Below are 72,089 nucleotides of genomic sequence, written 5' to 3' on the forward strand. Positions count from 1 at the left end.
GTTCTACTCACGACAGCCTCTGTATATTCAATGTCTTTTCCGGTTGTGATTGAAGAGGGTTGTTGAGATATTAGCAATCACACCTAATGTAGCCTCTTTGTATGAGGTAGTTTGGGATGAAGACATGCAGGCTGCAAGAATCCCATATGCACAGAAAGGGAAAATTATATCCATCCAACAACTATAAAGCATTGTACTTGACTACCACTTTTCATATGGAATGAATACATGATGATGCTTTTCTTTATCAATTAGTGTCAGTCTTTCACTTGTCAGTCCAATACACAAGATTGTGTTTATGAGTCCAAGCTTCAATCTTGGAACCTAATTCACTTGTGTAACAATCAAGTCCGGTGTCTATGTCATCATGAGTTCATTCTTCTTCTTCCATCCACCATAGCTCACTGCCATGTCCTAGATCTCACACATTTTCACAAAGCTAAATAGCTCTATGGGAAGCTTATTATATGGGGATATATCAAATTTCAAAATATATGGACTTGGGTTGGATATTTTGGGTGGAACAATGTCAAACAGTGTCCCCCTGTATGTTGTCTAGGTGCTATCTCAACATACCTAGTGTCAAAAAATCAACAATAACTTGAGCTCCCAATGTTGGATCACCAAAAAATTTTATTCAAATCCGAGCTTAGGATCCCCTCTTCAAATGGAGCTATCAAGTTCCTAATTTGGATCAGGATAGAATTTGTTGTGTGATTGAATCTTCAAGTTTGAACAAGAAATTCTTGCACCATGTCCACCACATGTAAGTACCTTGTTTGACCCTGTAGGAATACCCTGAGTGGAGGAAACCCTTGTAAACCACTGTAGCAACCAGAAGAGGGTTATGGGGCACCTATAGGACTCAAGAATAACCTGTGGATTGGTATATGCGTGTTGTTTTATCTGTAAAAACTCTGTCCAACACCTGTAGGTACCCTGAAAATAGGAGATGCCTTGCACCTCTTCCAATGGTCCTTCAACCACTTATGGAACCCCGAATTTGGCTGATCAATGCTATATTAGTGCCAAACTCTGATAATGGGGAATGTACCTACACCTGGATTGAAAATTGCATGGGCTCCGAGACAAGAGGGGTGTGCAAAGTTCCACCTCAAGCTGGGTTGTGTGCCCCTTCAAGGTCTTAATCGAGAAGGGAGGGTCACCTCTGTTTTGTCTTCCCGACTCGCCTGGCATCCACTTTTTCCTCACGGGTACCAACATGGCAAGTACATTCTAATGGCTAATCAAACAAGGATACTATGCATTGACTGAAAATCCTTTAAATTCTTTAATGAAATGCAAGTGGGTATTGGAAAATGATTGAATTGAAAGGGCTATGGATAGGGCATTACCCTTTTATAGTGACTCACTACTTTTACAATGTTCCCACTTACCATTTTCATCATTATTTCAGTCCTATAGCATCAATGTTCAATCATCCAACAAAAATGCAAGTCAAGTAGGCAGTGAGTAGCATTTATGCAATCAATTGAGCTTCAACATTTGAACAGACAGGAAAGAAACTCATCAAGCAATCATAATTAGTCTTGGGTTGAATTCTATATGCCCTTCAATAGGAAGAGGTTCTATTCCACTCAATCTCTCTTATGAACAAATGGATTGGTTCAACAATTGGATGAAAAGAGAGATTAAGCTAAAAGCAATAGAATTACCTCTTTAATGTTGATGGAAAGTAGTAGATGAATCCAATTCATTCAACATTCAACATAAACCACCATCAATAGACCAAGATTTCAGATCATAAGACCAACTTCAAGAAATCTTTGTCCAATATGATTGCTCCCATGTAATCATCAGCTCCTAATCAATAAGATTTCTCCAATGCAATCAAAAGAAGTCAATGATTTGATAGAAGTCCACAATAGCTTGTTGGAGAAGATCCTTTGAGTTTTGATAAGTGTAAATTCTCATTAGAATCATGGATTCCATGAATTTTCAGACATTGCCATGTTCAAGAGGCTAAAAATGCTTTCAAACTTAAAGAATTTCTTCAATGTAAGCCCAATCTTTGAAGAACACCTTCAATTGAACCTTCCCCGGGTTGTAGACAACAAAAGTCTAGTGAATTGAAGCCTCAATGAAGCAAGATTTGATGAAAATTGATGGCTGCCCTCTTTTCCCCAATCTAAGATGAAAAAAATGCTTCAATCTTGCTTGAAAGCTCCAATATTTGCTCAATGTCGGTCCAATGCTTGATGTAGATGCTTGCTCTTGCTATTAGGAAGCTAGTAGGAGCCAAAAAGAGGCCAAGTCTTCAAGAAATTGGAGGATTCTTCATGCTATACAGTTTCAACCATGGCTAGGGTTTGAACAAAACTTCAATCTTGAAGGGAAGAGGAGGAAGAATGCCATTGATGCCTTGTACATCACCTTTATGCTCCAAATAACCTTGTGGAAGAGCTTATAGCCTCCAATCAACCAAACGTTTGATTAAATAGCAGATTTAGGTGCAAGAAAAATGGTGCAAAATGCTGCCAAAAAACTCCTTCAACCACATGATGAATACCTCATTAAATCCCAGCAAATAGGTGTTTAATCTCAAGCTAAGGATGCCTACTTTGATCCTATATAGGCTGCATAGATGATAGAAACAATGGGAGAGAGAGATGAGTAATTTCCTCCATGGCAGCTTGAAGAGAAAGCTTGAGAAAGAGGAAAGAAGCTTGTTCCAAAAAAGTAACCACGGTTTAACCTCTCCAAACCCTGTTTAGGCTTCAGTTAAGTCCATGATCCTTCAAAATGGCCCAAAATTGACCACGTACCACCAAAATGACCATGAATTGGCCATTGTTTCTTCAAACATTCTTTAAGACCATCAAATTTAGTCATGGTTTACTACAGAGACCTTAACTAGTCACGATTTTAACTGAATCAAATCCTGTGACTAATTATTGTCCTCTAGTTACTCTATGCCTAAACTATAACCAAATTCACCATGAAAATGACTCTTCCCATGGATCAAAGTCCATGCTCTAATACCAATGTAAAGAAGCTAATTCCCACAACAAGCCGTTAAATTGAAAATACAAGAAATAGAGATAAAATGCCAAGGAACCATAGCCAAGGTGGCTAGGCATGAAATGATATTACCAATGTTGGTTGAGAATCAAATGATGAGTGGCTGTAGCATGGTATGCACCCCAAGCTATGGTGGCCAAGAGTATTCACCCTCTTAGATGGTGGGAGGTTGAGACATCAAACAAGTAATGTTGTATAATGGCAAAAAGATGATTCACATGTTACATCTCCACCTTTTATACTTAACCCTAGCCTACTCTAGACTAAGGAATTTATGCTTTATTACACTTAGGAAACAACCCATAATCGAAAAGGGAGGGGAACAAGAAGATAGAAGACAAGGGACAAGATCAAGAGAAGAGGAGACAAACTCCCGTTCAAAGAAAACATATGAAGAAGAAGGGAATAAGGGCAAAAACAAGAAACATATTTGATAAACCAAGAGAAGGCTACAATTCGTATGGCCATAATGAGAAAAGAGAATGGGATGTATTGAGCAACCAAGTACTATTTTAGAGTTAAATCATTACAATAAATATAATTAGAACCCATATAAAAGAGAGAACACAAACTTGATTGATATATGACTAAATTATCAAAGCACAATGAAAATTATCCCAATCAAATTGATGATCAAGTTAATGGATAATCACTCAATCCACTCATACAAGGCTAAGATGAAGCTTAAGGATATGTTACTTGAGTTCTACACTCAGTTTTCTCTATGCTCTTCATTGTATGTTCTCTTGATATGAGCTTTGTCCATAGCATAGTACAATAAACTGTGTTGTCAAGATTCGATTGTTTGTTGGTGCTACATCAAGGCTAATATCATCAAACCCTTTCGCAGCTAGATGGTCCATGATGCAAGGAACAACTTTTCTTCATATTTCATAAACAAGACTTGCAGAGGGTATATGGTTATTACAAAGACAATATGCATTGGATATGTTGAAGAAGTACGTTATGGCTCATTGCAAGCCTATTTCTATACCTTTGGATGTTAATGCTAAACTTAGCACACATGAGGGTGACTTGATTGAGAATCTCACTATGTATCAGAAGATTGTGGGCAGCCTTATCTATTTGATGATCACTAGGCCAGACCTAAACTACACATTTGGTTTGGAGAGTCAGTTTATGCATCTTCCACAGAAGCCACATTTGGATACAATACAGTACACATTGTGCTATATCAAGTGCACATCATATTGTGCCTTATTCTATAGTGTAGTTGTACCATTGGAATTGTATGGTTCACACTTAGTGACTGCGTGTACATACATTGTGGTACTTTCATATTAGTCTGTTATCATGTTGTATATCTCTGTGTGTGCTCAAGTCTCCATTACTTTTATGTGTGCTCTTAGTCTCTTCACCTCTCTCCCCTCTTGTTTGTTTTCACTCAGCAAGCCATGAGCAAGTTGGAACAAGACAAGAGAAGGGAAGTCTCAATGCATACCTTGCAAGGAAGAAACAATGGCCATCATGAAACGTTGAGCTAAAGCTTTGAATCCAAGTTGAAGAAAAGAATGTAGAAGCTCCTCAAATGCCTACTCTAATACCAAATGAAAGATAGAGCCTGAGTGAAAGCACACAAGCAGAAGCAAGAGTAAAGCAAAAGCTATGGAGGAAGGAGCAAGAGAGCAAGAGAGAGAGACATCGTATGCGAAAACTCCAACAATAAAAATGTGTGACCAACATTCTCTTATTCAATAGTCACTGAAAAATAAAGAATAAAGTGACAATGATGGGCGTCTATCAACAGCTGCAGTGTACATGTCTGTGGTCATGGTGTGTGAAGTAAATACAATGTGATATAGGCACAAGCGCCTTTACCCCCAACCACAACTCATGGTGACCATGCTAAATGTGCAAACTCAATTTCTTGAACTACAAAAGGAAAAGCCAATGGTGGAAGTCACTATTACATTGTAGGGGGATCGCCAATGTCCTACGAGTTGACCGCTAACTCAAGAGAATGGACCAACAATGTACTTTTTACATTAGGGGGTGTGACCATGCTAGATCCATGTGATGAACTCCAAAAAGACAAAGCACGAGCAATCAAAAAAAGGCAAGAAATATACTTTTTACAGTAGGGGGTGTGACCATGCTAGATCCATGAGAGAAACTCCAAAAAGACAAAGCACAAGCAATCACAAAAGGCAAGAAATGTAGCTCAAGTTGGATGAAGCAAGAGATGCATATAAAGAGAGATTGTAATAGTTTTCCCAACAATAATAGAACTACCAAACTTAGTTCAAAGAGAAAAGTAAGAAAGCACAAGAGTGTAGAGGGTAAGTCTATGAGATGGAAGAAAGTTAAAGGTAGAGCAAGAAAGTTAGAGAGCAAGTAGTGGAATTCATTATCTTGTTATATCCAAAAAAAAAAAAAAAAGGCAAAAATTCTAATAAGAGAATTGAAAGAGGCCTCGTAGATACATGCACAACTCTAAGTAGTTCTTATAGGTCTACAGCTACAATCAAGGCAAATCTAGGGTGGAATAAGGAGCTAATCAAGTGAATGCAAGAATTCTTCAAAAAATGGCTACGAGCTTGGCAAACTCCTTGTGTCACCAAAAAAAGGGTGGTCATGTGTAAGTACATAATCTCCTTGCAAAAGGAATTATACCAAAAGTTCATGATGTCTTCTATGGCTCAAACTAACAAAGTTGAGTAGTCGAAAGCTCAACTTGGTCTTGCCACTATAGCATTAGAAAATATGGACTTTTGGCACCGAGTTCAACATCATTGCCTATGAACGCACTAGGAAAAGTCTACTGGATCAACTTTGACATAGGCTAAACCAAAAAAAAAAAAATTTAATGGGATTTTATTCACCAACACCCTCAAAACCTAGTGAGGCCCATCTACCACCATTAGAGAGAACTATTATGGAGCCATTGACCATCATGACATTCATACAAGAGCACATTGAGATAATAGATTATGATGTGCCCATGCAAGGGGCTAAAAGAGAATAGCAAGACCTACAATAAAATATGGAAGTGGCTCTGGGAAACTAAGAGACCTACAAGAAGATGATCAAGGTCCTATGTGCATGAGCACAAAACATCAATGTTCTCCTGCTAGAGTTTCTCACTCTTGAAGACACAAAAGATCTATCTTTCACCCAGTCAGAGTTCTTCCAGCTACCCTTAAGCTCTTTACCTATTATATATATGGATTTCCATCTAAGCTTCACAGTGGAAACACACATGTGGATAGAGCCATCTATGTATCAGTTTGTTTGAAATTAAAGGAGTCTCTGTTCTTCTCATATTTTCTATGTGTTCTCTACTCCTCGCTTGGATTTTGTCCACTGTGTCATGTAATTTCTACACCTTGCACCAATCAAGTTCTCAAGTGTGGGACAACACTTTAGGCTTCAACCCATCTCCCAATTGCACTTGCACAATACACTGTCTACTTCATATTGCAAGTACTACCAAGACTTCAATGAAGACCTATCAACATTGGTGGCTCTTGCCATGGCCCTCATCTCTAGCAACATCATCTTCGTAGACCAAACATCACCAAAATGGAAGTCACCCACTATTAAGAACTAATTCAAATCAAAAGCAATGAATCATCTTGGGCACTATCCATTTAGAAGGCGCAATTCAAAATTATTACTATGGATGCCATGAACAATATGGTTGGAAAAATTCATGTGAGAGCCATGCTCTGTCTTACAAAAATTGTAAAACTCTTTGATTATAGAAAATGTGATTTTGTTCACTCTAAAAGGAATAGGTTTTGTTAACCAAAGGCCATGCATAAAGGGTGAACCAAAGACTCTCAAAAGAGGGTATGGTGCCAAACATTAGGAGAAAACCCTAAACCTTGACTCTATATCTAAAAGTTAAAAAGTGAATGAAAGAGATTATTATAGTGTGCCAACTTTGAGTTCCACCTTTTCAACTTTAAGTGAGGACTACAATGAGAAGGTGATGCAAGGTGTATCTACTACAACCTCATAAGTTGTTAGATTACTTCTTACATGGTTATGGTGAGAGGTGAGTCCAATGTTTTAAACATAATAGTAAGTAAGATAGGTGAAACCTAGTCTACCAAGGTCGATTGAACTCTTGAATTAATAAGATTTTTGGTAATGTCCCATTGTTGAGTTCATAAGCCTCAATAGGAGGAGGTTGCAAAGGTTTGGGTCTAGGCTTGAGTGTTTCAAATCAGATGCACATTAAGTGGTTAGAGCAAAATGTGATGTATGCATGGTAGAAAAACACCACTTTGTAGCATAATTAGGTGCCCTAATTACTTACTTGGGTATGGCTAGCTCATGTAATATATTAGTTAGTCGAGGATGAGATGGCATGATCTTCGCAAGCCTATATACCTAGATATTGACCTACTCAATTTACCGAGAAAGCATAGCTTGACTTGATGTTGCATACCAAAACCTAGAATTAAAGTAGTAAAACACGAATGCATGACAACAATATGGAACTATGATGGCCAAAACTCCCATGGCACAAGGATTCTAGGATTCTCATGACTCTGATTGCAAACAAATCCTAATAAATATGGAATTTCCATGCTACATGGTTGAGAAGTCATATCTCCACGAGAGCAAATGTTTAGAAATGATTCAAAATCTATGGCATAAGTTCATTTCCCTCTTTTATACTAAAATCTAAAATCAAGGCTTGATTTATCTCTAAGATTCTTATATTATAAAAAGAATCTAAAACTTCATAGTAGTCACATTTGATAAACCCATTATGATGTTTCTAATCCAATGACTATCAAACTTGAAGTTAGGCATAGATCTATCGAGATAAGGGAACCCCCAAGCCTTAAGGTGTTCTTACCAAACTATGAAGCTGTCTATAGCTTAACCTTGTTTTTCAACACTAATAAACAAGTTTGATGTCATACAATCACATTCTACTATATAGATAGCCAAGAGATGAGATCTTTCACTTCATTAGATAAAATTCTCCACTTCACCTTCCTAGGTTGTGTGACACATGGTATGTCTCATGGGAGATATTATTTTGCAAAGGTTCTTGATGTGCAAGCTACCAAATCCAAGAAGCTACAAGAGTCTATAAAGGAATATTTGCTAAGCAAAGGGTGTTTGTTAAGAAAATTGCAACCCATCCCTCTATCATAAAAACATTCTTTTGAGAGAGAGAGAGGGAGAGAGGGAGAGAGGGAGAGAGAGGGAGAGAGAGAGAGAGAGAGGAAGAAGAAGAAGAAGCACACACGCACACGCACACGCACACGCACACACACACACAACACCTAGGGTTCTACTACTAGCCTCCCCACCCCCCAACTAAATCTTGAGGCACATCAAACGCAAGATCTCAAGCTCACTTGGCTAACTTGTCACCCTAAGAATAGCATTACACAATTATCCTTACACTAATAAAGTCCTCAAGCATGTGATAACACTTTGGGCTTGTCTATCCATCTCCCTATTGCACTTGCACAACTCACCTTCCACTCCATAGAGATTTATTGACACTCCAAGGGAGCACATGCTATTTTGTGTACTACCAAAGATGTCAATGAAGACCCATCAACATTAGTGGCATTGGGCATCACACTCATCTTTGGCAGCATCATCCTTGCAAACCAAACATCACAAAAATAGAAGTCACCCACCATCAAGGACTAATTCAAATAGGAAGCAAAGGATCATTTCAAGTACTATCCATTCCATTCAAAAGGCACATTTCAAAAAAAAAAATCAGAAGGATAAACAATTTTGTTGCAAAAATTTATGTGAGAGCCAGGTTCACTCTCATGCAATTTGTAAAACTCCATGATTACAAAACATGTGATTTTGTTCACTCTAAGAGTAATGATATTCATTAACCAAATGCCATGCATAAAGGGTGAACCAAAGAATCTCAAAATAGGATATGGTACCCCAAGACAAGGAGAAAACCTTAGCTTTCTTCACATTCATCCTCTTTTGAAAAGAGGATACCCTACCCAACATGAGAGAGAGAGAGAGAGAGAGAGAGAGAGAGAGAGAGAGAGTGTGTGTGTGTGTGTGTGTGTGTGTGTGTGTGCACGTGCGCGTGTGCATGTGTGCATGTATGAGAGTGTGAGACACTAAAGAGTGAAGTGCTTCATCACATTTATCCTCCTCTCCTTCTTCTTTCTTCTCTTTTCATTCTTGTAATGAGAATCTTGAGCTTGGTGGAAGATTTAAATGCATTGGAACAAAGGCTTAGAGCATGAAGGGGCAACTATAAGGATCATGGGACCACCTTTTCAACTTTAAGTGAAGACTACAATGAGAAGGCAATAACTATATGTATTTTGAAAACTAGGGCATTGCATCTATCCCAAATCCTCTTGAAATTTAGGAGAATAAGTTTCTCCTTAAGGAGATCAAATCACATGAGTATGATGAGAAAGCAAGAGACATGGAAATGAATACAAAAGTTTGGATAGAAAAAATGGTAGACTACTTCCTAACTACAAGGACTAGTCCTATAAACCAAGCCATGATTGCAAAGCTTAAGCTTCTCAATAGTAAAGCTCGCTTGTGGTAGAAACAATGGTGTAGGGATCAATGAATATTTGAAGCCCAAATATAGGCTCTTTACAATCACTCTTTTCATAAAAGATTTCTAGTTCACTAAATAAATGGTTGCAATCTATTGCACAACTCACAATTGTCGAGAGACATAAAATATTTCTAGAATATCTTGAATATATCTCCTAAACTCTCAAATATCAAAATATTTATAAAGAGGATGTACGCATGCCTTAGAGAAAATGGTGGTACATCTATTTAAATAATTCAATGAAGAAGTCCACGGTATAAATTGCACTTGCCATATGTATCCAATTCATCTTGCTCTATAACTCAGTTATACTGTCAAAAATTCAAAAATTCATGTTAGAAAAGACAACAATTCACACGTCCTTGATCCAACCAACAATTAAAAAAAAGTGGTATAGCAACTCATTATGTGGATATACTAGCAAAAATGGATTAGTTTGCTTCAAAAATATCAATAGAATTATTCATCCTCCACTCTTCCACTCAAGGTTCTTCTTTTTATGAGACGTTTGGCCTCACTTTCCTCCTTGAGATCAATCAAAATTATCACCCCTACTAATCTACTCAAGTCAATAAACAATACAAATATTTTCCAAATGCAAAATTTGGCTGCAAGGATGATGATGTTATGAAAATAGAATTTATTTGTTATTTTGTGGATTTTTTGCAGGTTTATAAGGCTTAGAATGTTATAGGGATTAAGTTACACTATGGGATCATGTAATGGATGTTATAAAAAGTACTATGAGAATAAGATGATTTTTTATTTATTTATTTATGGAGTTCCATTGTCTATTTGTCATATAATCGTGACTTGTGAGACAAAAGCACTTGCAATGTGTAACGTGTCCGCTTGTCCATTTGTGGGGCACGTCTTAGTAGCCCATCGGGAGGGGAGTTTAGAAAGCGCCACCTAGCACTCACAAGGACTGTCACAGGGTTTGCAATCTAGGTCTTCCCAAGTCTGCCCTGAAGCGGAAGTATCCGGCCATTCCCACTTAGGACCAACCTGAAGTCAGGGTTTCTTTCCTATCATCCAAGTCTCTAGGAAGTAGCTAGCGTCGAACTCCAGATGAACCACTTTGCGTAGGAACAACAGAGTCGAAGTGGATTTATGTTGCACTTGGTTCATGGAGAATGGGAAACGAGAGGGATGCGAAGCTCAACCTCTCTGCTCATAAGGCATAGTCCCATTCCGCTCCCCTAAAATAGCATAAATCAGGATTCTAACTCTACTGACTCTAGGTCTTCACAGTTTTGTTATTACATCTTTTGAGAAAAGTTCCCAGCTAACCGGGACCACCCTTCCGTAGGACGGACCCAAGTCATGTCCACTGCACTTTCCTCGATAGCTTTAGTTGTCTAATTAGGTCCTACCACATTTATGTGTGACATTTAAAATCAGCTTCATTAATTAAGCCTTTTAGGGCACAGAGTTCATTCACGTAATTTACAACACATACAAAAAAACAAAACAAGCAGTCCTTTTATCAAACAAGTTCTTTAACTTATCTTTAAGTTAATCTTTGTCTCCTGCCCATACAGGAGAATTATGTATCCCTTCTGTCCAACAGAAGTATCTGGTCCAAATCTCATGGCACTGAAATTTCCATCCTTTATCTAGAATAGGATCTTCCAACGTCCCAGACGTTGGGCTCACGGGGATCTCCAACTCCATTCTGGACAGGCAAGGGGTGTCCAGAGCTCCACCTGACCCACAAGCGGTCTAGGAGTGAGATGCCATTTCCGTGGTTGGCCTTTTCACCACTCGACCATCGGCCTGTGAATCGAGTAGTGCCTCTCGGGATAATCTGCGATGTGATCTTGGAGATGATCCACGCGTGCAAAATATTCTTCCTTGATTAATCCAATTAAAATTCAAGCACAATCAAAGCAATCAGCCCTAATATCATATTCTTAAAAAAAAATTCATTTATTCCCATGGCAACTTGTCATTACAGACCCCTGCCATGCATTTGCCATCAACACAAGCCTTGGAATATTTATCCAAATCACAATGCAACAATCCCTTGATTGAAAGAAAAAAATTTAGGGTGTTGTTCAATCAACCAACAAAACTAATTGTATTTTTCCCAAACAATACAATAATAGACGCGACAATAATTCCATCGCATATTCACTCTCCCCCTTGGGGCCAAAGAGTAGAATTTACTTAATATTCCCTCCTTTAGTCTAAGGCATATGCTAAAGGTTCCAATACTATACATGACGTAAGTCCTATCATTCCAATGCAAATTAATCAATCTAGCAAGAGCATTTATGCCTCTTCTCTAAGTGACAATTATCTTTTAGCATTTTCCTACTATGCAACATTTTTTCTTGGCTTTATCTTCCTTTCTCCTAAGGCAAGGAGTCGCATGTCATTGATGTAAAGTTTACATAATCTCTCCCATGTATGTACCGTGTATATGCATTTGCGAACTTTAAACAATATTATCCTCGGTAAAGATTAATCAAAGACTCATCAATGCTCGATACTTTAATGTCCCATATGTTTCTTATGCTATGCGCATGGATTCATCACATAGCAACTAGGTGCAATTTAACTCCCTTTGATACAAGCACTTCACAAACTTCATCTTTGAATATTTGAGATGCGATTTATCATTTTCAATGACCTATTATAGGACCACAAGATACGGAGCCTAATGCATCTCTTGTGAGCATTAAAACAAGCATCTATCAATTTGAAAATACATTACTTACGACTGGTACCGCAATTGGATTGATAGTGATGCCTTTGCCCGAAGCTCTGTTTTGCTGGTTGTAGGACCGTCATCCACACGCGACATTCTTCGCTTGGAGGCCATCGTCCACAAGTAGACTCAAGAGATTAAGAAGGTGGAATAGATTCAAGATGGGAGAGCGAAAGAGATTAAGAAGGTGGAATAGATTCAAGATGGGAGAGCGAAAGAGAAGATGGTTAAATCAAGAATCGAGATAGAGGAAAATTGTGCAGCCTCTCTGGGTGTATATATATATATATATATATTAAGCTCTCTCTCACAATCTCTTGGAGGGGTATACTCTCTCTCTCCCTCTCTCTTGCAGCCTTTCGGGGTCTCCTTATGCTCCCTTGTGCCTCCCCATGCCTCATATTTATAATGAATTAGAGAGGAGGGGATAAGTCTGAGAACAAGAGTGGAGGGGCTCTTAGAAGACTCAATGATCTGATGCTCAGATCATAAATCTGATGGTTGCATTGGCTCCAAAAGGGGAGTAAAACTCCAAAATACTTGGTTAGAAAGCTCTTAGTTCACTCCTTCTTCTTTTCTCTGTTCGAAGTGCTGTCTACTGCCTATTGACTGCGATCGTCGCGCATGCAATTTTGCCAGTCACTTTTCTTTATTTCTCTTTTTATAAAATCTCCAAAACTAACTAAAACATCACTTGTCTTTTCTTTTAAATGACTTTTAGTTCTATCTTTTTAGGATAATATCTAAAATATAATAGTTTTTTTTTCCCAAGAATCTAATATTTTTGGAACATTCAAACTATACACATTAATACTAGTGATTAATACACATTCAAACTATACACATTAATACTAGTGATTAATATGACTCATAAGTCCCGTTCACATTGTACTTTTCGTGAAGGGTGGCTACGGTCATCAATCCAAGAAAAATGTCAGATTTATGACTCTCGATTTTTTTAAATATATTTTTAATTGAATGAAAATTATTAGCTATTAATGCTAGTCAGTTTTTACCTTAGTTAGTCTTTAGTTAGTAATCTTACTAACTTATTAATTGACTAACTAACTTTCGAACTAACCAACTAACTTTTATTGCGTGAAAATATTACACAATGAATGTTTTGAAAAATATCATGAAAATAAGATGATTTTATATTTATTTGATGTGGACTTTCATTGTCTATTGATTTCATAATCATGATTATTAAATGTAAGCTCTTGTGTGTAACAAGTGATGATTATGTAGCAAATAGACAATGAAAATCCATGAATAAACAAATACAAAATCATCTTATTTTCATAGTAATTTTTATAACATCTATTGCATGATCCCACAGTGTAAGTTGATCCCTATCACATTCTTAGCCTTATAAACCTACAAAAAACCCACAACATGGCAAGCCAGTTTTCCATAATAGATGGCTTTTTGTATGATAGTCCATATGTCTACTCCAACAATCTCTTTTTTTCTTGGATGCCTATTTGGCTTGCGTGTTAAATAATCCTATCACTATTTCTTCTTTCATTAATGACTAGTTTGAGTGCTACAACAAACCACTTAGCCAATTCTTGACCTTAAATAAGGTGGGCAAGCTAATTTGTGGTGCCAAAATGTTGCAATCACTGGCATACCAAAATGGAGATTAACTTCATGATTCCTACTTTTTATCTATCTTCTTCTACTATTAGACCATTATTCTCCTCCTCTTTCTCCCTCTAGACTTGCCTATTGGGGCTACTTCTCCACCCAAGAGACATTAGCTTTAGTGAAACAACTTGAAGTTACCTAGAATTCTACCTACTATGAAAAAGGCATGCCCTTCTTCTATCATCTTTACAATCTTCTTTTTCCATGCAAAGTTTATATTTGAATAATAACCTTGACACACAATAAAATATACTACTACTTCAAGATTTGTATAAATCAATTTTCTTTGGAATGTATACGCAAATTAAAATAAGCTAAGTAATGGGGACATTACATATTGTACTCCTAATTGTTCACACTATATCTATTTCAAAATAAATAAAGGAGAGAAACATGCATTCATGGGTTCTATACCACACCTAGGGGTTCTCAAGTTAGGTACATTTGATGTCCCTAGTTGGCTGCAAACCCCTAGTCCTCTTTCCAACTTCTCATATGTTCACTCAGGGCCTATCAAGGGGCCATTCCTAGGAAATCTTGAATCACCTATGGTTGGGCTCCTTCTTGAGTCACTTGTATCTTTTTTCTCTTCATTTCAATCATGTGGAGGGAGAAAATCAATTTTAAAGCAAGGCAAAAAGGGCATTTCAAGTAGAAGGCAACTCATTCCATTAATTGATATATGAACTCAAGTTTTTGCCCATTCTACTATAGGTTTCTCCCCATGATCTTCTTCAACTGTTTCTTTTCTCTCAATAATGACAATTTTTCCCATGATTATCCACCCCAATTTTCATCATTGTCCATCACCAACTAGAAGAATTCATGGAGTTGCCTTCTAACTATGTATTAGCCCATGTAAGCATGTACACTTATCTTGCACCATAATCTATAGATGGTTTTAATTCTCAAATGTGATACAACACTCGAGGTTTTCTTGGAGTAACCTCATCCCCCAATCCAAAAACATGTGCACAAGTAAAGAAGATCAGTACTCTCCTTAGGAAGTGATTGCGTGAGAGATTTTATCAATAAATACAAAAGTTCATGGAGAATCCTAAGCCATCATCTCTTCTTCAACAAAAAATATCCCATCATTTACAACCTCCAATTCATTTTCCTTGGCCATTCAAGTTCTATCTAGTAAGAAAGAACCAATAGTCATGTGTATCACAGACATCAATATCACCACCCATTACAACTTCAATAGCCACCATCTACCAAAGTACCAAAAGTTGTTTCCATCTTCATCATCAAGGAATAATAACATTGCTCAAAAAATATCACATCCCTACCATCCCCAACATTCCACATCTATGGTGCAAGATCCAACATGCCACCTTCGACGACGATTGAGTATCCACATGGGAGTAATGTTAGCTGCAAAACGTGAGGGACAAAGTCAAAGTACCATGATTTTTTCCCAAAAGAAGAATTGATTTTTGAGCTTCACCATATTATTTTAGACACTTGTAAAGGACAAGACAATATTCCTTTTGTAATATTTTATGAGAATCAAGCTCACTCCCATGCAAATTGTGATATCTCCTTAAGTCAAGTCAAAAGATCTACAACAAATATGAGGGTTATAGGCATGCAACTTCTATTTACTTTTTTCTATATTAGATCCAATTAACCTAAATCGTATGCATACAGTATTAGAAGGACTAGTCATAAGCCATAGAGGTAGGTAGGATGCCCAACTTTTGGTGAAAAACCATATGTCAACCCTAGTATGCAAAAGTTGAAAAAATAAATAAGGACCTCGTTCCAGTGTGGAAACGTTGAGTGCCACTCTTCTTGCTTATTGTCTTCTATCTCATGTTGCTGATGAGTGAGGGAGAAAGAAAGAGTGAGAGTATCTACATGAGTGAGGGACTCAGGATAGTGAAGCTTAGCTCCATTGTCGGGTCTTTTGCTCATTAGCAAGACTTAATGGAACTCATGGGAGCCTACCCACTTACTTATCTAGTTGTAGTCCTCATCACTCGATGGGCTTGCAAGTGGCTCCACAATCCAAGTATTGCCTCCCAATCCGCTATTCCATGGCTTCATGGCTTCAACTTGATCCATACATGCTTCAAGTGGTTGTAAAGGAAGAGAAGAAAAACCACATGACACAAGATATGGAGAAGAGATTATCCAATGGTCTCTCACTCTCCCTCACACACACACACATTCTCTCACACACAATATGCTCCAATCGATAAGATAGAAGCAAGAAGAAGAGCTCTCAAAGTTGGCACACATAAGAATAACATCTTCTATTCAAAGTTTTACCTTTTATGCATAGAACTAGATTTTAGGATTTTCCCCCGGAAGTTGGGTACCCTATGTCTTTCTTGGGTCTTGACACATCCTTGTATTACATACATACATTTGAGGCTTAACCCTGGACTCTCTCCTAACTAGAAAAGTGATACAATTTGCATGGCAATGAGCCCAACTCTTGGATAATATAATTAAAGAATGACACTTTTTAAACAATTATAAATATTCCAAATTCAATGTGATGAAGATCTTGTCATATGTATCCATAAAATTGATCTTTAAAAATATGTGATTCTTTTCTTCTTCATCTTTGCTCTCCGAATTTGATGTTGACATTACCCTCTCCTAAACGAGTGTTAGTCCCTAAGCATGCAACATCATGAGGCTTCATGTGGGGGGATGATTGTGAAGTGGTGGTCTTGTTGGAGGATAGGTAGTCATTCTTGATTACTTGGAAGGATTGTTCTTGTAGCTCTTGGGAATGTGGATGCCTATGTTATTTTTCCTTTAGATTAGCACAAACCTTACTTTAGTCTAAAAAGTGTTGCAACTATATCGTTTGTAGCTTCTTCTCTTTCATTACCTTGTACACTAGAGATATGAGCTTCCTATTGCTTCTCCATCACTACTTCCATTCTTCATTTTCCCTCTTGCCATTGTTTCCAACAATTAATAGGAAAGCCTCTATTCCAATCCCTCCTATAGCCTCTCTTGCATGGGTTATCAAAGTCATCGAATTTTGGTGTTGTTCAAGGTGGACTTAGCTTTCAAGGTGTGTAGTCTATTACGTAGGTTGACATTTTTTGGAATGTTTCATAAAAGACACATTTTTTGGGCATGAATTGGGCTTTGCAAGTAGTTTTTGAGTGCTTTGTGATTTTTTGCTACATTGTGGTGATTGATTCCTACACCCACCATCTACAGCTTTGAGTTTCACCAAATTTGCACTTTCTGTTTTGTATATGGTGTTCTTTTAGTACCCTACAATAATTTTTTTAACTTTTGAAACATAGATACAATAGCTCTATAGTAGTCATGTTGGAAGTATATATACTACTTTTATTATTGGGGGAAACTTTGCAGTTCTACCTTGGGTATCGTATTATTGGCAAGATACGTAGTAAAATTGCAAATTGTGCCTCATGATTCCTCATTGGAAACTACTAGGTGTGTGCTCATGCTAGACACAATTATGCCCTTATGAGTTTTGGCATGGTAGACATATAGACGTGTGTTTTTAGGGCTTTGTAAGGTATAAAAGAGAAAATTGGCTAATCCTTTGTCTAGCAATACACATATTGGGAGTCCTTTTCATGCTTGAATGATTGTTGACTATAATTTTGTTGTTTTTATTAGATGTTTGAACGTATTTTTTGTATGGAAATATTTGATCAATTCAGATGAGGCTACAACATTAGGCTTCAAAGTGTAACAAGCTTAGGATTCATGTCCTATTACTCGAGCATTCAATTTACACAACAAAAATATGACATTGTTATGCAACAATCAAAGTACATCTTGAATTTGTTAAGAGAGTTTGGTCTCAATGCATGTAAGCATGTGGTTACTTCTACAAAACTTCGATTATGTATCCAATCGATCCATCATTATAACAATATGCTATTAAGTGTCTTCTTTACATTTTCTACTTTAGACCAGATGTTTGGTTTGCAATATCACATGTAAGCAAGTTCATGTATGGTCCATGTTCAAAGCATTTGCAAGATGTGAAGAATATATTTATTTGCTTGAAGAGGAAATATAAGATTACGCTCTATTCTATCAACATGGTGGTGATCCACAACTACCTGCTTTTTGTGATTTTGATTGGCAAGTTGTTTTGATATTAGAGTGTCCACTAATGGGTTTTTCTTTTGTTGTGGTGCTTTATGTCTATCATGGCTAAGAAAAAAGAAACTATATTGGCTACTTCTCTTTGTGAAGTTGAATATATCGCACCCTTTACTATTACATTTGACCGTGTGCACCTCAAATACCTTGTTGCCCAACTCATATGACTCATTGCCCACTTTGGTGATCAATCATCTCCTACCACCATTTACAGTAATACTTGGAGTGCTTTGGTAGTTGCGGAGAAGCTAGTGTTCCATACAGACTAAGCAGATTGAGGTGCATTATCAATATGTATAGGGGTAACTCCAAGTAGCAAGATCAACCTGGTATATGTGCCTACGCAAGATAGCTTGGCAAATCTCTTCCCAAAGGCTCACACTCATGAGAATTTTCAAGATTTTCGCAAAGCTTTAAACATCTTACCATTACCACCATAGTTTGTCATATCCTTATTTTTGTTGACATCATCACTTCCAAAGGAATTCATTGCATATACTATGGTAGTAATGTTTGCAAAGTGGAAGAGTAACGAGTATCTACTTTTTTTGCAACACTTCGCTGCATTTTGCTTAGATCAATCTTTCTCATGCTATTTAGGTGTCTAACATGTTCCTTGTGCCCCCTTCTATTGCCTCTCTTATGCATGTTATATGCTAAGAACATAAGGGGGTTTAAGTTTCTTTTTAATTTTTTTAAGTAGATCGATGTATTGTTTTCTCTCATCAAAATTGATCGATAATCTATGTCAAAACTTAGATGGTAGCACAAATATCCCTTCCTAATGTGTGAAACAAAATATAACTAAATGGCAATGCCTCTTCTAGCTCTAAGCTCTACCCAACACTAAGCAAGATCCGACATAGTAGTACAAAATCTTATAAAAATATGAAACTCAAACTAATCCCTAAAACATAGTCCTTCCCAAATCTAAAAGGCAATTCAAATAGTGAAATCCACAATAGACAAAGATACTTTTGCAAAGAGACGCAAGGAGTAAAGTTGCTGCCAATTGCTTGCATAAACAATCAATTATGCATAGCTATCTATGGTAGAAGACCTTAATGAAGGTAAAGACATTCTTTTTCAAGCATAAATTGGACTTGAACTCAAAGCTAAGGGCAAATTACAAAAACAATATGAAAGAATAATTCCAACAATTGCTTGCATAGAAAAGCAATGGTATATAGCTATCTATGGTAGAAGAGCTCAATGAAGGTAAAGACGTTCTTTTTCAAGCATACATTTGACCTTTGAACTCAAAGTTATGGGCAATTTATGGATACAAGAAGAGAGAATAAGAGAATAAGCTCCAATCAAGAGGAGGGATGTGATGCTCTATAGTGCATTGTACTCATCATTATGTGGGCATTTCAAATCCAATAACTCTTATGCTTTATTTTCCTCTAGAAACTCCTAGTCTTGTGCGTGTGGTTGAGAATTCATGTTGGCTACTTTGAACATCAAGAACTTGTAGCAAATTTTCATCATTTAGGTTTTTTTCTTCTAAAGTTTCAGTTTTTTATTCAACTCTTTGTCCATAGCATGTGTAGCTTTGGCAATGCTATTTAGATTGTGGGAAGTAATGTTCATTTGAAACTGCCCAAGAACACACACACACACACACACACACACACACACACACACACACACATAACATAATAATGGCTACTTTGGCAATGCGACTTAGATTGCAAGGGATGTGACATTCATTGGAAAATCACTAAGATGTCACAACTTAAATCATCTATGCCATGTGCCAATCACTAGTTTGCATGCTCAACAACAAAGTAAATTGTCTTCTTTGAAGCTTTGATTTGAGTTGAACTTGATGGCAATTGTTCTTTGGCTTACCCTAGATAGCCATCCTCTTTGTTCAATAAAAGATCACATTTCCCATTTGTGTTTCTATATCCTCTACATCCACATGGCTCAATCTCCTCATCTCGCCATTGGTCATCTCATTGAGAAACTGTTGGAAGTCTATCATGCATTTGAGTAGTAGAACCACAACAATTAGGGTAATTTAGAACTCAATGTAAGAATTGGGGATGTTTTTCATGTCCACAAAGTGTCTCAAAGAGTGATTGGATATATATTTCTATTTGGACTAACAAGCTTTGTTCTTCATGTGCTTAGATGCTCAAATGTCTAGCATTTTCCCAAGCATGCCTCATATCTCCATAATTTAGCATATGCTTTCCCTTTGATCTACATTCTAAACATGAGAATAAATTGGAATTTACACTTTCTTTGTTTTGTGAAACATCTTGCTAAAATGCATAAGAGGTCAATTGATGGGGTTAAAACCTTCACTAGCCAAGCAATCACTCATCTCACTTTGATTGCACAACTACAAACTTAACTAAAAAATCCATTTGATTGCCTAGATGATCAAGTCCCCAAAATCTCATGTGATGAAGAAACTATAACCTCCCTTTTGTCTTTAACTTCATTATGGCACCAAGATTTAAACAAGCACAATCCTTGTACAAGGATATTGTTTCTCCAAAACTATGTGAACTCTAGAACGTACTTTCAACACCCACCTCAATTAGCACTCAAGGTTGAGATTCTAGCACCAAGGTACATAAGTTAGGCTCACATTGACCTGAGCTAGCTCCTCCAAATCCCAATCACATTCAACATGTGATTTTATGGCATATGAGCACACTTGTTCTTTAAGCCTTCCAATCTAAGAACTTACAAGACCTCATACCTCCCATCACCTATATTAAGATTTACATTCATGTATGATCTTTGATATTCTCTTTTAGAATTATTAATGAGATGTAAGAAAATAGCATTCAAGCAATGCACTTTCTATTGGTGATATGATATGGTTAGTGACGTACAAAAGCATATGTGAAGAACTTTGTAATGTAGTGATAATGGCAAATGCATGAAGCAAAGAGAGCTAAATAGTAGGAATAGAAGACAGGATGCAGGTAAAGCCGAAGCAAGGATGAAGATCAAATGAAGACCCATCCAAATGTCTAACACCTTTCAACCATATTTACACCTTCAGATGATCATTTATTTCACTCACCTAATGCATTTATCTTGTAAGTCGTGCAATTATAATGGACTACTTAACTGAATTAGAACCCCAAGCCTCCATAGATCTCAAATAGGAGACTGAAGACAACTTTGATTATCCATTTGTGGTCAAGGGCTATAAATGCTCACTAATCACTTGATCTGTGCTCTAATGCTAATCCATCTTCGCAACTAATGCAAAAACAAGGTACCTGGCTTCAGAAACCACTTGCCTCTCTAAGGCTGGGTTTTGTCCTCTTAGTAGGTGAGATTTCAACAGGTGTGCAAGCGCTATCAAAATATTGGCACACCTATTCTTGCAATGCAAGGATTTTTAAATGCAAGCGAAGAGAAAGCTTTGTACAGCTTTTCTGTGTCATGCCAGATCGTTTGGTGGTGAGATTACTTACAAGTTGCTGTTAAGTGTTCAGATCTTGGTACATGGAGAGATCTGTTCCTGATTGCATCCCCAACCTCATCAAAATAAAAACTATCTATGGACACAATGGAATATATTCTCGCTAGTAGAAATTCACAACCACCCCTACTCAGTGGCAGGCTATACTGGACAGGAGTGCTTTTGACAAATTACTACTCTGCACTGCAATTGGAGATGTTAAACCCATTTGTCTCTACTATGGAAAGAAAATGCCACCTTCAGAGCATGGCATAATTTAGTCAGTATTGCATGGTAATTGGGCTTTTTTAAAAGTGGGCCCAATCCCATGTATTTGCCTCTTGAGTTCACATGCAATTCTCAACTTAAACAGTACATAGGTATTTAGTGACAATATAGTGGATGATGCATCACTATGCTCCATTGAGGAAACAGCTATTCAACCCCCCCCCCCCCCCCGCGCGGCCCCCAAAAGAGAGAGAGAGAGAGAGAGAACCGTTGGTCCAGTGTGCACATTACATCTATACTGATATTCATAATGATCACAGTAAGCCCCTTGCTTTCTCCAAAGATGTCATACAGCCTGCAACTCTCTTGTTATTATAGTCATGTTACAAAATGGTAATTCCCAGTTCCACAGCTTATGCTTTCCAACACCGTACCCAAGTTTGCCAACAGTGTTGAAGATAAATAACTTTTTGATTATTTCTGTAAAGGCAGAACCTGGCTAGTAACAGCACACAACCTCTACAAAATTATCCACATCAGGAACTAACGAGTATCTGCACAAGCTAATAGCTCCTTAGCGCCAAAAATGTTGTCTTATGCAAAAAGGGCTGAGAACTCTCCTTAAGATTGGTAAGCCCACACACAGACAAAAGTCAGAGCAGCTTTGTAGTACATGCAGATACCAAATTCGAGCCGTTAGGCACTTCTGATATCATGGTCCAAATATGCCATCAATGGTAACCGATTAAATTTGACTTTCCCTACTCTTCCAGCTCAATAATCTTGACCACAGATGAATCCCCAACTTTCTGGCAAACAACAATTCGATCATGTGGTTTGATAATTCCAGCCGCTTTTCCATGATCCATGGCCACTTTAAGTACAGATTCGTTTGTGGCATTTGTTGTCTCCGCCTGTTCAGGGACACACACAAATGAATACACAAAACATGTAATTAAGAGCTCAAGCTGCAAGTCTAAAGACTAGACACTTACAGGATGCCGAGGATCAGCCAACATTGGAAATATTCCTCTAATAACCAAGCACTGCCTTGCCTGCACCAGCCACGGAAAGCCATTTCAGCTCAATATATAACAGGTAAAAATTAGAGTTATTGATAATCAGTTTCACATGTATGCAAAATCTGCTGATCTGGTCTTTCAACGATGAGTTCACTTTATAAACTAGCCCCTTTAGAGTGCTTGGTACCATTACATGTATGTAAAATCTGCCGATCTTGTCTTTCAACAATGAGTTCACTTTATGAACTAGCCCCTTTAGAGTGCTTGGTATCATAAGTTGAGCTTGTTGATGGAGATCTGATGGTTTGATGGTTACAAGACGATCTCAAAGTCCAAATCCTCAAACCCTTTGGAAGTAAATTATCGATCATGAATTATGCATTTCAGTGTTAATTGCTATATCACTGCACATGTCACAGGAATTTCACTGTGGAGTAATGACATCAGACGAAGAAATAAGTTCACTGACATGTGCCTTTTACCTCTTACCTTAAGACAATCCATGCATTTTGCCTTTCGCAATCTTTGCTGAGGTTGAAATGTGATGAGCATAACTAGCATATTGCCCTTAACAATCTTAACTGAGGCTGGCATGACTGGCTAAAATTTGAAATTTCAAGGACATGTAACCTCCCCTCTGTTTATAAGAAATCCTCTGTTAACAATACAGTCAGCAGAGAGTCATTTTTTCTAAAACTAAATGGAACAGCTTTTCTATGTCTCGCCACTGTTTTCAGGATAACTCTCTTGCATAAGATTTCAGGGCTTGCATTTCATCTAAGGCTAGGAGAAGTTAACCTAAGTAGCTTATTTTCAGGCAGCAAAAGCAGAAATTTTTCTCTGCTTCTGGTTGAACACCCATGCTGCAGATGTATACGAAACTAGCATACAAAAAGCAGCTTGGGATTGGCATAGCTCATATCATGCATCTCAGAACACCAGACAACAACACATTTCATGATCTATAAATCACTAATCACTAAGCAGTAAAACCATCGGCCATAATTTCCGATGTTTCTCCTTCACCACCAAGACAGCAAAACTGAAACTCACCTTTTTCTTAGTAACAGGGGGGTAAATTTGAAGATGAGACTTGCAAAGACTCTTACCTGAAAAGCGCCAGTAAAACTCCAGCGAAGCTGATTAGTGGTGAGTCTGGGGATGACCACACTTAGCACAGGCATGGTTGGACGATATTTCGCTATCAACCTGACCAACAAATCATGACACAAATTCCAACAAAAATCAGAAGTTGTCTGATAGTATAGCAAATGTTTCTAAAAGCTGAGGTGGAGTACCTAGCAGCTCGTCCAGAAGATGTGAAAACTACAATTACTGAGGCTTTTACTTTAATTGCAGCCCGGACCTGCACAAATTAATGCTTAAAGTCAACACTGAAAGCAACTTAATATTTTTCAAGTCAATGCTTCAGAGTGTAAACACCACTTACAGCAGATGATGCTATCGATTCAAGGTGAGACATAGGCTCACCAACATACTTGACTGTTTTTTTGAAATATACAGCTTGATTGTAAACCTTCTCTGCCTGGAAAACCGTAAGTTCTTAGCCAAAGCTCCACACAGGCACTAGGGGAAAAAGCAGCTTTCAAAAGGTAAAACTTAGACATGGCAATATTCTTCCTCGCAATCAGAAACAGTACATCCACACACTTGTCTTTATGACTGGACATAGATTTCATGGCAAAATCATAAGGCAAAATTCATGGACTTGGCATGATCACTACCTCTGCGCATATTTTTCCAACAGTAGATATAGTTTCTACTGGGTAAAGGCCACGAAGTGTCTCCGCTCCCAGAAGAATTGCATCAGTTCCTGTATTTTTAAATTAAATATGAAAAAGCACATGACACATGCATTGCAGAACCAACAGGACAACTACCTAAAATACATCACAATATTAATAGCCTAAGAATTCACCATCAAGGACAGCATTGGCAACATCCGTTGCTTCTGCTCGAGTTGGCCGCGGTGTATCAGTCATACTGTCAACAACCCTGGTGATGACTGCTGGTTTCCCAGCCATGTTGCACTTGTGTACAGCTGCCTTTTGAAACAGGAAAACCTACAAAATTTGCGATGTATATTTGCATGTCAAAATTATATTTCAACACAGTAAATAGCAACTAATTGTAATGAAAACAAAATGTCACCTTTTCTGGAGGCAAATCAATTCCCAGATTTCCACGGGACAAAATAATCCCATCAGCTTCTTGAAGAATTTCATCAAAGTGTTTGAGTCCCTGTAGTCATTCGTGAGAAGAATAAATAACTGCTGCATGTCACATGCTATAGAGCATAGTAGTAACACCAACACTTCTCCATGGCAGCTATAAGCGCCTACACAAGGATTGCTCTGTCGCATTACCGATGGCATCATACAAACTTAAATCTGAACAGAAGTTTGCAGGGCAAGAACTGCCCTGCAACTGTATGTGCTGTACATACCTCTACATTCTCAATTTTAGCAAAAATCTGAGTTTGGTGCAGATCTCCAAACTTTGAAAGATGAGCCCGCACCTGAAACCAATATTCAATTTTCACCAGGATCAAGAAACTTTCATAACACAGCATTGGCCCCACTCACTTAGCCAAAAACGATACACAACTTACAAACAATAGTTCATTGAGTAAAACATTTCCCAAAGTGATGTGCCTAGTAACCTAGTTGCAATATCGGCAAAGCCCCACATACGATAGGACAGATTCTCACAGAAGTCAGAAAGACAAATCAACATGTGCTTCAGATTCCTTGGCTAATTTCTATATTCTCTCCCAAGGTTTGGTTTTCGAGCTGAAACTCAACAAAAGGAGAAATATCAACAGATAGCAAAGTAAACAATGGAAGATGGAGATGGATAATGCTGTCATGAAGATCAATGGATCTGTAAGTATGTGGAGGCTGAAAGTATCAAATGGTGTCAGCACAAAAACCTTGAAATATGATGTATCTAAAGATTTCATGAAAATCGTGAGGGGTATTTCACGTTAAGGATAGTTTGGGATTGTCTAGAAAAATTTAGGGGTATTTTGGTCATTTTCTATGAGTAAACTAGAGGATTGCTCTTCATGCTCATTCTTTAATTCCATCAGAGAAGCTTGACCTGCTCCTATCCTGCTGATAACCTGTGGCTGCTTCATCATACATGGCTTTTGAATGTTGAGGCTGCATTGGAATGTTTTATTCATTGTGCTGCACTTTCCTTCTCAGCTCAATATGTAATCCAGCTCCTCGTCAGTGTGAATGTGCAGTTTGCTTCTGTCCTGCATGCACAGCCTTATTGAATTGTTCATGTACCTGCAGTTTTGTCCATCTCTATCAGCTTCTCTTGTTTTTGTTACACTTATCGTGTTCCTCCATAGTTCTCGTGTGAATGCGCAAGCGCCCTTATCCATGGGCACTTTTCACCTTCTAGCTGGAGAATGAATTTTTTACCATGTGAATGCCCCTCAATGGGTGTGGTACTTTAGTGCCTTAGTGATTGTACTTCATTATCATTCTCACAAAGTGGATGCGACCTTCCAGCAACTCTCCTCTCTTCTTGTTCAATTGTTCATTTTATGTGTGAGCACACTCGTGCGTGCTGCTGAATCCTAACCTAACAGTAGTATCAAAAGCATACATCTGTTAGCCTGCCCTATTTAGTCATGTCAGTCTGTCATCTCCTAGTTGTGAGCTCCTGTCAGAATCTAACGGAGAGATTGGAGCTCTGACAATTTTGTGTGCATTTCTATGCATTTCCTCTGTCTGTTGGTTGGATTCCACCCCCTGCCAATGCCTACCTACCCCACGACTGCCTGGGATATTTTTTCATTATTTCCCATTTTTTTTGTGCAATCGGACTGCAAAAAAGTTGCAATCATGTCACCTATTTCAGCAGGTCGGCCAGATTTAGAGACCTTTTTAGCAATCAGCCAGTTTTAGAGGAGTTTGGCTATGTATAGCCATAGCCCACACTTGGCTGATCACTTCTTCTTGCAGATTTTAACACTTTGGCTCCCAAACACTCTCCGACTTGGTACTGCCATCATCTCAGCTTGATTTGGTGCCCTCACTAACGCCTTGGACTGCATGAAGGGACTGATCAGTCCACATCATTATATTCAGTATTCATCTTCAGTCAGTGCAGTATTTCTTCCTTCATTTTCTGCTCTCTCTCTCTCTCTCTCTCTCTCTCTCTCTCTCTCTCTCTCTCTCTCTATGTTCGTGTTCCTTCTTCCGCTGCACACACACATGATATCATTGCCTGAGTGAGAGCACAAAGTCAAGTTCTATTGCCGAGGAGCAGCCCAACCATCAAACACAGCCATTCAGCCTTGTGTTTGCTGCAAACACGGCTATTTGTGGAGGAGGAGGCAACATCTAGTGGGTCTATATTTTCGTTTTCAGCTTGGCAACCCCTAGCGGCAGCATTTATTGCTCAGCGACAGCCTTCTTCCGCCAATCATCATCATCTAGAGACGGCAGCATCTTCTGTGACTGCAAGCGATAGTATTTCCTTGTTCAGATTTGGAAGATGTCTTACCAGTTTATAGGCTTTGATGACTCAAAGGAGGAGCATTTTTCTCACCACTCTTCTGAGCAAAAACGTGATTATCAAGAGTTTCGACGGGAGGAGTTTCCTAGAACCCATCCCTCTTCTGCTCGTCTTTCACAGCGGGCCCCATCTGAAATGAAGGTTCCTTTTGTTGTGAAGATTCATTCCTTGATCCCCTCTATACAAGTGCATGTTCTTCCTTCCTTACCCAAAGAAGATACACCCAATAGTGCCAACTACTCATTGTGGTCTTACAAGGTGGAGTGCGTCCTTGACACCTTTGATCTTTGGGAGCTCATTTCGGAGCCTATTCCTTGCCCTCAAGAGGATCCAACTGATGGTACCTCGCTGAACCATGCTGCCTTGTGGAATCGTCTCAACTCTTGAGCCCGATCCTTTCTGTTGATGAGTGTTCAAGATCCTAGTTCATGTTCGCAAGTTGAAGACCACGACAGAGGAGTGGCACAAGCTTTCACCTTTGTATCAACACAAGACCTTTGCCCACAAGATTTCCCTTGGGAAGAAGTTGCAGATGCTCAATCTTGATAACTCTTCTTCTATGAAGGAGCACATCACGAAGATGGAGGATATGAGAGGTGAGCTTGCCTCTCCTGGACTAAAGATATCCTCTGAGGATATGGCTATGACCTTGTTTGACACAGCTACCATCTCCTAGGTTTGATGTTTTCTACACCAATCTCATCACATCAAGGACCCACGAGAGACTCTTAAGGGAGAAGCTTTCACTGCTTGTCTTGGAGCATGACAAGCGATTGAAAGAGGTAGGGGCCAAGGTTCTAGCTCCTCCCAGGCTTTTACTGCAAGTACTAGTGGCGGAAAGAAGAAGGAGAAGGCCAAGGACAAGAAGCGGGAGGACAAGAAGGACGAGAAGAAGGAGAAGAAGCCCAAGTGCCCACATTGTGGAAAGGGCACTCACCCCGAGGAAAAGTGTTGGCACAGGTAACCCCATTTGAAGCCAAAGGAAAAGGATTCGAAGGTGTTGGGAATAAAGACCTTATGCCTTTAAATGTGCTCAGGTTTGAGCACACCCTTAGCACTTGTACTTACACATATATATCTATCTAAAAAGCTAGAGGTACACAATTGTCATTGTACCTACAATCATGCTCACTCTCGCTATTGCTCTCTCTCACACTCTCTGTCTCTCCGCACACAACGAACACCTACTGTCTCGATCTTCATGCCTAACCCATCAGTACAAACTGGTATCAGAGCAAGCAAGAGACAGCTCAGGTGTTACAGGAGTTCCAGGCGAACTCGACGAGCAACAGTCAACAGTCAACAGGTGAACACGTCATGAGGTCGTTTTCTGACCTGGCAAGTAGGCGGGAGACAATCAGTTGCAGCAATTGACAGTCAATTGCAACAACTGACAAACGACAGGCAACCAAGGCTGAAGACACGCTGCATGCAACCCCAGACGACACGCTGCAGCCAACTAGGACCAGCCTGGGCACGTCGACAACCAACGGTCAGGTGACCAACAAATGACTGGCGAGTGGGGCGACGGCTAGCAGTGGGGCGACCAGCCATCGCGACCAGGCCAGCGCAACCACCGTGCGTGACGGTCGGGCAGTGGCGTGTAACAAGAGGCAAACGGGTCACGACTGACAAGTCACGCAATCCAACTCAAAGGTCAACGGGGCCCCCCGTCAATTTTTTCCCAAATCAAAAATCCTATTTTCTACCAAATCTCTTTTAATTCCTTTCTTTTGTCCAAAATTCACGCGCTGGAGGCACAGATTTCAGATCCGTGCAAAATTGAGTCAAAATTTTGGGGCTTTTCCAAGTGGAGTGCTGTCTATGCAAAATCGAGGCATCTTCGTCAAAAATTGCAGACATTGTGCGCATTTGAATTGGGGATTTCGCCAAAATTATTGAAATTTTGCTCATCTAAGTGAATTTTTTCAACATTGAACCCATAAAATTTGAGGCTTTTCCTGGATTTGGGAATTGTGATGCAAGATAAGAAAATTTGTCTCAGAAATTGCAAGAATTTGTGACATTTTGCCTCCGACATTTGGGACTTCTCATGTACAAGCACAAATTGAGCTGAAATTTACCCAATTTCTCGATGTTGATGTACATTGGACCCCGTGCAATTTGGGGCTTTTGCAGTTTGCACAAAATTTGTGCACCATTTGGTCATTTTATGTACATGCAAGTTAAATTCCATGCAATTTGGACATCAACACTTGAAAAAATTTGAGGGTTTTGCTGAAATTGCTCTATTTTGGCAAAATTGGCATGTTCTATGCATGATAGAGAAAATGCAAATGTGTGGTTGATGCTTTGAGCACAAAAATTTTGGGGCTTTTGACCATTCGTGTCAAATTTTAAGCCCATGGATACATGTACAACAGAAATTGCAGCTAAAATTTGGGATTTCTCATGCAATGTGATGTATATGACCTTGGAACAGCTATAATCAATTGTGGAATGCTGTAGCACATGGTTTGGTGCTTCTGAAAATTTAATTACAGATCTGAAATCTGTGCTTCTACGTGGTCATTTATTGCTGGTTGGTTCTTGTTTGTACCTTGGTCACTTGGGTGACAGTTTGGGCCTGCATTTACTGAATCTTTTGGTCACATTTGGGCTGAAAATCATGGCTGGCAGCAATGATAACAGTAATCTAATGCACAGAAAGAAGCTTGAAGAAGTACATAACTTTGCAGTTTGGCAAAAGCAGTGCAACAATATCCTATTGCAAAAGAAGCAGGCAAAGCCGATCAAAACACAAGGGGCAAAGCCTGCAAATATGGAACAGGATGATTGGGATGAGTTAAATGAGCTTGCTCGCTCAACCATCAAGCTATCGATTTCGGATGCCTTGTTGTTTAACATTGAAGGTTTGGATTCTGCATATGCTATATGGACTAAATTGGAAGAACTGTATGCACAAAAAAGTGCTGCAAGCAAAGTGTATTGGCTGAAAAAGCTTATGGATTTGCGTATGAAAGAAGGTACAGTAGTGTCTACTCACTCGAGTGAGTTTAACTCTATTTTCAGCCAACTCGTTGCCTTGAAGTTCATGATTGATAAGGAATTTAAGGCTACTTTCTTGCTTTGCACTCTACCAGAGAGTTGGGATACATTCAGGACTACTATGAGCAATTCTAATGTGATCCTTTTGTATGTTGATGTAGAGAGTGCTCTACTCATGGAAGAAATGAATCAACAAGACAATGCATCCAGTAAGTCTTCCAGTGCTTTGCATACTAGGGGCAGATCACAACAAAATGGCAAATATGATACCAAGTGACGTAATAAATCACGTGGCAAAGATGTTGAATGCCATCATTGTGGCAAGAAGAGTCGCTTTAAACGTGACAGCTACAAATGGAAGAAAGAGAAAGGAAAGGGCAAGAAGACAAATGATAGCAAGGAAGAGAAGGACAGTCGGCCTAAGAAGAGCAATGTAAAAATTGAAGAGGTGAATGTAGTCACTCATGACAGTGATAGTGGGAGTGACGTACTCTTTGTCTCTTCACACTTTGGTGCACATGCTTTACTTACAGATACAGATGATGACATGCATACTTGGATTCTCGATTCAGGTGCTTTCTTTCATGTCACCCCTCATCGTGAGTGGTTCTCTAACTATATAGGGGGTCGACATGGTGTTGTCCATCTTGGGAACAACTATGCATGTGACATTGCAGGTATCGGTAGTGTGCAGTTGCAGTTTCAGCATGGCTCTGTCTTCACACTTCAGCATGTACGGCATGTACCTCAACTCAAGAAGAGCTTGATTAGCACAGGGCAGCTAGATGATGATGGTTTTCATACCACCTTCGGTGATGGAAAATGGAAAATCTGTAAGGGATCTAGAGTGATTGCTAGAGGGTGCAAGAGTGATACTTTGTATCCACTTCATGTAACTAGTGTACGTGGCCATGTTGTTGCCGTGACCGAGCAACCAAGTGTTTCTTTATGGCATGGCCGATTGGGACACATGAGTCAAACAAGAATGAAAGTGCTTTCTCGTTTGGGTTACTTGCCTTGTCTTCGCTATGCTGATTTTGAGCATTGTGATCATTGTATTTATGGCAAACATGCACAGACATCTCATAAAAAATCTCTTTTGCTGAAATCTTCTCCTCTAGAGTTAGTACATTCAGATATATGTCAAATGCTAGGATTATCTTTAGGGGAAAAGAAATATTTTGTCACCTTTATCGATGATGCTACACGAAAGGTATGGGTTTATCCTATTCGTAGCAAGGATGAAATGCTTGACAAGTTTAAAAAATTCTTGGCATTGGCTGAAAATCAAACAGATAAGACACTTAAGTGTCTTCGCTCTGATAATGGTGGGGAATATGTGTCCAAGGCCTTTCAGGCATTTTGTGACAGCAAAGGGATAAAGAGGAAGCTCACTGCCCCTCATAATCTACCCCCAAAATGGAGTTACATAGCATATGAATCGGACCATACACGATAAGGTCCGTACGATGCTATCTTATGTTGCATTACCCCATGGTTTTTGGGCAAAGGCTGTTATGACAGCCGTTCACTTGATTAATAGATCACCAAACAGGTCTTTGGAGGGGGGAGTTCCCCAAGAAGCGTGGTCGGGCAAGCCACCTTCATATGCTCACCTGAAAGTATTTGGTTGCGAGGCTTTTGTGCACAATCGTAAAGAAAAACGCAGCAAACTTGAGCCAAAGTCTTGTAAATGCATTTTCCTAGGATATGGTGACGAGGGTGAAATGGGGTATAAATTATGGGATCCTGAGAAAAGTACGCAACAATGATGTTATCTTCCGGGAAGATCGCATGCACAAACAACCCGAAAAGATTGAGGAGGTCCGTAGGGTTGTATTCCGAGAAGAAATACCTTTTGGACAATAAAAACTGCCCGTTGCACAACAGCAAATACCTGCTATAAATGAACTGTAAATGCAAAAAATGATGCTGGAAATGATCAGCCAACTATTGCCCATGATAATGAGCCACTACATGTGCAGGAACAACCAAGACAACAAGCTATTAATGTTGATTTGCAAGCTGAAATGCCAGGATAGCATGCTGAAAATGGAAATTTGCAGGACCAGCCAGCAAACAATGACCATTGGGTTAGGAGATAGTCTAAAGCTACTAGACAACCTAAGAGATTTGTTCATGGTGCAAACAATGTGGCTGATTATATCATGTTGACAGACTATGGTGAACTGTCTTGCTTCAAGGAAGCAATGGACAGACAGGACAGCAAGAAATGGTATAAAGCCATGTTGTCAGAAATGGAATCTCTTGAGAAAAATGGCACTTGGGGCTTGGTGCAGTTGCCTCAAGAGCAGAAAACACTTCCATGCAAATGGGTTTACAAGATGGTCACTTCTGGTTCCTCACCAAAGTACAAAGTAAGATTGGTTGCAAAGGGGTACAACCAGAAGCATGGCATTGACTTTGATGAGATTTTCTCTCCTGTAGTCAAGATGACTACATGGAGAACCATTTTGGGCTTGGTTGCAGCTGAAGATATGGAACTCATACAGATGGATGTAAAGACTGCATTCTTACATGGTGATCTGCATGAGGACATATATATGCAGCAGCCTGAAGGGTTTGTTAAAAAAGGAAAGAAAATATGGTATGTAAACTCAAAAGGAGTTTATATGGACTGAAACAATCACCAAGAGAATGGTATCATAAGTTTGATACATCCATGTAGTCTCAAGGCTTTCATAGAAGTCAAGTAGATCATTGCTTGTACCCCAAGAAGACAACAGATGGCAGCTTGATTATCTTGGTTTTGTATGTTGATGACATGTTGATTGTTGGCACGGATACTCATGCCTTGAATTCACTGAAGCAAAGTCTTCATGGCAACTTTGACATGAAGGAGCTTGGTGATGCAAATCACATTCTTGGCATGCGAATACTCACAGATAGGTCGACAAGCTTACTCTATCTATCTCAGCAAGAGTATATCTCCAAGGTTTTGCAACATTTCAATATGGAGGGGGGGAAAACAATTGGGGATCCATTGCTTCCATATGTAAAACTCAGTGCAGAGGACAGCCCTACATCTGATGATGACAAGGCTGAAATGCCCAAGATACCATATGCTTCAGCTGTTGGCAGTTTGATGTATGCTATGGTTGCTACACATCCTGACATTGCCTTTGCAGTGGGAGTGGTTAGCAGATACATGGCAACCCCTAGCAAGAAGCATTGGGATGCATTGAAAGGTATTATGAGATACCTCAAAGGCACAAAGGAGTTATGTATCTGCTTTGGAAAGCAGAAGACACCTGCTGTTGGCTTTACGAATGCAAACTATACTGGTCATGCGGACTGCAGGAAGTCCACTTCTAGGTATGTGTTTACTTTCACAAGAGGAGCAGTCTCTTGGATCTCAAAGCTACAAAAGTGTGTTGCATTGTCTACTACAGAGGCAGAGTATGTGGCTGTCACTAAAGCATGCGAGGCTTTATGGCTTTCACGTCTCGTGGGAGAGCTTGGCATCATAGAGTTGATAGTCAGAGTGCTATCATGCTAGCACGGAATCCTATCTTTCATGCAAAGACAAAACACATACATGTAAAGTACCACTTCATTAGAGATGTACTTGATAGCAAGAGCCTTCAGCTTCTCAAAGTGCATACAAATGATAACCCTACAGACCTTCTCACAAAGGGTCTTCCAATAGAGCGGTTTGCTCATTGCCAAGAGATGATGGGAGTTGGATAGATATACGTATTTCAGCTTTGTACATACCTAGACTTAGCTGATTCTTTTCTCCTCTTAAGGCACATTGCCTTTAGGTGGGAGGTTGTTGGGAATAAAGGCCTCGTGCCTTTAAATGTGCTCGGGTGTAAACACACCCTTAGCACTTGTACTTACACATATGTATCTATCTAAAAACCTAGAGGTACACACTTGTCATTGTACCTACAAACGTGCTCACTTTGCTATTGCTCTCTTACACTCTCGATCTCTCCGCGCACAACGAACACCTATTGTCTGGATCTTCGTACCTAACCCGTCACTACAGAAGGATTCGAAAGCCACATTCACTATGATAGAGTCTGTCTTTGTGCATGTCTTTGCCGAGCAGGATACAGCCCTTGATTCTTCCACTCGAGAGAAGCCATGGCTCGTGGAGCTGCTTCTCACATGACCTTTTGGCAAGATTGGCTTCAAGACTTGAGTTCCAGAGGGGCACCGTCACCAGACAACTCCATGGTTCCAGTTTGTGGAGTGGGGACCATTCCCCTATTACCACTACCAGACAAGCAGTCTTTATCTACCAAAGTTCTTTATGTACTTGATTTGGGCTTTAACCTTTTGTTTGTCTATGGTCTTACCCAACTTGGTACATGTGTGATCTTCACCAAAGATGCAGTTACAGTGGAGGATGAGTCTATAGGTACAGCTCTTTGAACAAGCACACAAGAGGGTGGGCTTTATATACTCACAACCTTAGCTACGAGGTCTTTCCACGAGCTTGGACTACTTTGGAAAGCTCGGTATGGTCATTTCAACATGGATGCAATCCAACGGGCTTCTTGAAGGACGATGATGAAGAGACTTCCAGATTTCCCTCCTGTTCAAACTCTTTGCCCTAGCTGCTTGAAGGGACAAGCAGCATCAATAGCCACATCCACAGGTTGCCACTCGAAGGGCCTCTACACCACTTGACTTGATTCACACTGTCCTTTGCGGACCTATGGGCGCAGCCTCCCTTAGGAAGGCAAAATACTTTAAGTTGATTATTGACGACTCCAATTGTTATGTATGGCCGTACTTCTTGGAGTACAAGAGCAAGGCGCACTCTCGTTTCTACGAGTGAAAGGTGTTTGCTGAGAAGCAGACGATCTTCAAAGTTCGTGGTGTTCGAGCCAATCATTGTGGAGAGTTTACTCTCACCTCTTTTCTCAGTTTTGTAGGGACAACAGCATTCAGGTAGAGTATACCCATCCAAACACACCATCCGAGAATGGTGTGGTAGAGCATATGAATCGGACCATGCTATAGACGGCCCGATCGATGTTGGAGCATCGAGGATTACCTCATTCCCTTTCGAGTAAGGCAATGGCGACTATGATTCACATCTGCAACCATTCTCCTATCTCAACTTTGCAAGACATGATTCCATATGAGACTTTCTTTAGACAAAAGCCTTCCATGTCTCACTTTCATATCTTTGGGTGCGATACATTTGTCCATATGGACAAGAATTAAGAGAAAGACCAAGCTAGACTCTTTAAGTCAAGAAAGCTCAATCTTCATGGGGTACAGCACTCCCATGAAGGGATATCGGCTCTATGATCCTACAACACGAAAGATTGAGATGAATAGGGATGTGATCTTCGACAAGGCTGCAACCTCCGAGGATCCGATTGATGGTTTTCTTATGCAAAGCAAGGACTATATTTATCGATTGTAGAATGCCCTCTATGGTCTGAGGCAAGCTCCGCCACAGAATTGATCACTTCTTTCGTGACAATGGCTTCCAGAGATCAACTCGTGACCCTCACATTTACTATAAGGTTGAGGGTGACAGGTGTGTGGGAGTGCTTCTACGGAGGTTGATCGGACTTGAGATATTCAAAAATAGGAGTTTGAGATGATGGATCTTGGGATCCTACACTTCTTCCTTGGTCTGGAGATTTATCATATGGCACAAGGCATCTTTATCTTGCAGCACAAGTATATCTCCAAGTTACTTTCGGAGTTGGGTTTGGCCGAGTGTCCGCCTATTTTTTGCCCCATGGACCTTGAGTCCAAGCTTGTGGCACCAAAAGATCCCCTTTCATATGCTACCCGCTACAGGTGCATAGCAGGTAGCCTTGTTGGCTCCCTTATCGCTCATCCACACTTGGCTAGATATTTCTTTTATAGTGGCTCTATTGTCTTCTTTTATGAAGACTCCTACATAGGATCACTAGAGGGTAGCCTTCCGTGTTCTTCGATATTTACATGGGAGCCGATCCTATAATATCATATATGGAGCGGGGATTACTCTTTTTGGATGCAAGGACTCTGATTGGGTAGGTGATGTGGATTTGAAACGGTCCACTACAAGTTATGACTAAGTTTATACACGTGGAGATTAAGAGACTTTACACCCAAAGGGACTTTACACCTAACAACCTCCCACTTAAAGGCCTGAAGTGGTACCTTTAAGTTAGCCAACTCCCACTAATCGAATGCAATGCTCATGCTTAGCCTTTGCAAGACTCTTAGTGAGAACATCTACAAGGTTATCTAAAGGTGTTGACCTTAGTCAATGTGACAAGACCATCATTCAAGACTTGTCAAACGGAGTGGTACCGAACATCTATGTGTTTGGTACATGTATGAAACATGGCATTCTTAGCCAGACATACTGTACTCTAGCTATTACAACCAAGCTCTGAAGTACTGAAGACAAACCAAAGTCTTTGACCAACCAACCAAGCCAAATAGTCAATCTCTATAGTACTCAATGCCACAGTTTTTTGCAACCTTGAACACTAAGAAATAGGCCCACTAGCCAAAGTAAAAACATACCCATTGGTAGATTTTCTAGTGTCAAGATCTTCTGCCATGTCCAAATCACAAAATCCTTGCAACTCTAGTGTATCCTTTCCATAGCATATACACTTCTCTTCTATATCTTTTAAGTAACTAAAGATACATTTCACTACTTTCCAATGTGACTTGCCAGGATTAGACATGAATCTACTAACAACTCCTATTGCATGAGTAATGTCAAGGCAAGTTGCAACCATGGCATACATCAAAGAACCACAAGCTAATACATAAGGTATGACCTTCATAGCACTAGCAATCAAAATTTTTATACCACTGTCTAGAGGCTTGTTTCAGCCCATATAAGTTGCAATCTTCGCATCCATCTAATCCAACTCTAAATCCAAGGATGCAATGAGAGCAAACAAAACACAGAGCATAGTCACCTTCACCACTGGTAAAAAAAGCCTCCTAGAAGTCTATGCTTTCCTTTTGTATATAGCCCTTAGAACCAAACGTGCCTTGTACTTGGGCTTCCCATCAATACATTTCACCTTGTAAACCCATTTGTTAGGGATAGTTTTCCTATCATTGAGCAAAGGTACAAGCTCTCATGTGTTATTTGCATAGAGAGACTTCATCTCTTCCTGCATAGCAAGCTCTCCCTTTCTCTTATTTTCACATGACTGCGCCTCTCTAAATGTCAAAAGCTCACCTTCATCAATCAATAAAATGCCATCAAAAGATGGCTGAAACCTCTATGGCTGCCTTCTAACAAGTGTAGAGCTTCTTACCCAATGATCTGTATTATTAGGCAATGGGCCTACATCCCCAGGTATGTGCACACCATCACCTAGTGGCTGATTTTCAGCATTTTCTTGCTGCTGTAACCTGTTTTCAGCATGTTTTTCTTGCTGTCCTATTCCATTCTATGCACCTATTTGCTATCCATTATCTTCTCGCTATGGCACAATAGATTGCTGCTCATTTTCAGCATCAAAAGGAGCAGAATCTTCAGCTAATGGTTATGGCTAGCTGTTCATGCTGAAATTTGACCTTCTTTTTGGTAAGGTGACCTTGTGTAGCATTTTTCAATAACTTCGCCTCAATAAATACTACATCTTGGCTACAAACTATCTTCCTATCTTGAGGAAGTCAAACTCTATAACCCATCTCTCCCTCATCTCCATATCCCATGAAGATGCCCTTAATGGATTTCATGTCTAGTTTAATCCTCTGATTTACAAGAACATGCACAAAGGCATCACAACCAAAGACACGCAAATGGTCATATGAAGCAAGTTTGCCATACCAAACCTCCTCTGGAATGTCATTTTCCAATGCATGATTGGGAAAGTGATTGCATACACGAACTATAGTTTTAAGAGCCTCTCCCCACAACTACTACAGGAGATTAGTTGTGGTCAGCATGCATCTCTCTCACAAAGTGTGCGATTATATCTTTCAACCACACTATTTGATGTAGGATTATAAGGAGTTGTCAACTCTCTCGTAATGCCATGCATCTCACAAAACTTTTTGAACTCATTAGAAACATACTTACCCCCATTATCCGTTCTTATAGCTTTTAACTTAAGCCCCTTCTATGTGGTAACAAAAGCATGAAACCTTCTAAAGGCATCCAACACTTCCTTTTTGCTTTTTAACACATACACCCATGGCTTTCTACTGAAATCATCAATAAAAGTAACAAAGTATCATACACCCCCATATGAAATAACAAACATAGAGCACACATCACTGTGCTAAATCAAGAGTATTGGACTTCTTAACGACATCGGAGTAATAAGGAGACTTCATATGTCTTCCATATATGCCATCATTACAAAAGTCGAGATCAGAGCCCTTTACATCGAATCTCCCTAAAGAGGAGAGAACCTGAAGGCCTTTGTAGCTCATATGGCCAAGTCTTTTGTGCCAAAGTTCCATCCATGAATAAACTTCAACCATAACCAAAAACTTGCTAGGTAATGCTTTACAATGCAAGTAGTACAAAGTCCCCTTTTTGCTACCTTTAACAATCAGCAAGAGCCCTTGTGGACCTTCCAAGATCGACCACCAAAGGTGGTAATATATCCTCTTGCATCAAGTTGCCCAACTGACAATAGACTTTTCTTTATGCCAGGTACATATCTGACATCCTATAAAATCAGCTCTTGGTCGTTTTCAAGGGTCAAGTAATGATACCTACACCCTCTATCTCACATGCATAGTTACTGCCCAAGTAAACCTTGCCTACGCAACTTCCAGTGTATTCTGAAAAAGACTCCAAAGAGGAAGTAACATGAAAAGAGGCATCGTTGTCCACTATCCATGATTGGAGCAGCCCATCATGAGCTAAAAGTAAAGCATCAATTACCTCCTTTATGGTGATGTGCATATCACCTATTGTTGCCATAAGATCTACATCAATGCATAAGCCTGCAACAAGTATCTCTCCAGTGTCAGAGAGCTCTTCAAAAACTACATTAGATGCAGCATTTGCCTTTGCAACTTCTTTTGAGGAAGAGTTATTATCATCTTTCTTGTCATTCTTCTTTCCTTGCGGTTTCTTTCTTGTAGAGCCGACAATCGCGCTTTTTATGCCCTTTACGCCCATACTAATAACAAGTAGCATCAGGCTCTTTGCCCTTGCTTTTACTCCTGCTTTTGCCTTTATTTATTGCATTACCCCTCTTCTTTGACTTACCTCTAAGATAATAGGCTAAACCACTGCTTTCTCCACTGGACTTTCTTCTGATCTCCTCATTGAGAATAGAGCCCCTAACACCATCAAAGATTAAAGCAAGGTTGTTGCTTAGTGAAACAACCAAAGACTCCCAACTATTACACAAAGTCATCAACAAGAAAACAGCCTTTGGCTTGCAAACCAAAGTCCTGCAAACTGACTCAAAATCCCTCTGAAAGCACTCAAATGCTCCGATGCTAGCTTAGACTCATCCAACTCTATGTTCAAAAGCTTGCACATGAGATGCACTTAATTCACTGGAGTTGTATTTTCATAAGTGTCCATTAACTTTTTCCATATGGCATAAGCCGTATCAAGATGCTTAATGTCTGTAAGTACATCATCAAACACAGCCATTTTAATGTATGCAATGGCCTTCTTGTTGAGTCAAGCCCAATCCTCAAACAAGGGAGCATAAGGAGACCCAGAGAGACTGCGAGAGAGAGGTAGAGAGAAGGATACCCCTCCAAGAGATTGTGAGAGAGCTTGAGAGAAAGAGAGAGAAAGAGAGAGAGAAAGAGAGAGAAGAGTTACCCCAAGAGACTGCAAGGGGGAGAGTTAGCTCAATTTCCTCTATCTCGATCCTCGACTTAGCCATCTTCTCTTACACTCTCTCATCTCGAATCTATTCCGCCTTCTTAATCTCTTGAGTCTACTTGCGAACGATGGCCTCCAAGCAAAGAATGTCGCGTGCGGATGGCAATCCTACAACCAGCAACGAAGCTTCGGGCAAAGGCATCATTATCAATCGAACTGCGGTTCCAATCATAAGTAATGTATTTCTAAATTGATAGATGCTTGCTTTGATTCTCGCATGAGATACATTAGACTTCATACTATGATGTACAAGAATAGGTCATGGGAAGGGATAGGCCTCTTCTCACATATTCGAAAGATGAAGTTTGCAAAGTGCATGTATCAAGGGAAGTTAATTGCACCTAGTTGCATATGGCTTATTGGTCAATAGAGTAATTACTTGAAAGAAACTCTGATACCAGTTTGTTGGGATGAGTGCACAATGGAATGCAAGTCGAAAAATGGAGCAAGGGCAGTGTTGAGAGTGAGTGGGAAAATCCTAAGATAGTACACCAACAAGTCACAATACAAAAGAATAAAATGTATTTATATGTTAGGGTACAAATAAGGGTGTGTTCACACCCATATAAGTTTATACACACAGAGATTAACGGACTTTACACCCGAAAGGACTTTACACCCAACAGTATTGTCATCATCTCAACCTGATTTGGTACCCTCACTGATGCCTCCGGCTGTGCGCAACGATTGATCAATCCACATCATTGTATTCAATATTCATCTTTAGTCAGTGCAGCATTTCTTACTTCCTTTTCTGCTCTCTCTCTCTTTCTCTCTCTATGTTCGTGTTCCTTCCGTTGTGCACTCTCACATCTTCCTCACCAGCAGTCCACTTGCCAATCCCCCACCACCTCAGCTGCCGCAGAGCCACAAGCTCAACTGCTCTCCTCCTTACCAGCTGTTGTTGTCTATCCGTTGCTGCCCATCACCATCAGTCTTTGCATCAACCAGCCTCAGCGACCTGCACTTCACATCGACAGGTACAGCAACATTGCCCTGCAGCCTGTTCATGACTGTCTAGACCGGCTTAGCAACTCTGTCCCGCCTAATTTGTGACCGTCCAGGCCTGTTCATCACTGTCTGGTGACTGTTCAAGCTGTTCGCAAGTGACCAGACCTGTTCATCACCTACCTCCAACTGTTAGATTTATTTATCCCCGTATGAGAACACACGTTATTGTTTGTAAAAGTGTGTGTCTAGGTGTGAACACCTTTTCAACCACTTAGCATTAAACAAGGGTCAAAGGTATAGGTGGATGCCTCATCCTATATATTCAAGCCCTATCACTTGTACTTTCATCTCTCCTATCTCACTATCAATCTATCTTTCAGTTTGCGTGTACTTGCAAGAGCTCTCTCTCTCTCTCTCTCTCTCTCTCCATGGAGTTCAATCTGCATGCATGTACATGACTTCCTAAATATGTTTGGGAACTAAAATAAATTGGATGGCACAAATTATCCGATGTGAGCATGTCAAAAGTGGTACAACAATGGAAGCATAGACAAGTGCTGAAATAAATTGCTAAATACAAGACAAAAGAGAGAGAGAGAGAGAGAGAGAGAGAGAGAAGAGCACGGCAAAGTGCCTAAAATACTACAAAATGTGCCCAACCCATTAGGCATGCACAAATTCATACATGAGTTAACAATCCTGCTAACACCCTCTTTCACATCATGGGGGATCCCATACAATACAATGATACAATGACTCATCACAATCCATACAACATAGAATCACCAAAGTAGAACCATGGATACCCAAAGCCGTGGGTGATGAAGCCACCACAAGGTGCCTTGGAGAAAACTTAATATCAATGTCATTCATACCAACTCCTGAAAATAGAGAAGCACCATAGCATGTCTCTATGTTCGTCTTCAATGTCTCACAATAGCATACAAGACCACCCTCTCAAATATGCCTCTGAACCTATGTGACCATGGATTCCCAACCTTTGGCCACACCACCAAAGTATCCCCTCACGTGAGCTCAAACTAGGAGCCAAGTCTACTCTCTATCAGATAACAACCCATCATGAACTTGGATGTCAATCCCAGTTCCAGGGTTTGAACTTGCCAAACTTCAGTCAATGCATCAAGGCACCCCTCTCTATAACCTATGCATCTATATACCTATATAGATGAGGCTTGGCTGCCCCATCTCACCACCCTTTCACACTCCCTCTCTAGCACTAGAAAGTCGTGAGGGGTGACCGCATCACCTGGACTAAAAAGCAACAAAGGAAAGGGCACTCAAGCCTTTCCCTCAGTCTGAATAAGTGGATCCCTTCCACGCCGCGAAACTGTCCTTCAAGCAATGGGCTATCGAAATAATCACTCAAAGTTAAAAGACAGCTGATGCCGCCACAGATGTGGACGATGATCACTAGTTGTCGAGGGAACGAGCCGCGGTCTACAGTCCTCTAATGCCAAGGAGTTGAGCCAGTCCACAAACGCAAATGCCACAACTCAAAATACTAAAAATGCAAACTGTAAAATGTTGATGCCTGTGCGGGAAAGGTCACCACATGTGGAGACAATGCCTGATGATGGCAAACGCAGACTATAGGGGCCTCCTCTATGCAAAACACAAGGTAGATGTTGACACCAGCAAGTGGAGATTGTCACCAGGTAGAGAAGACCCAAAACATGAGCAAACTGATGCCGCCTAGTGGAAAAGAGATATCACTAGCAAGGAAAGAAGGCCGCGAACTACAAAAGACCTCCAAAAGTAGACATGATAATGAGGGAGTATAGCACCTAAAGAAAAAGAGGAAGGATGACCACAAATTGTGATGCCCTCCAGTAGGGGTATAGGCAGCAACAGAGTGTGGAGGGAAGAGAGTGGGAGTGACGAAGAAAGAGGGGTGAAGAATGACTAAGGTGGTATACCGTATGGGGTGGTAAAGAATGAATGAAGTGACTGCCTATTTATAGGCATAAGCTATCTATGGTGATGCATCACTATGTAGACACCCACTAGAAAAGTGACCAAAATGTGGACACTGACCCTTTTTTGAAACTGCTAGTAGAACTTCTTTAGAAAAACATCAAAGAAAAGTAGAATAGGCACGCGTATCATCTAAATCCCGTGTAAACACAGTTTCCTCATGGTTGTCCTCATCAAAATATTCAAATATAAAAAAAGGATACTACGGCCAAGAAATAGCTCCTCAAACAATGTACCAATTCCGCTTCTGCACAAACTAGGCTTTTATCACAACACTCCATGTAAGATAGTCAAGTCCATGTAACTTATCATTTATAGAAGTGCACCCAAGAGCCATAGGGAGAGAATAAGAAGAGAAGATAAAAGGTAGACAAAGAGAAAACAGCCAACCAAACAATATAGATTACATAAAAAATAGAGTTCACGCGCAATATTCACAAGCTGATCACAAAAGCTCAAGTACAAAAAATTAAAAATAGACATACACAACATTTGCATGACCAACATTAATACCATGAGTCCCAAACACAGAGTTGCATGAATTGCCAAACTTGCCACTTTGTGCCCCAATATCATGCCAACATTGCTATATATGGGATTATGATTATGCATTTTACCAACCATACCCAAATACATTGGGCCTTACACACCATGGATTAGTTGCTACGTACCATAAGGAATTGTGCCATACATCCCTGTATGCTAGTTACATTTTTCCTCATGGCCAACACTATACAAAGGATTTACATGACCAACAACACTATACAAAGCATTTACATGACCAACATTAATACCATGAGTCCCAAACATAGTGGATTGCATATATACATTGCCAAACTTGCCACTTTATTCCCCAACATCATACAACATCACTATACATAGGGTTATGTACATTACTAACCATACCCAGATACATTAAGCCTTGTACACCATGCATTGGTTATTTGCATATCATAAGTAGTTGTGCCATGCATCCCTGTATGCGGTCCCTAATCCACTATAGCATGGAAACCAGTGCAAACACCAAAGTACCCTAGCTACCCCATCATTGCATGTATGTCCTATTATCCAAAAAGCATGTCAAGAAGAAGCAGAAGCAGAGAGAGAGAGAGAGAGGGTAGGCACATTAATCGAGGTGCTCAATAGTATTGAATAGAGAGAGAGAGTCGACGGATAGGTGTGTACCAGTGTGGTGCACAGAAAGAATAAAAGAATGTATTTATATTTAAGGTACGGTACACATACACCTGCTAGGGTGAGTTTACGTGTGTGAAGTAATATATACACAAGAGAGTGTAAAGGGTCTTTACACCCAACAACCTTCCACTTAAAGGTCTGAAGCAAACCTTTAACCAACTCCCACAAGTCTAATGCACTGCTCATGTTGAGCCTTTGCAAGACTTTAAGTGAGAACATCTGCAAGGTTATCCCTTGATTTGATCTTAGTCAGAGTGACTGGACTATCATCCCGAACTTGTCTGATAAAATGATACCGGACATCAATATGTTTGGTACGTGCATGGAGCATGGCATTCTTAGCCAGGCATACAACGCTCTGGCTATCACATCTAAGTACAGATGTTTTGGTGGGCAGCCCAAAATCCTTCACCAAACGACCAAGCCAAACTGCTTCTTTTGAAGCTTCAATGGCTGAAATATATTCAACCTCAGTGGTAGAGAGTACTACTATCTTTTGCAATCTCGAGCACCAAGAAACGGCCCCACCAATCAACATAAAGATATACCCACTAGTAGACTTACGAGTATCCAAGTCATCTGTCATATCTGCATCACAATACCCCTGCAAATCTAACGTACCCTTGCTATAGCAAATACATTTTCTTTGTATGCCCTTAAGGTACTGTAAGATACATTTCACTGCTTCCCAATGTGCTTTGCCAAGATTTGACATAAACTTGCTTACAACTCCCACTACATAAGCAATGTCAAGTCTAGTGGCAACCATAGCATACACGAGTGAACCACAAGCTAAAGCATAAAGAACACCCTTCATAGAGTTGGCTACCTTATCATTTTTTGGGCAATCTACCTTGCTAAGCTTAAGATAAGGTGGAAAAGGTACACTAAGAGGCTTAGCATCAGCCATAGAAAAACGATCAAGTACTTTGTTGATGTGCTTTTCTTGTGAGAGAAATAAGAGCTGCTGCTCTCTATCTCGTGCACACACATGCCCAAAATATGTTCAGTTGCACCCAAATCCTTCATGAAAAAGGCTGAATTCAACTATCTTTTCAATGAATTAATCTGGTTGTTATGCTTACCAGCAATAAGCATATCATCCACATAAAGTACAAGTATAATAAGGCTTCCATCATCAGCCTTCTTAATATATAAGCAATGATCTGCACTACTCCTTTTAAAACCATGCAAGAGTATGAAGGCATCAAACTTTTTATACCATTGTCTAGAAACCTGTTTCAAACCATACGAGCTTCTCTTAAGCTTACGTACCAAATGCTCCTTTCCTTGTGTAACAAAGCCTTCCGCATGTTTCATGTACAGCTCTTCTTCCATATCACCATGCAAAAATGTTGTTATAACATCCATCTGATCAAGTTCAAGATCCATAGATGCTACAATGGCAAATAACACTCAAAGAGTGATCATTTTGACAACAGGAGAAAACACTTCCTGAAAATCAATGCCCTCCTTTTGTGTATAGTCCTTAGCCACAAGTCTGGCTTTGTATTTGGGTTTGCCATCCACACATTTGATTTTATAGACTCATTTGTTAGAAATGGATTTCCTATCCTTGAGCAATGTAACCAAATCCCAAGTATCATTCTGATGCGATGACTTCATTTCTTCCTACATAGCTAGCTCCCACTTTTTCTTTAATTCACATGATAAGGCCTCTTTATACGTAAGAGGCTCACATTCATCAGTGAGTAAAATGCAGTCCAAAGAAGGATCAAATCTTTCTAACACGTGTAGACCTTCTTACCCAATGATCTGTGTTATCAGGTAATGGATCCACATCCAAAGGAATGTCAATGACCTCATTGTTTGGCCGCTAAACTGCATGTTCAGGTTGCTGTCATATAATTTCAGGCTATTGTAATTCATCTTCAGCATGTTGATTTCGGTGCTCAAGCTGATGTTCAACATCCCCTTGCTGCCCATTTTCATCTCACTCAATAATGATATGCTAATTGTCATAATCAGCATCAAAAGAAGCTGTATTTTAGTGCCTGAGGGCTGCTCAAGTAACTAACCATGCTGAAATTTAATCTTTTTTTTTGTCTGAGTCATTAGATGTGACATTTTTCAGCAGCTTTGACTCAATAAATACCACATCTCGGTTGTGTAGCACCTTTTTTCATGCTTGGAACCCAAACTCTAAAGCCCATTTCACCTTTATCTCCATAACCCATGAAGATGCCTCTATGAGATTTCATATCAAGTTTGATTCTACTATCAACAGGTACATGTACATAGCTTTCGCAACCAAAGACCCTTAAGTGGTCATATGAAGTAGGTTTGCCACACCAAACCTCTTCAAGGATATCACTTTCAAGTGCACGATGTGAAAATCGGTTGCAAATATGCACCGCGGTTTTAAGTGCCTCTCCCCAAAATGATTGCGAGAGATTAGTTGTGGACAACGTACACCAAATCCTCTCGCATAGCGTGCGATTCATTCGCTCACCCACACCATTAAATGATGGATTGTAGGGAGTTGTAAGCTCTCGTTTAATCCCATTGACATCACAAAACCTATTGAATTCTTTACATACATATTCTCTCCCATTATCTGTTCTTATGCATTTTAACTTTAAGCCCTTTTGAGTACTAACCAATGCATAAAACGTTTTAAAAGCATCTAATGCCTCACTTTTCTACTTAAGTAGACCCATAGCTTCCTAGAATGGTCATCAATAAAAGACACAATATAACGAAAACCACTATGAGTTTTTATTGGCATGGTGCATACATCAGAATGGACTAAATCCAAGATACATGCCTTCTGAGAGGCTCCATGAGAGTATGGACTCTTTACATGTTTACCAAGAACACAATCATCACAAAAGTCAAGCTTTGAGTTTTTCACATCAACTCTTCCGAGTGAAGAAAGTGGCTGCAAACCCTTTTGGCTCATGTGTCCAAGACGCTTGTGCCATAACTCCATGTGTGACTATACTTCAGCAACTGCAACAAACTTTCCAGAAAGTGCCTTGCAGTAGAGATAATACAGAGTCCCCTTTTTACCACCTCTAGTGACTAGCATATACCCTTTCTGTATTTTCCACATTCCATCACTAAAAGTAGTGAAGTAACCTTTGTTGTCTAGCTGCCCAACAGAAAGCAAGCTCTTCTTGATACCATATACATACCTAACATCATGAAGAATCAATTCCTGACCATTTTCAAGAGCCAAGTGTATAGTGCCCATTCTTTCAATATCACATGTATGATTGTTGCCAAAATAGACTTTTCCAAGATTACCTTGTGCATAAGAAGAAAAACACTCCAAAGATGGAGTTACATGAAATGAAGCACCATTATCAACAATCTACGATTGTGACAAACCATCATGAGCTGACAACAAAGCATCTATCACATCCGTTCTAGTGATCTACATGTCCTCCACTATCATAGCAAGCGGATCTGAAAATGCAACCAGCAAATCAATATCTTTATCCTCTTTTATTTCCTCAATAACAACACTAGATACCACATTTGCTTTTTCTGTCTCTTTAGGAATAGAGATGCCATCCTTGTCGTTCTTTTTGCCTTTTGCATTAGCCTGTTTCTTGCATTCTTGTTCCCTTTTAAAGTACCTACAATCAGGCTTTCTATGCCCTTTGCGACCACATTGATAACAAGTTACATCTTGCTGCTTTTTCTTACTTTTGCTGCAATTTTTGTTTTTATTTGCAACATTAGATCTTTTTTATGTTCTTTCTCTTACATTGTAGGCTAATCCATTGTTTTCCCCACTTGCCTTGCGTCTAATCTCTTCATTTAAAATAGAACCACATACACCATCAGATGTCAAGTTGGGGTTACTGCTCAATGACACAACCAATGCTTCCCATGAATCAGGCAAGTTCATGAGCAAGAAGATAGCCCTCAATTTAGGATAAAAAGCTGGCAAACCTGCATCCTGTAACTGACTCAAAATACCAGTGAAAGCATTCAAATGCTCTGAGGCAAGCTTAGACTCATCAGGCTTCAAGTTGACTAACTTCCGCATGAGATGTACCTAATTGACAGAAGTTGTATTCTCATAAGTAGCCTTGAGTTTCTCCCAAACTACATAGGCAGTATCAAGCCCCTTTATATTAACCAAGACATCATCTGTGATGGCCATTTTAATGTAAATAATCGTCTTTTTATTCATTTTAGCCCAATCCTCATATGACAAAGCAACATGCTTATGTTTTGCTAAAGCATTAGAGCAATCATTTAGAAAGAGTATACCCTACATACGATCTTTCCAAAGATCAAAATTGCCATCGAATTTACGAATCTCAAAGAGATTATTTATGTCAAATGTAGATGCACTACCAGCCATCTTCAACAATACACAACTGCAATAAAGGGCTGAATGCTTTCAACCAATAGCAAGGTTGCTGAATTATAACAACAAGTACACACTCTTTTACTTCCAAGATGTCCAAGAAGGAGATGTTTAGCTGCAATTTCAGTCTTAAGTACTAATTATAGCGTATACATGAATCAAATCTGATACATTTGCATTAAAGGCAGCTCCCACTTTAGTAATACATCACCATAATACCCAAATGCAATGACCCAAATACTGTATTTACCACTATTTCACTGCATAGTGAGTATTCAGCAATACATATACCAAGGGAAACTGCCCCTTTTTCAACATTTGAAGCATCCAAAGCTCAAAAAACTTCCACTCAGCAATGAATCTATTGCAAATTTCACTCTCCAATCTCAAATCAACTCAAAATACATCACCAATGTGAAAAGCCCCAAAATTTTTGCAGTGAATCTGCTCCAATTGCATCAATACATCTTCCCGAGTATCAAGTACGGGCTAATGTTGCAGAAATTTCACGGATTCTGCAAAAGCCCCAAATTTCGAGGTCCAAGAGTCCACAAATTTTCAAAAAATTGACTCAACCAAGCAAAATTTTCACTTGAATTGAAAATTTTCAAAATTTACGAAACTTGTGTACTCAATGTCTGCAATTTATGGTTTAGAAATCATTGAATCGTGTGTCTAATACCAAATCTGAGAAAAGCCCCAAATTTTAAGGAGCAAATTTACACAAATTCGTGTTCTGTACTTACTTGCGCGAACACCCAAAAGAGAGGAAATAAAATAACCCCAAATTCCTTCTTTTTAAATGGGGCTGTTGACTTGCCCGTCTAACAGACGTCAATCCGTGCAACCCACGTCGCATAACCCCTATCAACTCATGCAGCCCGACTGTTGTCTATCCCCTGTTGCCCGTCACGCAGGCGCGTCTAACACCTAGCCTTGTCGCCACGCGCTGGTCAAGGCCGTCAGTCCTCGTCAAGCCGCCCATCTAACCTACTCCCCACAGCCCGACTAATTGTCACGCCTACAACAATACTGTCGCCCTTGCAACCTGTCACCTGCCAGTCTATCAACACACACCTTGTGCTGGTCATCTATGCGACCTGTGTTTATCACTTCTCCTCAGCTCTTCACTTCACCTCAACCTGATGCATGTGTCGAGTGTTGTCCGTTGGCTGGATCCTGTGTTGCGACCTGTGACACTCTAGGAAAGAACAAATGTTGTACCCAACAACTCTGATACCAATTTGTCAAGTAGAAGCGAAAACACAAAGAGAGGATAGCACATTAATTGAGGTGCTCAATAGTACTAAACTGTGAGAGTGTGAGTCGACGAATAGGTGTGTATCAGTGTGATACGCAAATTAAAAGAGCATATTTATAATTAGGGTACGGTACACTTACACCCGCTAGGAAGAGTTCACATATATAAAGTAATATATACCCAACAATTGCTTCACTAGCATCATTTGCTTATGCATCAATTGCCCCAACAAAGCAATGGATTGGCACTTTCAAGTTCGCCTTGCATATACATCAATTGCCCCACTAGCATCATTTGCTTATGCTCATTACTCACATTCGAAACATCATGTTGTATTGGCTCTTCCTTCGATGTATCTTGCTATCCTGAACTCTTGAAGACAATTTCCTCTTCTTGCATTTGTTGCCCTCCTTTAAGGGGTTCTAAAAGCACATGAATTGAGAATCATTTACCAATTACTATCCTCAACTAATCTTTAAACTAGTCATCAAATTCCTCTCCCTCTTGTAGACCATCAACTACTAAATGCTTAGAAGGATCCACATTTTGGTCTAAACCAACATTATCAACTTGTTGTCCATGTTACGTGCCTTGTCCAAGATCAAGCATTGCATTTCCCCCAACACTTTGTGAATTTTCAAATTGAGAGGCATCATCCTTGCTCGATCCCATTACAATATTTAAAGACATTCTTACTATAATGCTCAACTAGATACAATTTCAACACTAGGACAAAGCTTTTGACCTTCAATTAAGTGCCTCAAGCCCACCAATTCAAGGGAGTTGGTGGCATCCCAACAATGGAACCTTGAAACCAAGCTTCCTCCTCGAAAAGGATGATAATAACCTAATTTAACTGTAAATACAGCAAGTAATTTATTCACATAAATTGAAATGCACACTTTACCACTTATGCCTAGTCTCTAATGTCACCATTGACATTAGTGGCCAACAAATTGATCTAGGCCAAAATTTGACACCGATTACCACATAGTACTTGTTAGACATAACTTATTGCTACTTTTGCCTTTAGCATCAACTCATATTTCAAAGTCCTGGGTCCCACAATGTGAAATAATTAACTAGCATCTTACACATGCAAGTCACATTAGCACATTTGATTAACTTTTAATCAAATGCTAAGCAAAGCAATAAAATTTTACGTCCTCATGACAATAGGATGGCCTTTTCTAAAACTTTTAATCAAATGCTAAGCAAAGCAATAAAATTTCACGTCCTCATGACAATAGGATGGTCTTTTCTAAAGGAAACCCCATGTGTCCTCGCTTAGGCGATGATACGATGTGAGTGTGCAAAGGAAGAGGAACACAAACACAAAGAGAAAAGGAGAAAAAAAAAGACAGCAAAAACGAAAGTGAAATTTGCATTGAATCTAGAAAGAAAGCTAAATACAATCATGGATTGTTCAGTCCCTACACGCAGTCTAAAACATCAATGAGGACATCAGATCGGGTTGAAAATGATAGTAGCACTAGAGATGGAGACAAAATGTGCAATCTCCAGCAAGCTACAAACAATGGAAAAAGAAGATCTATTTACTATCAGATGTGGCTATATATTGCCAACATCCCCCAAAATCTAGCCGACCAACAAAAAATTGGCAAAAAATATGCAATCAAACTACATCAAATCTAGCCAACTGTAGTAAAAGCTGCAAAAAAAACGCTGACGTGGCAACTATAGGGCAGATCACAACATACAAGGGCTGATCACAGCCTACAGGGATTGCCCAAACTGACAAGCACTAGGCAAAACATAGAAATGCATACCTAAAACTGACTGGGGAAGGAAATGCACACAAAACAAAGTGGAAATGACACTTGGAGCTCCAATGCCACTATCAAACTCTAACTCTAATGGAGCTCACAACCAAGAGATGACAGGATGACAGAGTAAAATGGCAAAATAACAAGAGCGACTCAAATTGGGTTGAGGATATTGACTATGGACGCTCCACTATAGGTTTTGCCTTCTCCTTGGATCAAGAACCATCTCACAAAGCAACAAGAAATACCTACATGGTGTTATCTTCTACAAAGGCCAAGTATTATGCACTCTGCTCTACTGCTCAAAGAGACAATTTGGCTACACCAGATGTTGATGGAGATTGGCTTTCCTCAACCACAACCCATAGTTTTATGCATGGATAATTGAGTGCCCTAGCTCTGGCTAAGGGCCCCATGTTTCATGCTCACATGAAAAAAAGAGGTTCACAACCATTATATTCGGAGCAAAACATGGATTCTGAGCTAGCAATGGTTCGTTGTCTCACACAAGACAATGCAACAATCTCTTCACAAAGCATTTTTCCTTAGGCTTTCATGCTTCACCATACAAGATTGTTGGGCCTTCAAACACTTCCCAAGATCTAAGAGGGGGTGTTAGCCCGTATTACTTCATGTTGTGGTCTCCTAGTGTGAGCTTCATCAAAGTCTAACAAAGACAAAGAAGCTTTGATTACTTTCAACCCTTTCATTAGCGTGCATTTCAGTCCAATTCAGTGCATTACAATTTGAGTCAGTTTTTTAGTGTGTTCAGACCCGTTGCAAAGTGAACCAGTTCAGTTGCTTACAATTTAATGATGTCTTGATTGGTTTCACACTGGAGATACTAGCAACCAGATTTTTGCTGCAATAAATGCAGTAAACAACACATTTTATGCAGCTATCCAGCATTAATTGCTGGTAGAACTGGTCCAATACGTGCCCTGTCAGCTGATCGGCCAGTTTGGGAACTTTCAGCGATATATAGCAATACCCCAATCAATAGGCAGTAATCTTTTTGGAAGATTTCAAAACTCTCCATCATCCATTGCATTCACCTAGTCTGACACCCTCACTGATGCTTGGTGTGAGTTTGTTTTTTAGGCTAAATCTGCAGTAGCTTAACATGGTTCACTTGCGACACTAAAGTCTGCAGCAGATTTCTGCACATTCTTTTTGTTGCAAGATTAATCTTTGCAACTTGAAACTGTACATATTGCCTCTGTCCTATCTTGGAAACTGATCCTGTTCACTCGGTTATAGCTTTGATCCAGTAACTTCTTTTCTGCCTAGAATAAAGTAAATATAGAATCTTTTACCATAAGCCAATAGACCCTGCCAAAAACAAAACAATCCTAAATAACTCAGTTTAATAAGAAGAAAAGATGTTGCACATACCGCCCTGACATCTTCAGCATGACGAGTATAAGAAAGAGAGACAAAATCAATGCTGTTCCGTACTCCCCACGTTGCAATAGCCTTAACAGGAAAACACAACATGGTGTGACCAGTCAACTCTAGCAAGCAAATTCAGCTCCAAAGCAATAATATCTGCTGAAAATATAACCTCTTTATCTGCTTCTGTCAAAGTTGGGAGGTCAATGTGGACTTGTGAAGCATGTGCAGTAAACAGGGAACCAGCTAATGTAGCACTATTCTTCACATGGCAAACAACATCCTTGTCCTTACTTTCCACTACCTGTTCAGATAAAAGAAGCAAGAAGAAGGTCAACATGTGTGCCCTCTAGACTCTGGAATGTTAGCATCCCTTTACTGTCAATTCACAAAGTAGGACAGAGACTCAAATCATAAGCAAAACCAGCTTGTTATCACATTTTGATGTAATTGTCCAGAGTGCAGCAGATTCCAAAAACTTCAGCAAACCGATTGATCCAAATGCATAAACACATCTATGAGAAGTTTATTCACAGATGTTTAAAATTGGAACAAGACAATTGAATGGATGAAGTTTCTCTTTGCACGGAACTATTGATTATCACAAAGTAAGAGTCAATACCTCCAGCCAAACAGAAGTAGTCTCACTGCCTGTGAAAAGGTACTGGCCAACGAAAATGGTATCCCCAGGTTTGACAGCCTGTAGTGAGGAAATAGAAAGTACCAAGTGTCAATGTAGTTCTGAGAATATACATCTGCTAGCCACTTGTGCAAAAGCATACAGCACAAACAATCACCTTCGCTATATCAGCAAAGTTAATGGGCAGAATTTCAGATGATGCCTCTTTCGTTGTATCAGGTGTTATTGTCACCATTGCATCAGCTTCAAGTGCAATGGGTTTCTCGCTTTTGTTAAAAACCTGTAGTTCTGGGCCAACTGTATCAAGCATGACCTGCACCATAAGCATCAATCAAGCAACATCAGAAACAGCCAAGCAGCCGCTCACACATCAATCCTGAGGCACTAACTGAGAAACCTATCTACAAGCAGAACAAAGTCAATTGATGATGCAAATAGCTACATACAGCACAAAGTTTCTTTGTACTCTTCACAGCCTTCTTCAAGTTTTCCAGGGTTGCTTGGTGATACTCATCTGAGCCCCAAGAAAAATCGAAGCGTGCAACTACAACAAATAAACAAAATATGTCCAATATGAAAAGAATTACCTGTCTTTACAAATCCATCAACGTATGCATTTTGACTGTATGCTCCCTAACTCAATCATATACTAAGCAAGTAGTGAGACTAGTGATGCTGGAGGCTTGACCCTACAAGTTAGTACTAATCTTTTCAAGCCATTTGCAAATATGTTAGCCTTCTAAGACCGTGGATTGTGGGAGTGATATGACCAGAGGACGGTCAAAAATATATCCAAACTAATTATCTATGCTGATGTGCTAATAATGCCAGCATCGGATTCACATCAGTGCAAGGATCGGAGTACGTGAGTGCAAAATGCTGGTTGCATTCATCTGCCACAGATGAACAATAGGCTATCTGGATAATAACACATTCTTCTGGTAATTTCAAAGGCCATAATTTTAATCAAATCACTTATACCAACCAGACATTCCAGCCTTTAAGCAGGCTTCGATGACCTCGACAGTTCGTGATTTTGGTCCCAGCGTCCCAATAATCTTTGTCATAGCGGGGAAGAATGACTGCAGAAGATAAAATACTGTGAGAAACAGATTGGCACGAATCCATCGATTGAAAAACACCATTCCCCCTAACTAATGCAAAGACCAAAGCCTATGCTTAAAACTCCAATTTGCGGGTGTTTAATGAAGATGTGGACACAATAACTTACAGGCTTAGATGGCTCAAGAATGGAGGCGAGACGGATGGGCTCCTCCAGGAGCAAATGTGAGGCCTGCATCTTGTATGATTGTGCAGGAGATCTTCAAAGGCCTGTGGCAGAGCTGCACACTCTTGCGAATGATCACTCCGATTAAAGCACAGGGACAATGAGTTTTTGCTTTCAAGGCGATGATTCAGTAAGATTGGCAGAAGGCGAAGTCCTACCGTGACGAAGGAATGGCGGAAGACTCCGATTGATGATGCTCTGATTAATGATGACAAGAGAGACCCGCCGCACGAGTCCGGCGTGCTGGAGAGAAACCCTAGCGTGCAGGCACCAACGCGCGAGAGCGAGAGAGAGAGAGAGAGGGCGAACGCAAGCCGCGACGAGAAGGGGAACGAGGACCTCGGGCCTGCGTCTTCCGACCAGGCTCACATTGACTTCAAAAGGCACGCACTTTTTCTGCTTTTCCCATGCTTTTTAAAACCTCATTTATTGTGATTCTTTTCCTTTCTTTGAAAGTTTTGCCTTTCTGGAGCCTGGGGCCGTGGCACGTGCTGCCGTTGTATAGGTATAAGTGCTCAGTGCACTACAATTTACAAACAAGTGAGGGCCGCCTCACACGGTAGCTTAAAGCTTTACCTGTATAGAGAATAAAGAGCATCGAATTTATCCACGTAATAAAAGTAAAGTATCAATTATTATGCTTGTAGTTATCTTCAAATGGCATAGAAGATAATACCTTTATGGGAGAGGTTCTAAACTATGTGTCTCCAAGTGATAGCATGGGATTGTAGGCCATCCTATATGCCCATAAAGTTGCCATGAGCTTGTTGTACCAGTCACTCCGTGAAGTAGAGACTACATTTGTTAGGGCATTCACTAAGATCTTGTTCATGGATTTAGCTTGAGGATAATACAATAATGATTTTTTGTGGATTATCAAGAAGATGGATAACAAGTGAGCGATCACTTCATTGATGAAGTGTGTGCCTTGGTCACTAACCTTCCACATAGGGTAGCACTGCCGACGGAATGTCATCTAAGGGCTTCATTGTACCTAGGGCAAACACACTTAGAGGGGTTCTGCAAGAAAGCTAACAGTGTTTTGCAATCACAACAACTTGCATGAGGGAGCACTAAGCAAAAAAGACAAGAAAAGGATTGTTAACATTGTCAAACGACTATCGTGTGATTGGTTGACAAGCACTTGAACTTTTCTACTAATGACTGGGATTCGTTGCACCAAACCCACTTTTTTGGCAAGGGTTTGTGCAGTTTCTACAAGGATAACGAAACCCCACTCCCCCCATAATAATTGGGTGCAACTAAGAGGATAGTGGGGGGAGTAAGGTTTCCCTCCCCCCAATAACATCAGGTGTGAGATCGACCCTAACTTGGTCCCTTGTATTTCACTTTTTCTAATGCAAGTTACCCATTTAAAAAAAGGTTGAACTATATATATCATACTAGCATTCCACAACCCGCCGTGTTGCTAGGTCCAAAGGGGAATGAGTGTTTTAAAGCCTATGTTTACATACGTGATGTTATCTTGCCTATCATGCTCTTTGTCACTCGACCATACTTGTGCAAATCAATCATATTGATATAAAGTGATAGTAAATGTTGTCTTGCGCAAGTCTTATTTATTGTGCTCTTTCTTCAACCACACGTGCAAATGAAAAGGGTAACATGCAAATATATAAAAGGCTCGTTCATGTATTCTCAAATGCAAAAAAGAGATGAAAATATGCCCAAGCAAGAAAGAATTAACTTCACTCCATTAGCAATTATAATTGGATTGCACCCATAAAAGCAACATTGCTAAAAGAATCTCCTCTTTCGTGAATCATTTAAAAGTGGCACTAATGTAGGCATAACTATGTGCATTAGGGATCCTATAATAGTCCTTAAAATGGGCGATAAGTCTACAAACAACACAAAAGTGGATGTCTTATTGCAATCCATGGATCTTGCAACATAGCCCATAGTTAGTTGCTTGTTTGCAATTATAACCGTAAAGAAATTAAAAAACATAATACATGTATTCAAATATCAATGTAAAGGAAAATAACATATACCTAAAAGAGGGGAATGAGCTTGAAAATCCCATGTTTCATCGATATTCAATTGGTGCAAACATCACAATTAAAGGACTAAATGTCACAATGGAAAATTTTGCATATAAACACAATGAGCAACGTTGACAAAGTTGAAATACCTCACCTACAAGAATATGCAACAACAATAAACACTATAACATTTTTTGTGAAACCCCTTTACATATGATGTTCATTGTCTTCCAGCAACAATTTTAAACCATGAGGTGACTTTACCCAATATAAGGCAATGTATAATTGCTTGGGAATGCTCTATACATGTAACTTTTGCACTACGCATAGTCAATGTGACCATTAAAGATGAGAAGAAAAAAGAGAGTAAGATGTTTTATGGTTTAAAAGTTAAGTTCAAAGTGTTTTTGTGCTTCAAGTAGTTTCTTGGCGTGGTTGAATTTTTGTTAGGACGTAAAGTGGGTACTCTTTGTTCTGATAGGGGGATATATGTCTAAGGAATTTAATGCATATATGGTTGAATGTGGTATAAAATACCAATATGCATTGCCATATACACCATAGAAAAACGGTACAACTGAGAGGAAAAACAAATCACTCATGGAGATAACATGATGCATGTTTAAGAGTCAACCTTCGTCACATAGTTTTTGACTTGAAGCTGTTTTGTGTGTAGCTTATATACTTAGTAGGTGCCCCACAAAGGCTTTGTAGCCTATGATTCAATACGACACTTGGCATGGTAAAAAGCCATTTGTGGCTCACTCGTGTGTTTTTTATTACTTATTTTATGCTTTGGTACCAGTGAAAAAATGTAAGAAATTGGATAGCAAGGTTGTAAAGTGTGTTTTTGTTGGGTACAATAATGAAAGCAAAGGTTATAAGTTATACTATCCACAAGTGTATCTTAGTAAACCATGATGTTGTCTTTGTGAAAGATTATATTCAACCTTTACTTTCATGAATGAAGGAGACAGATGTATGCTCACAAGATATCTATGCTTATTGATGAGAGAGTAGAGATTGAGCAATCTAAGACTATGCCAAAATGGCTGGTGCAAACATTGCATGATAGTAAAGTTGGATGAATTATTGCCTAGTCGTACTTGTTCAAGCTTTCATAGTACTTCTCATGCATTAGATGTTATGCGCTAGTTGGAATGTACATCAATTGGACATCAAGTCTACATTTCTGAATGGTGATTTACATGAGAAAGTATATGTTTTTTAGCCTCGTGATTTTGCATAGAAGGTGCAAGAAAACAAAGTGTGCAATTGAAAAGGGCTTTATTTGGCAGCCTAAAGCAAGTACATTAAGCTTGGTATGAAAAGATACATGTATATTTGATTGCAAACATTTTTCAAAATAGTCCCACTCATCAAAGCACATTATATGTTAGCCATGAGATAATATACCTTTGATTGTTGTGGTTTATATTGATGACATGGTGCTCACTAGTCCTAATGAGACACATATTGTTCAAGTTAAGATTGAGTTAAATTCAACTTTTGACATGTTGGATTTGGACCTATTGTATCATTAGTTGGGCATTCAATCTAAGTAGTGTAATGTAGATATTACTTTGTGTCAAACAAATTACATGGAGAAATTAATGCAAAGATTTGGTCTAAAGCCTATTGCCACTCCTATGGAGACAGTTTTGAAGTTGAGATATCATGATGTCAGAGATAGTTTGATGTCTTCCTATATCGATAAGCTATTGGATAATTGATTTATATATGCATTAAGAAGCATGACATTTTGTTTGTAGTCTCATAGATGAGAATATTTATGCATAGACCATGTACTAATAAGCATTGGCAAGTAGCGAAGCAAATCTTTTGCTACTTGAGTGGTACTTAGCACCTCTTGCTATTTTATCCCAAGGGAGGATTGTTACTGCTAGATTTACATGCATTTTCATATTTTGACTCAGTTAGTTATTACGACTCATGTATCCATGTGTGGTTTTTGCTTCATGCGTGGCAGCTCATGCATATTGTGGTCGAGCAAGAAGCAGTCCATTGTGGCCACTTCTAGTTGTGAAGCTTAGTATAGGGCAACTTTCATAACTATGGCTTAGCATATTTGGCTCATATGTCTCTTGGGTGATTTGAATGTTGGTAAGCCATTTGCCACTACTATCTCCATTGATAGTCACACCACATTGGCACTAGCATAGAATCTAGTGTTCCATGCACGTACTAAGCACATTGAGATGTATTATCATTATGTCAAGGAAAGACTTTCTGCAAGAGAGATCAACTTGGCCTACATGTAAACATGAGACAACCTTGCAAATATTTTCACAAAGGCTTTGCCTCATGAGAAGTCTGACACTTTTCACAAAGCTTTGGGCTTACTCCCCTTTGTCAATTAATCTAGTCAAATGGGCATGGCACTTCCCTAATGAATGTCGGCTCTCATTTCATGCATCACTCCCTAGGGGACATTGTTACTATATTTTAGTAGTAATGTGTGTGAACATACTACTTAGAGCCACCGAGGCACTTTTGTCTCTCTTTAGGAGGCTTTTCCCTTAGCCTTGTATATATGCATATTCACTTTTAGGGCATACTTATCTTATAAATCTTCTCTATTGACACCTCACAATAAACCTTGAGTTGTGCTCTCTTAAGCTTTTTCTTCTCCAAGCAATGTGCTTGCATTCCCACAATCCTAAATCCAACAAAGCGTGCGCACATACACACATACACACACACACCCCACAAAGTTCCTTTGAGATTGTGGGGCTTATGTGGGTCAATGTAAAAGAGTGGGGATAGATGAGTAGGACACGAGTTAGCATGGGAATACCCAATTATACTGATAGGGTATATAAGGTATTGAGAGACCCAATTAGGGCATGAGTTTTTATCAATAATCAAGTCTCTTTTCCCCCTCCTTCCAGCTTTCATGGCTTCTCTTCTCTTTCTCTCTCTTTTCATGTATTTCTCTCTATTTTGCTAGTCTTTCTCCCTCTTCTTCCCTCATCTTCCTCCTTTTTCTCTCTCCTCTCTATAGTCTCTCCCTTCTCTCCTCTCTCCTAGGTCTCTTTCATTACAGTTGGTATTAGAGCTTAGGTATTTGGTCCTTTCTTCTTTCTCTTTTCTTACATCCAGTTCTATTTTTCAAAAAAAAAAACTAGTCAGACAAGTACAGCATAGACAGGAGCTATAAGAAGCTTTAATGGAGTACCACAGGGTGCTGGCAGTCTTTATTGGAGATCTCACAGGATCTAGGGTCAAGTTGGAGGAGAGCTTTTCTTCTTCATTCGTGAAGAGCTCCCATGGATCTTCTGCCTTGCACTTGCCAACGGCGAAGGCCCATGCCACGACCTCTTCCACAAGCTCCATCTTCATCATAATTGGACTCCTTGAGAGGTTATATGTGTTTGACCACAACTAGTGCCTGGTATCTGCTAGAAGATACATGAAGTTCCTTCTTGGACAGGGCTCCTCGCATAGGAGATGTAGCTACGCATCATGCCATGCGTGGTCATACACATAAGTAGGCATGGTGCCTGCTCTTGCTGCCCCAATTCAGATCTCTCTCCACCCTTTTGCTTGGAATGAAGCCGTAAAGAGCCCATGTGAGTGTCATTGTTTCCCCTCTCTATCTGGTTTATTGCGTGGTGTCCATGGGGTTGAGCATCCTAGAATGAAGCTCGTTGTTGCTGGAGTTTGGCTTATGGTTGGCCTAGCCATCCTAGTTGTTGAAGGGAGTTCTACGACAGCATCCGAGTTCATACATTTGTAGTTATCAGAACAAATAATGTTTGCGTGAAAGCATTCACAGATTGCTTGCAACCTTGAGAGCAAGCCTTGCAGGGATTAAGTGCAAACAACCAACATCCTAATCTGAATCCATGCTTGAACAACTGCCTAAGAAATACTGAATTTTAATGTAGATGAAAATTCTAGCTTTTCTAATGGCATGAATATATGCATCCTGGATGCTCCGATCAATCGTGCTATCCTTTCCACTCACAAAGCCACCAACCCTGGCAGCGTCCTCAGGGTTACGTGGAAAACCATAAGCTACTCCTCCATCAATAGACCGGAACACTTGCACATTCCAACTTCCAAGGCCGTTTAACATCATGACTTGTGAAGGCGGGTCAATGGTTGAAATCTCCCTTACTGTCAAGAGTTGGCCCTCACGGCCTTGCTTTTGCCATCTTTGTTCCTGAATGATGCTAGCAGCTTTCTACTTAAAATTGACTTCATCAAACTCTGCAGTGTCGTTTTGTTTGGTAAATTAGAGAGTTGATGTCGATGCTGCACTTAAACAGTTGCTTTCTATTGCCTTAGATACAAGAGATAAAAGCATATCTTTAGCATGTGGTATATCGAGAGACAAGTCATCGACATCATTTGCAAGCCGACTAAAACCTTTTGACATTTGACTGGATGTGATCAATCCTTCTTCATCAACTTCCTTCAACAAGGATTGATCAATCCTTCTTCATCAAACCCTTAGAGCTCCTCTTCTCCATGAGCTATGAGTACAACAATCGACTGCAACAACACCCTCAAGTGTAAAGGACTCCTACATTAACCTGTTTATTTTTGCTTTGGCTTCTACATTTTAAATATATGCACAGTTCAATTCCCTCACTTTTGCCCTTGGAGTATTTTGATGGAGCCGACGGAGATTCATATTGCATATCGAGACATAAGACCATGTGCAGAATTTGGGATTTTTGTACAAAATACTGGTATTTGTAATGAAATCAATTGCTTGACTTGAACATGTCCAAGACTCAAAAACAAAGAATAGCCTCAATTCTCATATGGGGATATGGATGCTTGACTTCCATCAAAAGATAATGTATGTGGGCAAGATTGAACTTTACATCAGATGTCATACTAATGTGATGAACAAGGCATGATCTATTTGGATCAAAGTACACACTAGACAACATATGATGGCATGCAATTGTGAAGGCTTGGAATCCCAATGTGCTATCCTGCATGCATCACAACAATCATCCCTATAACCAGCCTTAGTAGCTCATTTGACATGTTGACAGTGATAGTGTTAGACATGGGAGTGTCGGGGTAAAGGCGCCTCCGTCGTGTCGCCCCGTGTATTACTACACTAACAGTACCCGCCACTGCACACTATAGGTAGCGGGTGCCCGTCACGTCACTTTATTCTTTACATTCATTTTAGTGACTAGTAAATAAAGGAAGGCCCGGTCACACATTATGACTATTGGAGTTCCCATTTCTTGTCTCTCTCTTTCTTGCTCTTGCTCTCCCACCATAGCTCGCGTGCAAGCTTCGATCCTTCTCACCTTTCAACTGGTATCAGGGCTTGGCTTCCTCTTGCTCAAGCTCAACTTGGTGCTTCTCTACCTTCGCATCGACTCCCTTCACGCATTGGATCTCCATCCCGGTAGCCATATCCGATCTCCCCGAGCTCCCGTCACTCCCCGGCTTCCCGAGCACCTTCCCGGCCTATTGAAGCACCTTCAAGGCATTGGTACTGAGGTATTTGATCATTCTTTCAGGGTTTTATTTCAATCTATAGGTTGCAAATAGCAAGGGCAGCCATGGCTTCAAACCCTTGAAGCTTATTCCCCTCATATTGTGCCTTACACCTATCAAAGCTCAAAGAGGCTTGTCATAGGCCTTTGATAGGCCCTTCTTGAGCCCCCCATTACCCCCTTTCAGCCCATGTGGAGCAGCAGCAAGTTCAGCACCAACAGGGCAGATTGCGCCATTTTTTTTCAGGCTGTTAGCACTCGTCTACTTCAGCTCCACACTTGGCCATTGCTTCTTGCTCTCTACCTTGATAGAGAGGGCTATTAGACTTCATGTTTGACGTCATTCAAGCTTTGGGCATTGGTCTTGATCATTCGGGGCTGATTTCTTCAAATTTGGGACTGTCATAAGCTGTCATAATAGGCTGAAAACAGGGCAGCACCATTGGCATTAGCATTTGTTGCTTACACTCCATTCCGGTTGTGCTATTTGATGCCCGTATGCGGTCTACATGATGCCTAGTGCCTTGGGAATGTATGCACATGATTATGCCATGATTTTGGCCTAAAATATTGGCTGATTTGGGACTGTCATTTACTGTTATACAGTGTTGGAAACAGGGCAGCCACACTTGGCATTGGCATTTGATGCTTATACTCTACTCCGGTTACCTTGTTTGATGCCCGTATGCGGCCTACATGATGCCTAGTGCCTTGGGAATGTATGCACATGATTATGCCATGATTTTGGCCTGAAATATTGGCTGAAATTTCTTAGTTTTGACAGTCAAACTTGGCTATAATAATAGTGGGCTGAAGGTACTTTTGATGCTTTGTCACTTACCTATTGGTATCGGATGTATGCTTTGGGATTTGCCATCATGTATCTAACATTTGGGGACGACTTTGAGCTCATGTTTGAATCTATGGAATGTATTTGAGCTACGCATAAGCTCTGTCTTGGTTGGCATTCACTGGCATTTGGACCGACTTGGCATGCTCTTGGACCGCTTATGCCTCATGTCTATGCTTGACAGTTAGGCTTCATACATTACATGCTTTGGTTCGTGATCTATGCCGCTTGGTTCGTCTATGCTTTACCGACATTGGGAGCTTTGCCTTGGATGTATTTGAGCATTTTCGAATTAGTTTGATCATTTAATTGGTTGCTATCAGATGTCATTGAGTTGACAGAGATCTTATTTTGGGATTATGTATTGCTCGTTGGTTGCTTCCATCAGTTGCTTAATGTATGTCATGCTCTTGGGATGAGTATGACGCATTGACTTGGTCACTTGTCACTGGTACTTTGTCTTGGGTTGCTTGAGCCCTTAACTCGTTTGTACGCCTTTTGTGTCAATGGGAGAATCTTGCATGCTTACTTGACCTTGAACAGGGATTACATGCTATTGGAGCAGTCTATGTTATTGAGCAGTTATAGATGTATTGAGACTTTGGGATTATACTTCGACAATTGGATGTTGCATTGAGTATATGTCTTGGTTCACAGGATGCTTATGAGCTAAGTCTCAATTTTGGATCTGCTTTCCTTTGAGCAGACACCTATTTGTGTCAGGTTTTGGCAGTTGCATGTACATTTTGCCTGGATTGTCTGGGGGTGTGCCTCTTACTGGCAGATGCTATTTGACATCTCTCGGTGTTATGCTCATGTATTTTCACTGTCATTTGGCTTTGCTTTGTCCTCTTTATGCCGGCTTTGGACCTAGCATTGTTTAGTTGACATTAGATCCAGTTTTGGGACAGTTTGCTCTCATTATTGCAATTCTGAAATTTATTACAGCAAGCATTTATTGGTGGACTGAGCAGTATTTTTAATGCTAAAATATCTTGATTTGGTGTACCGCACCTAGTACTAAGTGGGCAGCATCTTTTGGCACACTTTTCTCGCCATTTGGAGCTCATTTCATCGGATTTTGAGCATCTTCTGCAGTAAAACAGCTAGCAGTTTTACATTGTCTGTGCATTTCCAACCTGCATTATGGCATCCTCTTCGACTAATAATGCCATATTTAACATCACAAAGTTGGATGGTACCAACTACTCTTATTGGAAGAGTCAAATTTGGTAGTTCTTGATGTAGAAATCTCAGATTAAGCCACTTCGGTTGAGCGGGGAGCAGCCTGAAACTATGGACAATGACGTCTAGCTTGAACTTGATGAGCTATGCAAGTCCACGATTGTATTGTCTCTCATTGAACAGGTACATTATAATGTATTTGAGGAAGCACATAGTGCATGGGATCTATGGAATAAGATCAAGAATCTTTATGATAAGAAAAGTCCGGCGAGTTAGATGTACTGGTTGAAGCAGCTTATGGATCTGCGCATGAAGGATAATGCGACTATGTCTGCTCACTTGAGCCAGTTCCATGCTATACTGAAGAACCTGACCTCTCAGGATATCACCTTTGGAGAGGAAGTAACTCCTCTTTTCTTGTTTGGGACTCTGAATGAGTCATGGGATGTATTCCGCACTGCCCTATGTGCCTCTAGTGCTACTCTGAAACTGAATGATGTTGAGAGTACTCTTCTGTAGGAAGAGGTTAATCGCAAAAACTTGGATGCCTCTCGTGTTTCACATGCTTTGACAATTAGAGGTAGGAATGAAAGGAATGAACGTGGGAATGGCTGTGGCCGTGACTTAGCCATGCAGGCCTACCACAGAGCTTTTGGGCTGAGGTAGTTAGTATGGCAGTGCATGTCATAAACTGATCGCCTTCTAGTGGATCAGATTTCCAGGTTGTAGAGGAAGTTTGGGCTGGTAAGCCACCCTCTTATGCGTATCTCCATGTCTTTGGATGTGAGGCATTCTGCCATGTGCACAAGGACAAGAGGAGTAAGTTGGATCCAAAGAGTATTAAATGCATCTTTCTTGGTTATGGTGATTCAGGAGAGATGGGCTATCGCCTATGGGATCCGCAGGCGCAGAAAATAGTACGCAGCCATGATGTAGTCTTCCATGAAGACAAGATGCACAGGCAGCCTGAGAAGGTGGTTGAGATCCGCAGAGTGACCTTTCAAGAGGAGCCTAGAGCTCCTCCACAGCCAGTTGGACAGCTTACAGCTGCAGTAGATGCTCATAGTCAGGGTGTTGGACAGGCAGCAGAGCCTGCAGTGAGACGGTCTGCTAGAGACAGACGTCCACCTGATAGATTTCAGCCCTCTATGCATTATGTTTTGTTACAGATGCAGGAGAGCCTTTCACTTATGATGAGGCTATGCGCAGGGGTGACAGTCACTCCTGGGAGAGAGCTATGCAATCTGAGATCGACTCCTTGCATAAGAATGAGACTTGGGATTTGGTTGCCTTGCCTAATGGCAAGAAGGCTTTGCCATGCAAGTGGGTGTACAAGCTGAAAAGTACCCCTGGACACCCCAAGCCGGCATACAAGGCTAGATTGGTAGCAAAGGGTTTTAAGCAGGAGCATGGTATAAACTTTGATGAGGTCTTTTCTCTTGTGGTTAAGATGACCACCCTGCGCTTGGTCTTGGCTTTGGTTGCTCAGCTTGACTAAGATCTATATCAGATGGATGTCAAGACGGCTTTCTTACATGGGGACTTGCATGATGAGATCTATATGGAGCAGCCTAAGGGCTTTGCAAAACCTGGCAGGGAGCACCTAGTGTGCAAGTTGAAGAAAAGTCTTTATGGCTTGAAGCAGGCACCTAGGGAATGGTATCATAAGTTTGATGCCTTTATACAGTCATAGGGCTATAGCAGGAGTGCTATGGATCCGTGTCTTTACACGAAGAAAGCCCGTGATGGTTCATTGCTTATTTTGGTACTCTATGTGGATGATATGCTGATAGCAGGGAAAGCTCATGATGAGCTAGATGCTCTTAAATCTTAGCTAAAGAAGAGCTTTGAGATGAAGGATTTGGGACAGGCCTCTCACATACTTGGTATGCGCATTAGACGCGACAGGCATCAGGGACTCCTCTACTTGTCACAGAGGCAGTATATTCATAAAGTCCTTGAGCACTTCCGCATGTAGGACGTAAAGCCTATTGGCTGTCCATTGCCTTCTTCTGTGAAGGTATCATAGGCCGATTGTCCGCAGACAGATGAGCAGAGGGCCGAGATGGCCCAAATCCCTTATGCTTCAGCCGTGGGTAGTTTGATGTATGCCATGATAGCCACTCGTCCAGATATTGCCTTTGCAATTGGTGTTGTGGCACACTATATGGCTACGCCTGACAGGAAACATTGGGATGTTGTGAAGGGTATCACGATGTACCTGAAGGGCACAACAGATATGTGTATTTGCTATGGCAGCCAGGATACAGGGGTCGTGGGGTACACTGACTCCGATTATGCAGGATATGCAGATAGTAGGAAGTCCACTTCTGGCTATGTATTCACCTACGCTAGACGTGCTATCTCTTGGATGTCCAGGGTTCAAAAGTGTACGACTTTGTCTACCACTGAGACTGAGTATGTTACAGCCCACTGAAGCTTGCAAGGAGGCCATATGGCTAGGCCGTCTAGATGCTGACCTTGGGATTGATGCTATACCTCCACTGTATTCGGATTCTATGAGTGCCATTTAGTTGGCTAAGAATCCGGTCTTCCATGCGAAGACGAAACACATTGAGGTGAGGTATCACTTCATACGTGGTGTCGTGGAGGACAAGTCTCTTGACCTTGTCAAGATCTCCACTGACGAGAATCCTGTAGATCTGCTCACAAAAAGCCTCACTAATGAGCACTTTGCCTTCCTCAGGAGATTGATGGGCGTTGGATGAGATGTTGCCTTTCCTTATCCCTTGTACCTATGTACAATTGTACTGTCCTATTCTTTTCTTTTCTCTCTCATTGGGGCAGATTCGCCTTTAAGTGGGAGGTTTTTGGGGTAAAGGCGCCTCCGTCGTGCCGCCTCGTGTATTACTACACTGACAATACCCGCCACTGCACACTGCAGGTGGCGGGCGCCCGTCATGTCACTTTATTCTTTACATTCATTTTAGTGACTAGTAAATAAAGGAAGGCCCGGTCACACATTATGACTGTTGGAGTTCCCATTTCTTGTCTCTCTCTTTCTTGCTCTTGCTCTGTAAAATATTACACGGTGCAGCGAACAGAATCTGAGAAAGAGATAGAGAGTACACAACAGATAAGAGGAGAATCAGTAAATTCTTTAACTCCAAACAACTGATACAAAGATGGCTCTGTCCACCCGTGCACTTCCACTGTGTGAAGCTTAAATGGCGATCTAGACAGAAGATAGGTGAAGAGCTTAAGGCTAGCTGGAACAACAACTCTGACTGGGTGAAAGATGAGTGAGTGATGGTTGCGAAGGGGTTTAGCTTTTATAGCCTGCGAAGGTCGTTAGGTCGGCCCGACCTACCATATGAGTCTCCACTAGTCGGCCAGGGAATATTCCAGGGAATATTCCGCGGCCCCCGGACCCCACAATAGGGGCCCCTTTTAACTCCCTTACACCGCAACTTAATGCAATGCGCCTCGAGTTGCTACCAGCTTAACCACTCTATCTAACCCAAAGATTAGACCCACAATGGTCACCTTTTTGCCATCCGGTCACATAGACCTCATCTGATATACAAGTCAGGACTCCACCAATGTCCGCGCTCACACTTGGCTTCTCCTCATAATGGGGGCCTTACAACTTTGAGCACCATGGATCATTGGTAGCACCTAATGAGGGTGGGGCATTGATCATATCTAACATGCTCTCCCGCCATAGCTCACGTGCAAGCTTCGATCCTTCTCACCTTTCAGGGAGTGCATGATAGGTGTTTTGATGCTAATTGATCTATGGATGTGATATGATTATGCCTTAGAGATTATATCATAATTGCAAAGGATATTGACACATTGACTTTTTTGGCAATGACACTTATGGTGGCACTCATATGCTCATGCTGACATTGAGATGTTTATGAACTTATCTATGTTGGCAATTATGTGCCCCTATTTGGCAGTGATGCTAATGTGGTCATGCGATGATTATGTTTGACAAGGTTATGCTCTTATTGGCAATGCATTTAGCCATGGTGGCAATGGTTTGGATCATATTAACGACTTTCAACATACAATGATTTACAAGACAACTTCCAACTCATAAAGGGCTTACACATGTTGTTGTAGACTTCCACAGGTGTTTACAAAGGTACTTGTGGGTTGAAGAAGTAACTGTAGGTCCCCCCCAGGGTGCTCATAGGTCTCCCAAAGGTCCTTCAGTTTGATAAGTTGGTTAGACCCTACAGGGTATTGACTGTTCAAAATAGGCCTCTTGCAGTTGAAAACAGGATGTTGGGCTGCACAGTTTAGCCACACATTTCTTATTACAAATTTTTTTGTGTAAGATTGGTTATTACATGTCCATTCCCTTCTGTGTAGAGGGGATCGATACCTTCGACTAGAGCTTGAAAGCTCCCCGATCAGAGCTCCCATTGGAGAGTTACAGCCACTATTGTGTGCAGTGGTCGTGCGGGACAGGCTGCAATCCCCTTTAGTATATCCACAGAAAGTTGTTCACAGTCAATTCTGAATAATTTTTGTCATAATTTTTTTTGCATAGGCTCATAGATGGCACTCTCTCCTCCGTTGTGAACCAGAAAGTTCCCCAATTAGAGCTCCCTAGCTCGAGATATTGTAGTTTTTGTGACAGGGGGGTCCAGTGGACTACACCTAGTATGGCAAGTCATAAGGATAAAGCCAAGGCCCAAGAGGACTTCAGCATGAGATCAGAGATTCCCATGCATCTATGAATGATCCTAGCTCCACCCAAGAGGATCGTGAAGACACGCTTTAAGAAGGTACCCCCAAGATGGTCCGTTTTGCTATGCTTAACGACACACTATGCCAACATGAGACCCATCATGCTAAGCGGCATCGAGAGCTGGAACACCGCCATAGGGAGATGGAAAACTGCCAAGATCAGCATGATAGCAAGATGATGGCTAAGATGGACTTGCTCGTAGAGTGCATGGGCACCCTCTCATCCTCCTCGACTCAGCTCAAGGAGCATGGTCCTCCCCATGAGACCAACCGCCCTTCCCCCTTGGAGACGGGATGTGGCTAGCAAGGTTTTGGTAGCGCCCATGGTTTTCCCCATAGCACCTATGAGCTGGATGAGCCCTCTATGTGACATGATGAATCCATCCTCCCATCACTCGTGAAGAACCCTTCCAGCCCATCCTTGGGACAATAGCTCCCTCGTAGTGGAAGCTATATGCAAGGGCAAAATGCAAAATTTGGGCATCATAGTATGTAGGGTGCACATGTTGAGATATCGAGCTCCACTCGTGATATGCCAGGGTGACTGTTGTGCATTTATGTCACCGACTTGTTAGCTACAGATACGGTTGGTACACCGCCCATGAATAATAGCTAGATGACACCTATTCTTATCTACTCTAGTTCGTGGCTCAGTTAGTATGCCACCTTGGTTAGTTGTTTTTGGTTTGAGACCCATATATAGGGTTCTTCTATTTCTTTGTACGAGAGTTCTTTTGGCTTACACAAATAAAGAAGAGGAAAACTGTTTTCAGCCTCCACCTTTGTGTGTATTCTCCTATTGTGCAAGCAAGAAAGCTACAAGTGAGACTCCTTTCTTCTCTCCCACAATCTTGACATGGTACCTTGTTCGTGGTAAGGAGCTTAAGAAAGCAAGCCAAGTTTGCGGTGTTCTGGTAAGAGGACCAGTGTTGCTTTCATTTTTCTGTTTTGGGAGCAAGTCTCTGCAGGTAGCACAACCGGAAAGTCCAAGAGTGCATTGTCTCAGATCGAGACACCCTTCGCGGTGTAGCAAGAGGGCAATATATGCTGCGAGATAGGGCTTTAGCTTTTGGTTGCTCTGTTTTTTTGATTTGAGGCCATTTCGGGGCCTGTTTTGGAGGCGGAAGTTTTCTGCATGCACTCAGGAAAAGGCCATGTTTTATGCTGTGTGACCACTGTTCTACAGGTCGGTGAAAAGTTACTGTGAAAATTGCATCGTATGCTTGTGCGCAGAGACATTGGGAGTTACAGAATAATCCTTGTTGCCTGTTGATGCAAAATCATCACTAGGAAGTGACTATGTGGTCAAATACCACTTTCGTTAGTTTTGCAGATTTGCCCTTGTAAGGCTGAAGCTGTGTTCTTTGCAGTGACAAAATTTTTTGCAATGTTCTGTAATGGCGTCTGATTCTCTTTCATAGATTGTCACTGAAAAGCTTGACAAGAACAACTTCCAAGCATGGAAGTTTAGAATGACGAATTTCCTTATGGGAAAAGGATATTGGGAATTCGTTGCAGGAAATGAAGAAGAACCAGTTCTTCCTGATGTTCCCAATCAACAACAAATGCAGGCATTTAAAGCATGGCATGAGAGAGCTAGAAAAGTTATGTACTGGCTGTCTATCAGTATTTCAGACTCTATGATTGTGCATATTCAGGATGCAAGTACGCCAAAGGAGGCATGGGATACTTTGTCAAAAATGTATAGCACAAATACGCAAGCTAGGAAAATGCAGCTCAAGCAAGAGTTGCACAATGTGCAAAGAGAAAGTATGAGCATCAATGACTACCACATGAAGGTGAAGAAGATTGTAGATGCACTTGCTTCCATTGGGTCACCGGTGGAAGATGATGATTTAGTTTCTGTGACCTTGAATGGTCTATGAAAGGATTATGCACAGTTTTGAACATCGATTTCCGTCCGTGAAAGATTTCCTGATTTTGAGGAGTTGATTGCTCTTCTAATTTCTGAGGAGCAGAGAAATGGTGGTGCATCTTCTTCAAGAGGAACTTCAAAAGAAGCTGTCTTCTACTCAAATGCTGGAAGAGATAGAGGAGGTCGATTTGGAGGCCGTAGTAGAAATCAGAATATGCAGCAGACTCAAGAAAACCAGTCCTGTGGAGGAGGACATGGTAACTCTAGAGGCAGGGGGAGCCAAAGAGGTCGTGGTGGATGGCAAAGAGGCCAAAATGCAAACAGCAATGTTGAATGCTACTACTGTGGTAAAATGGGTCATATGGCTAAAGACTGCTATAAAAAGCAGAATGACATCATGAATGGAAAATTGCAACGAGGGAATTATGCATCTTCTAGTAGACAGGGTGATAACAGAAATGAGCATTTGTTTATGGTGCAGCATATGACCAATTCTGTGACAAGTGCAGAAGAAAGCAACGATGTGTGGTATGTTGACTCAAGTGCATCAAACCACATGACAGGTCATGTAGAATGGATGCAGGATGCAAGGAAAATGGAAAAACCAGGATTTGTGGAGACGAGTGATGATACTGCACATCCTATTGTACAGATTGGAAAATTTTCTTTGTCTATGTAGGATGGGAAAAAGAAATACCTGTCGGATGTATTTCATGTCCCGAATATCACCAAGAACCTGATTTTTGTTGGTCAAATGGTTGAGCAGGGCTTGCAGGTCAGATTTAATTCTCATGGATGCTTTGTTGAGGATATGGAAAATAAAGGTCGCTTGATAGCAAAAGAAAAGAAGAAGGGCAGAATGTTTACGTTGGATGCAGACATGCCTGAATTGAGTGCAGCAATGTTTGGACATGGGACCGGTGTAGTTGCAGATA

The 72,089-nt window shown here is 40.4% G+C and overlaps 1 protein-coding gene across 3 annotated transcripts; it reads right to left on the minus strand.

Moving 5' to 3' along the window:
- Positions 1–22,199: 22,199 nt before the first annotated feature.
- On the minus strand, positions 22,200–55,397 carry LOC148036613 (pyruvate kinase 1, cytosolic-like). Of its 3 annotated transcripts, none has more exons than XM_087678612.1 (17): positions 55,176–55,397; positions 54,961–55,061; positions 54,715–54,811; positions 54,176–54,273; positions 53,887–54,042; positions 53,712–53,789; positions 53,262–53,393; positions 53,093–53,173; positions 25,237–25,308; positions 24,942–25,031; positions 24,709–24,853; positions 24,515–24,603; positions 24,220–24,315; positions 24,068–24,135; positions 23,879–23,978; positions 22,743–22,802; positions 22,200–22,661 (listed from the first exon to the last, which is right to left on the minus strand). In XM_087678612.1, the coding sequence occupies exons 2-17, from the start codon at positions 55,027–55,029 to the stop codon at positions 22,509–22,511; spliced, it is 1,584 nt and encodes a 527-aa protein (XP_087534738.1). In that variant the 5' UTR covers positions 55,030–55,061; positions 55,176–55,397; the 3' UTR covers positions 22,200–22,508. The 3 variants fall into 3 exon arrangements, with proteins under 3 accessions (XP_087534738.1, XP_087534737.1, XP_087534739.1); XM_087678611.1 differs by having other exon boundaries at positions 54,961–55,072; positions 55,176–55,396; XM_087678613.1 differs by lacking the exons at positions 54,176–54,273; positions 54,961–55,061; positions 55,176–55,397 and having other exon boundaries at positions 54,715–54,796.
- Between the last annotated feature and the right edge of the window lie 16,692 nt (positions 55,398–72,089).

The sequence above is a fragment of the Lygodium microphyllum genome, chromosome 5, assembly GCF_053477565.2.
Source record: "Lygodium microphyllum isolate KBCC chromosome 5, Lygodium_microphyllum_v1.1.10, whole genome shotgun sequence".
NCBI classification, from domain to species: Eukaryota; Viridiplantae; Streptophyta; class Polypodiopsida; order Schizaeales; family Lygodiaceae; genus Lygodium; species Lygodium microphyllum.

Coding starts and splice junctions, on each gene's coding strand:
- LOC148036613 (XM_087678612.1), bottom strand. CDS start 55,029: ATGCAGGCCTCACATTTGCTCCTGGAGGAGCCCATCCGTCTCGCCTCC. Junction 24,854..24,941: donor TTGATTTGCCTCCAGAAAAG/GTGACATTTTGT, acceptor CAAATTTTGTAG/GTTTTCCTGTTTCAAAAGGC. Junction 24,316..24,514: donor TTGGAAAAATATGCGCAGAG/GTAGTGATCATG, acceptor ACGGTTTTCCAG/GCAGAGAAGGTTTACAATCA.